Consider the following 72,089-nt stretch of genomic DNA (forward strand, 5'->3'; position numbering starts at 1 on the left):
TTCACACTGTAACAATAACTACAACAATGGTGCACAATGATAATGGTAGTTGTTATTGGGATAACATTGTAAGTTTTTTATGTCTCTGTCTGTTTTATGTCTGAATTCTCTGCCAACTACGAATAGCTGTCAGGTCCTTTTATACAGTAGTTAGAGTTATCACAACAGTGTGAATGAGCCTGTATTTTATCAGGTCTTTTTTGAAGTAAACTGTAATGCTGTAATATTATTTTGTTGTCTTAGGGCGTTTTCACACCTGCGCCTTTAGTCCGGTTAAATCGGACTCTGGTTGGTTTTCCCCCTTGGTGCGATTCGTTTGGTCAGGTGTGAACACAGTAATCGCACTCGGGTGCGGACCAAAACAACCGCACCGAGACCCTTTAGAGGAGGTGGTCTCGGTCCGGTCCCAAACGAACTCTAGAGCGGTTCGTTTGTGGTGGGAATGTGATCCGACCTCGATCCGACCCAACTACCAGGTGTACTCAATTTACTCCGCAAGTTTGAGCTAAACGGCTCCTGTAGCCAGGTGTGCTTTGCATTCTGGGATGCGGCAGAGCACGCAAACTGTAGTAGCCTAGCAGCCAGGAGCTTGCGTAGTAGTAGTAGCAGGTAGCCGGAGAATGAACCGAGGTCTCACTTGGACTAGCGACGAGGTACGTTGCCTCCTTGATATTTGGGCAGATGACTACATCTGTCAGCTCCTACAAACAACTCATAAAAACACTGAAGTGTTCAAAATTTTCAGTCAACGGCTAAAGGAGAGGGGATTTGACCGGTCGACTGAACAGTGCCGTGTGAAAGTAAAAAAACTGAGGCAACAGTACATAAAAGTGAGAGACGCCCTTCGTAAAACTGGAAGCTCGGGAGAAGAGAAAGAAAAATTCCCGTGGTTCGACGACCTGGACCAAATCCTCGGGACAAGACCAACAGTTTCTCCAGTGGACCTTGTCCAATCCCATGACGATACCTCAGACACTCCATCCCCGGCTAACGTTTCCAGTGACTCTGGAGATGTTGAGCTAGATGGTGAGTGCATATTTGATGTACAGAGTTTGATATCAATCATTGTTGTTACGCAAATATAACGTTAAGTGTTGGTGCATTACATCAAAGTTGGTGGCCAGTATACAGTATATGAAGCAGGCAAATTTTATTTGTGCTAATCCTTATATATTGAGACATGAAATTAACATCTGTCATTTCACTTGAAGATTTTAAAAGGCTATAACTTTGATAATTTTGTAGGTGCATCCTTACCATTGGCCTGAATATTAACGTACTTAAGGTTTGAATTTGTAATAGTCAATTAATATATTCATGAACAGTGCCATTGCATATATGTTGTAGTTCACATAACTGTTATCCCTTTTTATGTGCAGGAGAAACTTCCAACAACACACCCAATTATGAAGAAGCAAGTGAGCCAACTGCTGCAGCTCAGAACACATCCCCTGATAAAGAGATCATCGATGCTCCACAGAGTACAAACAACAACAAGCAGGGCCATGATGGGCAGTGTGGAGGAAGCAGTGAAAGGTTGGCCATTCCTGGGGCTCAAGCAAGGAAGCGCAAGGCCAAAACTAGTTTAGCTGATAGTGGGCTACAGTCATACATGACTCAACAGAGAAGGCAGCTAGAGGAAATGTATGAAGCTGAGCAGAAACATCAAAAAGAGGAAAATGTGGCCTTTGACAGACTGTTGAGGGCACAACAGGACGCAGAGGAAAGGAGATTCCAGTCTATGCAAGCCCAGCAACAAGCTAATCATCAGATGTTCATGCAGCTAATGGGCACTGTCATGACTGCTTTGTGTCCTGGTCAACAACAGCACCCACAGTCACCACACTGGATTCATCCAGCTCCCATGGGGTCAACCACTGCTAGTGCCTGGCCTATGCATCACTCACCTGTGCCACAGCAGTCCATGTCACCTATGGCCCAAGGAATGACGCCTGCAACTATGCCCATGTCTCATCAGCAACCACCCATCAACATTGAAGGTGAAGTGACTCCGAAACCAACTAATGGCTCACATGGCAACCCACCTGTGTCATCTATACTACACGACACTAACCAGCATTTCTACAATTTGTAAATCACTGGACACCAGCCTACAAGTATGACCAGTGGTAAGGCAGCATCTGCAAAACATAGCAGAAATTGAATTACCATGCAGTGGATGTATTTGTGTACAACACAAATGTATTGTTTTTTACAGCCACTACAAGATAATTCTATTTTTACTGATAGCAGTTCTTGATTGAAAACAAATTGATATTTTATAGGTGCACATTTACTGTTGGCCACACATGTTCATTGTGTTATCTTTTTTGTATAGAGCAGATTCAAGGCACTGATGATAATTTGTAGCAGTTTGCACAGTGAAACAAACAAGAGAATGAACAGTTCAGCCTTGCACTTTATTTTGTTAATAACAAAAATTGATTATTTTTCATTTTGCACTTTCATTAAACAAAACATTTGTTGAAAACTCAACATTGAGAAAACTCTGAATGTTTAAGGTAACATTTTGCTGAATATGTTTTGAGATGTTCTGTTTTAAAAAAAAAACATCCTTGTGATATGAAACTCAGCTACCTCAGCAATAAACGTTTTGTTACAGTTGGAAATTGTCTAACTTATTTACATTTCAGCAGTCACTACCTGTATGTGTCTGAACATTGGCTGCACATACTGTACATGTAATTAGTTTTTGTAGTAAAATGTATGACTGCCTCTAGGCAACACAACAGTACAGTAAAAGATTGCAGCATTGTTTCATGGTATAGTCATTAAATTTGCATGGCACATTTTTTAGCAATGGTTACATTACTGAGCTATATCCTTGACAAGTAGGCACACAGTGCATTCCTGATCTCATGACCCCTCCTTTCTCCCACCTGCTCAAAGTTTTCATCATTGTCCAGTTCATCAACTTCATCATCTTCTTCGTTGTCTCCCTCATTGAATTCTTCATTGTGAGTCTCACAAAAGTTATGCAATACACAGCAGGCAGAGATTATGCGGCTGACAACGGTGATGTGTGCCTCATTTTGTTTAAGGAGGCACCTCCATCGCCCTTTGAGGCGTCCAAAGCTTCTTTCTACAGTCATCCGTGCCTGACTCAGCCGGTGATTGAAGTTGAGCTGTGCAGCTGTTACCCCTCTGGATTCTGGAAACTGCTTCAGAAGCCAGGTGAGTAATGGATAGGCTGAGTCGCCCAGGATGACCAGTGGCACATCTACTCCCTCAAATGTTTCTGTCCATCTTGGTAATAGTCTGTTGTCCTGGCCTCGATCATAAAGCGATGAAAGTGCAAAAACACGGGCGTCATGGACTTTGCCAGGTTGTCCAACATTTATATCCCAAAACTTCATGTTATTGTCTACCACACCTTGTAAAATGACGGAATACTGTCCCTTTCGATTGTAGTAGTCTGCCGGTGCATTGGGTGGTGCCTTGATGTTAATGTGCGTCCCGTCAATAGCGCCAGCAACTTGTGGGAATCTCCACTTGTCACGAAAACCTTGCACAATTGTCCTAAATTCAGCTGCAGAGGGTGTTTTGATGTAGCGTGGTTTCATAATTACATTTATTGCTGTAACAACTTGCTGTGTGATGATGCAGCAGGTAGACAAACCAACGCCAAACAGGTGGGAAATAGATCTGTACTCTAGGTTGGTCGCTAGTCTCCACAGGCAAACTGCAACTCGAATCTCTACAGGCAGGGATCTTCTGAACTTTGTGTTCTGACGGATCAAGTAGGGCCGAAGTAAATCACACAAATGCATGAATGTGCCTCTTCTCATCCTGAAGTTCAACAACCATTCTCTGTCAGTCCAGACGTTATTAATGTGTTCCCACCACGCGTGGGTGAATCCAGATCCTCCTGTAGTGGAGGAAGAGAGATATATAGACACTCGTATCAGTGTGATGCACAATTCATAAATGATGATGAAGTATTCCGTAGCCAACTAGCTACCCTACAGGTACATTCAAACAGATGGCGAGAAACATATCACGCTTACCGAACACGTCTTCGGTTTAACATGTTGACTGTTAGCATGTCGTTGTACATGCTCAATATCAGCTCCCTTGTTGTGCTCCGTCGTCTGAAGGCAGCACGTCTTCTTTGCAAAGTGTTAAGCAGTATAGCATTTTCCAGACGTTGCCTCAAAGTGCATTCGGCATTCTGCTGGTACAGTTTTGCATCGTATATTGCCCAGATAATTACCACAGCTATGATCAAATGCCAACTCTGCCGTTGCTCCATGTCTCAACACAGGACCTTCTTCCTGTATTTACTTTGTTTCTCCCGCCCCAGACACATCTGACCAGTAAGCGGAGTGAACGTTCTCACGTGGTTTGTAGTGATGCATTTTGGTTCGCTTGGATTTTTCTCCGTGTGAAAAGAAACCGAACCAAGGGGGAAACGCTCCAAGTTTACAAACTCATCAACTGATTCGGACCAGAGCAAACGAACTATAGGTGTGAAAACGCCCTTACTCTTACTTGTCTTCTCTAGGATACTGAAGGGTTGGAAGCACACATGACACACATGGCGTTGGGGATTCTTGAGGTGGTGAAGGACGATGCAGCTCTACCAAGATCGCTTCCCACTGTGGTCGATGTAACTGTTATCCTGGAGGAGGAGGTTGTAATGGACATCTTAGGTGATATCACAAATGCCTTTACTGTTCTGTTTGGTTTGCTTTACGCATTGAACATGGCGTAATGCAAGGGCCTGAAGTGCACCTTAGAATTTAGGAACGTCTTTCTGGGTGTTGCACTCCAAGAGTACAGTCTCTACGAAGCAAGATATTCCTGATGTAGTATAGCAAGAGGTTTTTCAAGTAATGCTGTTCAGTTGTTAAATTTACAAGAGAATATAGATTATAGGAGTCGGGATGTCATGTTCATGTCCAGGTGTAGTTCATTACGTTACAAATATTTATTTATTTATTTATTTTAAACAAATGCAATGTTTTTTGTTCATCGAATAAGATTGGGATTTTAATATTATGTCGATACGTTGAGGCATCTAAACATCATGTTCCATTTGCCAGGCATGTAAACACCTTATCCTGTTTACTGGTGTTTTTTTTAAAGATGCAAATGCATCGCATGTCATCCTTGTGTCTCTACCCTGTTTATGGGAGAAGCTCATTGTCTAAATCAAACAGCGGGAAAGATTAGACCATTATATTACCATTAGATTAGACCATTTCCTCATAGGGGGATTGTAAGTTGTTTGTGATATGTTGGGTATTCAATAAATGGCATAATGATTTGGAAATGTTAGCCCGTATATGTGTTGTTTGTTGCTTATACTGCTTATACTTACAGTATATATGTGTATACGGTATATACAGTAGAACATTCACAAGTGACAACTTCCAGCTCCAGATTTTATATTTTGAAGATGTCACAGGTTAAATTCTTAGTTCATCATGTGGTTTACATATGGACAGCCACATGATGAATCACATGTGCTTTTAAAATCACATGTGGGAATATTCACATGTGGTTTTTTCCACATATATAGAAGTGAATCACATGTGAAAAACCAATATGTAAAACACATGTGTCCAAAAACCACATGTGGTTCAAGATCACATGTGGGAACACTCACATGTGGTTTTCCACATGTTATTTCCACATGTGGTTTTTCTGTAAGGGTTGTATTGCATTAGGCAGATTTACTCCTAAAAGTTAAAATAATTACATGTATGTATATATATATATATATATATATATGTATATATATGTACAGTATATCAGAAGTGCTGCCATGCTTTCCTGCCATGCTTGCCACCAATTGACATTTCAGTGTAGAGTCCATCATGAAGGTTTGTGCACTGCTCAGTTCAATACCTCCAATAACCAGCAGGTGATGTGAAGACCTGATCATGTCCACGTTGTAATGTATTTCTCTAAGTTTGGCACTCGGGTGTTGCCGTAGTTGCTGGTGGTTCAGTAACCTGGACCAGAAGAGATTAAGTGGTCTCTCTCTCTCTTATTGTTCCTCCCTACACAACACGTCAGATTCCACATTAAATTAAATTCTATAAATAACCATTTTAACGTGACTTTCTATGCGCACTCTTGGTAAGACCAAATTTGATTGTACGACCATTCTATGAATTAGGCCCCAGGATTAATCAGACCAGGTTCTGGAGATCATATGACCTGTAGCTTCATCTTCTTGTTAGCTGACAGCAGTGGACTCAACATGGTCTTCTCCTCTGACCTCTGACCTTTGACTCTGATCAAGCAGGACTGCAGCTGACCGGATGCTTTGGCCCAATCCCAAACCAGCCCCTCCCCCCTCGCCCTCTCCACTCCCCCTCCGTTTGTGCGTTCACCAGGAGGGTTCGCCACATTAAAACCTGCCCAAACCAGTTAGCAGGAGTGTAAGTGGACTGATCTGTTCTGATCTCACAGCTTTGTTTTCCTCACACTGACTTCACAGCCTCAAACTAAACCACAGAATGTGGTTTACTGGAGAAAATCTCTTTGTCCCTCTGATCCCATAAAGGCCTTTATGCATAAAAAAAAATCCAGTTTACGTCACGTGATTCTCCTGGTTTTGGATGTTCTGTGTTTACAAGACAGTCAGCCTGTTATCGTTGCCTCTGGTAAAATCTGAAACGGCAAAACGGCCGCGCGATCAGGGCGTCTATTGGTTGCCATGGTGACGACGGCTTCCAATTCCTCCGGTAGAGTGGCGAGGGTGTCCCACAGTTTGTCAGTTTATTTCTACCACCCCCCTTCATCAGAAGGCCCTCCACAGCTGAGAGTGTAACTTGATGTGGAGTGACTTGGTGGTGACTTGGTGGTGACTTGGTGGTGGGAGGAGCTGGTTTGGGATTGGACCTTTGTCTCGGTGAACTCTAAACATTTGACATACCATCAAACCACGTTTAAATAAAACGTCTTGTCCATCCTGTCCGCATGCTGCATGTGACTCACTGTCTGGAGGAGTGAGCTGTTAGATGTAAACTCAGTTAATTCGATACTCCTGTCTGAGTGTACATGTCCCATCCACCAGCTGTTCACAGGGTTTGGGTTTGTTTACAACACGCTGCTTTAGTGCCAACAAGTGAAACAGGGAGGAAATTACTAGATTACTAGGATTTCTTTTAGAGCAATTTCATTTCAAATTAGTTTTACACCTTTTCAGCACTATTACAAAGACAAACATGCTGGTCAAGCATTTCCTATCAGCCAATCAGAGTTGAGTGTTAATCAGGACCAATGTTTAATGTGCTGTTTTGTTCACAGGGTCGATCACCGTCAGATTCCTGTCTGGCTAGAGATAGAGAATTAAGACAAATAAACTGGACTCTCTAGTTTCCACCATTTTTAATCTTTAATCACTTTTAAATCCCATCTTTTCCCAAGTACACTGAAGGAGCTTGGACAACACATCAGGGATAGAAAAATATCATCTGGAATATTAAAAGTACAACAGCAGGCTTTAGTAGTTCTGTGAGGAATATCTTGGCTTACAGTTTGGACTTGAACGTTTCTATGAGTTTTCAAAACATTAAATGATTCATTTTGTTTATCCAGCAACATCAGGCTGCCTGTCTGAACCTGCTTCAGTTCACTTCTAACACTGACGACCTTCTGGCATGACGAGGATGTGAAGAACTGAAAATGCTCCGGTCATCAGTTTGTGTTTTCTGACCCAGACCTGCAGTGAAGTCGAACCATCAGAAATGTAATCTGTTACAGATTACTGTTAGGAATGTAATCCATTGGATTACGCAAACCCACAAAAATAATATGATTATTTTCACTTTTAGATTTCTTTATGGTCAGAATCTGCAGAATGACAATAATTTGAACAGTGCACTGCAGCCACCTGTCCTGGGTCAATTCAACTGTGACTCATCACTGTAACATGACACTTTCAACTCATTTGTAATCAGATTACTGCAATCCCATTACACCCAAAGCAGAACCATATATAGACTGAGTTAGTCCAGGTGGTACTATGGTCTTCTCTAGAACCGCTGGCTGTAAATGGACTCCCTACGATCACCATGGTGACATGGACAACATCACTGGTTACTATAGCAACAACCACAGAGCAGGACTGTGGAGCATGGCTGCCACTGAAAACACCCAAACTCTTAACAAAGGAGTCTGGATCCAGAGGAGTGATGGTAGGAAACCAACAGGGAGCAGTTAAGGTCAAAAACTCTCTTTGTACAAAGTGCATCTCACTTCTTAACTGTAAATAGACCAACTGGCTCAGTCAACTTCTATATGAAGTCAACTGCCCTAGTTAACTGTATACAGTCAATCTAGATTAATTAACTTTTGTAGGAAGTCCAGCTAGCTTAGCTGACTGTATGAAGTCCAGCACCACTGTTGTCCAGCTAGCTAGCTGAGGCCGGTGCGTGTTTGTCACCTGGTTAGCAGCTAGCAGCTAGCTAACCCAGGAACAGCAGCTAACAGTCGGCTAGTTTAGCATGTTTTAGGTGACGTTTTTCATGTGTCTGAACCCCACTGTTATGTTGTTGCCATGGAGATGTCAACCATCCATCACTCAAACTGTCTCTGAGGCAGCACAGTGGAGAGTCAGCTGACAGCCTGGCTCTTCTCTCATTGGGTGACTGACTGAGGCGTGCAGCTGTGTTGGAGCAACATGGCTGACCGTTGCTGTGGCCAAACTGTGTTCATGTATGGCTCTGGCTCTGTGTTCTGCCTCAGTCAACCGAGCTGGAACAGATTCAACAGAGGAGTTGCTGGTCCCCCCCCCCAACCACCCTCCCCTCTACCCCCCCCCACCCCCCCCTTCCTCCTCCTCCTCTTCCTGGACCGGACAGTTGCTAGTTCCAATCCCTGCTGGACTCTGGAGGCCTGTGGACAGCAGCAGATAATACAATAACACTTAAGGGTTCCATCATATTATATAATATTATATAATGTGCTACATATATGTTCACATATAAAATCACCTGATACAATATGATCTATACTGTCACATTGTATTACTAACCAGCAGGTACTGCAGTGTGTTTAATGTTCTTATGCAGCAAACTGTAGATGTTGTTGTTATGCAGTAAATATGGTTGCTATGCAGTAAACCCTCTTACCATGCAGTAAACACTGTTGCTATGCAGTAAACCCTGCTGCTATGCAGTAAATACTGTTGCTATGCAGTATTCCCTGTTGCTATGCAGTAATCCCTGTTACTATGCAGTAAACCCTGTTGCTATGCAGTAAACCCTGTTACTATGCAGTAAACCCTGTTGCTATGCAGCAAATCCTGTTACTATGCAGTAAACCCTGTTGCTATGCAGCAAACCCTGTTGCTATGCAGTAAACCCTGTTACTATGCAGTAAACCCTGTTGCTATGCAGCAAACCCTGTTGCTATGTTGCTATGCTACTCACCAGCCTGCTGTTAGGACCACAGGATGAAGGCTAAAGAGAAGAATAAAAATAAAAATAGAAACTGTGGAAAGAAAAGAAAAGAGAGTCAGCAGGTCAAAGGTCAAACATGATTTCACTATTCTGATCAGAACCCTACATCTATAGAGTTTGTATGGCAACCATGGCTGTTACTATAGTAACAGCTGACCTTTAGAACGTTGCCATGGTGATGTTACAGAGGACATTGTTAACAGAGAGAAAGAGGTCGAATCCACACACTGTTCTGATAGCTCACAATAATTCTATGTTTCAATCTCACAGATCATCAGGAACAGTGATCAATACTGTGCAGATTCTACCTCTTTCTCTTTATCTATCATTGGACTAACTGTGTGTGTATATGGCTCTGGTCCAGTCTGACAGTCTATCATTGGACTAACTGTGTGTGTATATGGCTCTGGTCCAGACTGACAGTCTATCATTGGACTAACTGTGTGTGTATATGGCTCTGGTCCAGACTGACAGTCTATCATTGGACTAACCGTGTGTGTATATGGCTCTGGTCCAGACTGACAGTCTATCATTGGACTAACCGTGTGTGTATATGCCTCTGGTCCTGACAGACGAGAACTTGCTTTGTTTTCTAACATTTTCTGTCTTCATTTTTTTCTCCTCTTTCTATCTATCCTTACCTTCTCTTCTAGCTCTTTGATCTGTCGTTTCTGTGCTTCTATCCATTCCTCCAACTCCTTGTTCCTCTAGAAAGACACAGGCACACACACACACACACACACACCGAATTAGCAATTAATTTCTCAAAATAGCTCTTAAAGTACTTAGCAGAGAACAAGACAAACAAAATTAGATGGTAAAATTAAACTTTATTGATCCCCATGGTGAAATTAAGTTGTTCTAGCAGCAAAAGTAACAGTTTTCAAAAGGGAAAAGATAACAGACAACTCAAATATAAAAACAATAAATAAATGAACAAAATAGTAGTAGAAATCATAAATCTAGAAAATGTGCCCAGTAGAGCTCAGACCTCCTCCATGTCTGACAGCCACCTTTTGGTGATAAGCCACGCCCCCTTTGGCCAATCCACATGAAAAGTTAATCAGTTCTTCCTTGGGCCATAACCAACCTTCATACCACGTTTTGTGTAAATCCAAACCCAACCGTACCTAACCCTAACCCTAACACAACCGGTAGAGATCCTGCTGACGGACGCACACACAGACGCAGGTGAAAACATTTCCTTCTTGGCAGAGGGAATAAAAGCAATAAAATAGAATAGATGCAGTTGTGCAGTGATGTAACAGTTTCAACATGTTAAGGAGACTATAAAAGTGGTGAGTATGGGGAAAGAAATGCATTGCCAACATTTATGGATTGTTAATTGTTACAGACGATACTCAGCTGCTTACTTAAATACAGATTACTAAATATGAAACATTTGCTGTATATATCGATAAGTAGATATAAGTAAATATAGGAAAATATGTATGTATAAACATACTTGCTATATATGTATAAATATATGTATATACAACACAGTGTTGTAAAAGTATATATACATATATACGTGTGTAATAGTGGAAGCATTATGAAAAATGGGAATACAGATTGTGAAGCAGATGTGTGAATTTACTGCGATAGCTTTGGTGAAAATTGTAGAAAACAAAGAGCAGCAACACAAGGAAAAATAAATAAAACCTCTGGTTCCACTGCGTTCAGCCAATCCTTGACGGACGGGCGTTTACTGACCTGTTGTTTTTTTTTTTCAAAGATTTTTTTTGGCATTTCTCCTTTATTGGACAGTCACAGTAGAGAAAGTTTTTTAAGGTTTACCTGTTGTGCATGCTGCAGTAAGTCCATTCTCTCTCGGAGGATCTGGGCATCTCTCTCTCTTAGCTCGCCCATCACTGCTCTTTTCCATTGGTCCATTGCTCTTCTAAGCTCCTCCCTCTCTTCCTCTGTCAGTGCTTCAGACAGACGACCCCCCTCTATCTTCCAGCCCTCCATGCTGGATCCTTCTTCCTGCTGCAGAGCCTCAAACAACATGGCTTCCAGCTCCAAGATCCTCTGGACAGAAAGACAGAGAGACAGACAGAGAGAGAGAGAAAGAGCAAGAGACAGAAAATTGGAAGGTGACATTTTGCAGTTATTTCTTGTGGCCAGTAGAGGGAACTTCTGTTCATTAACTTCTGAAAGTAGAAACAAGTAAATCTGGATCAGAGACAGCAAAGCCAAAATTGCTTTGTGTTGAGATACAGAGATAAACTGCGTTTACCAACAGCATTTGGTCAAAGTTTTTGCCAAATGTGGCTGTCAGCCTGTGACCTGTTACATGGGAGAGAGACATCTATGGTATCTGTAGTCCTCTCATGTAATTAATGCTGGAACAGGTTGCTGATTGAACACCAAAGGAATCGCTCAAGCATGTGAGCATGTGCTGGACGATTACCTGGAGCTACCAGAAGATGAAACATCCTCTACATGTACTGTATGATCAAACAAGGAAATTAGAGTGTTACCAAATTAGCCTGGTCCACAGACAGTAGTTAGTTAGTTGTTAGGGTTAGTTAGTTAGTTAGTTAGTTGTTCGTTAGTTAGTCAGTTAGTTAGATGGGTTCATTCGTTCGTTTGTTCCTCCGTCCGTCCGTTTGTTCTGTAGCTGGTTAGTAATACTGACCTTATGAGCCTGGTCCATTGACTGTTTCCTGTAATCCAGCTCTTCATCCAGGTAACCCTTCTGTTTACTGAACAGGTCCTGAAACACACACACACACACACACACAGATTTATACACACATAAAGTTTGTCACTGTAGAAACCTGATGATGGGTGTGCTCCATTGGCAACTGTGTTTTCTGGTGATGACCAGAGGTCAGAGGTCACTCTGGTACTAGAGGGTTCGGCTCTGTCAGGTTTCCACGGTGATAGATACCAGCCATCCTCCTATCACTGCTGGGAATAAAACTAGCAACCTTCCTTTAATGGTCTGGGCCAACCTGCCGGTTCATGCAGCGGCAGCAAAATGGTAACAAGTGAACCGGCTTCTTAGCAACTGTGTAGTAATAAAGAAGTCTTCATTCGTACCACAGACTGTCATCCTCCTTTTGTCCCATCTGCTATCTGACTGAGTCCTTAATAAATCTGCTGATATTTTGTCTTCAGGTCCAAAGAATGCATCTGACAGCCATGTTTCTTCTCACTTTCTCTGATCAGAATCTCTCTCCGATCTTTCCTGTCACTATATGATGTAATATCACTAATATTTAATCACATAGAGATCAAACAACACTTTGAAAACAAAGCTTTTATTAGGGTATTTATTATTTGTTTACCTTCTCACTCGCAATGTCCAACATCTTCTGCTGCAGAGCAGACTTGGTCACTTCAATGGACTCCAGCCACTGATCACACAGACGGACAGACAGACAGACAGGTAGACAGACAGACAGACAGACAGACAGTTAGGGGGTTAGTCAGCTGGTTGGTAATTCATGCCTCACCTTCTCTAACAGTGTGAGGACCAGCAGTCGGTCAGTCAGCTACATAACAAGGTAAACAGAGACAGATAAATAGACAGGAATGTAATAGACACTGTAGGGATGTTTGTAGATCGATGGCCTGAATGACCTACTGATGTGGCTGTTCATTTGTATTTTCTTACACGCTGAGTGTGATCATGGCTGTAGCTGGTCAGTCAAAGAACTAATGCAACATGCTAAGCTAATACAACATGGGGAAGTAGCTCCATGCTCTAGTTTACCAGCTACTGTAGAAGCAGTCTCACTACCAGTACTTCTAGCAATGTATCCAGATTCTGTGCAGAGGGGCGTTGACATTGAAAAACGTTGTCATAGAAAACCACGAATCATGGTTGAGGGGGCGGGGCTTGAAGCCTTAGTGTCATCTCAGTGTGTTTGGTGTAGCTTGTAAACAGAAACGCTCCTGTCTCCCTCTCCAGCTACGTGGAGCTCAGCGTCGCCTGGCCTGATGTATCAGACTGTTCCCAAATCCTCTGGGCAAACAAGCAAGACCGTCTAGTCCAGATACGCGTTCCACAACAGTAAACAGTTTACTAACCCTAACCCTAGGTGGGTAGCTATCTGGTCACTTAGATAGATGGTTAGATAGACAGTCCATTACCTTCTCTGCCAGCGTGAGGACAGTCCTGGCGTGGATCACAACCACCTGCTCTTCATTGGACAGATTCTGGAGGAAAATGTGTAAACACAACAACAACATGTCAACCACACATCAAAAACAGGTGAACACATTAACATGGAAACTACACGTCAACATGTTAACATAATGACAGACTAACTTTGTCAACATGTAAACATATTACCATATCAAGTACAAAGCAATATGTAACATTTAACCATATTAATACATCAGCCCATTAACAACAACTGGTCATACACACATTAATATGTTAACACTTAAATAACATATCAACCACATGTCAACAACATGTTAATACATGAACACTAGAAAGATGAGTGGATTTCGGGTTTTAAGAAGCCAACAAGCCACCAACTGATGATAAGTCTTCCCCCAACACCTGAAATAAATGCAATGCTTTTTAAAATAAAAAACGGTTCATAAATAAACAAACTCAAAGACTGTGTGTATTATTTGCTTCAGGTAACATACTGCAACATGGCCAAAGTGTTTTACCATAATTTAATAGAAAAACATAGAGGAATAATAACAGGCATGGCATTTGAGCTTTTTTATACATTTTATTAAAAATGCAAAGAAATAAAACACTGCATGCCAGCAACTGTAAGCAATTAGCAAGGGCTAAGTTTCAGTTTGGATTCTGGCATTATTTCGCTGTTCCCACATTAGTGACATTTTTGTCAGTATCTTCATCATCATCATTATTATGCCATTAGTCAAATGGGCAATTTGATAATAAACACAAAAAGTCTTAAACACACACAGGCACAAATACATTATATAGATACATTGTCATGCTACAGAAATAAGTTGCACACCTGATTCAATTATGTATGTTACATTTTACATAGTCTAAATCTTTTTGTCCACAGTATAGGCCAAAACAAATTTGGTGGTGTCATAATAATGAATCTGACTGCAGTACTCAGAGTCCATTTCCATGGGAACATGGGTATAGTGTAGGGTCCTAGCCTGTTAAGCCCTAGCCCTAGCCCTAGGAAAAAACGCCTAAAATAATATAACCCAAATAAATCAGGAATAGCTCCTCAACCATGAGGCCTATATGCATATTTCTGGTCTCCTTTGATAGGTAAGAAGCTAAGGAATATGAATCCATTGTAAGTAAACCTATCTCTATTACCATTCCAGAGTAAATGGAGATGCAATAAAGGAAAAAATAAGATTTTCATCCTCGCCTCGTTTATAATTCTAAATTCTAGTTAGTACAGAGGGTATAGTGTAGGGTCCTTGTTAGTACTGAGGGTATAGTGTAGGGTCCTTGTTAGTACTGAGGGTATAGTGTAGGGTCCTCCTTACTATCGAGGAGGTAGTTTAGAGTTCTATTTAGTATGTAGAGTTTTAGATCCTATAGCACTCCTCTATACATAGATTGGTGAAATATAGTGCCTAGTAGACACATTCATGTACAAAGGAAATGCAACATACACTTACGGCGTTATCTCCCAGAATATCCAGCTTCTTCATCAACTCAGTTATCACAATGTCCTGCGGAACGAAAAGAGATGATTCATTAAGCTAACCAACTAATTAACTCCTTGTTTGACATACCAATAAACTAACTGACAGATTGGGCATTCTTGTTACTGTGTGTGTTGTAATGGCTGTTGGAACATCATTAGTATGGGGGGTGTAATGTAGGGTCCTAGTTTGTATGGGGTACTGTGGGGTCCTAGATTACCCCCTAGAGAGGGGTTCTAGTTAGTGTTCAAGTTAGGACTGGAGGAACAATATATGTGATGTTGGTATGTGACCTTAAACCAAACCAGACCAGATGATGCAATCACCCTTTCAGCCAATCAGTAACATTTATAATCAAGCAGCAATAATAAATCAAATACTGTATGTATGTTTATATGTATATAGTATAGTGTATGTTATATATGTAGGTAGTATATATTAACTACAGTAATTTGAGTATATAGTATACATATATATATATATTTATATATATAGTGTCATGGGACCGGCTGTCTTTTCACTCCCCAGTCCTGCCATCCTCCTGCCAGCCACCAGATGTCCTCGGACTTTCCCTCCTCCTGCTACACACACCTGTCTTCCGTCAGCCCATTCGCCCTGTTACCTTGTTCCCCCTTCACCAGCCTGCTTTCCACCTATCACCTCCCAGACTCTCCCCTGCCAGCCAGCTGTCCCTCATGTGTAATCAGTCTGTGTGTATATCTTGTCTTGGTTCTTTGTAGTCTTTGGCTGCGGTCGAATAGTCTTTTTGCTTAGGAAGGTTCCTAACTGAGTGAAATGACCCGGAAGTACCTAAGTGGCAGCCATGATAAGAGCTGTTCGAATTCTCTAAATGCTAAGGAAAGGTGCTTCAATGCTTCCTTACTTAGCTCCTTTAGCATAGGATACACTGGACCATCCTTTACGGAAGGAAAGGAGATAATGCCGCCCCACAATTCCTTGCGACGCACCATTCGGCCGTTCACGAAAACAAATGATCATGACCGACAAGAGACGCAGATCAACATGCAAGTTACCGTTGCTTATTAAGCATTTTCCATCTTATGCCATAACTTGCTAATATGTTTTGAACTTTCAACAACATGTTAAACCCAGAGGCGAACTATAAACATTACGTTGCTGTTGTAAACTGATCAAAGTGAAGTTAACGTTGTAGCGTAACCTATTCTCAGTTTGCATTAGTTATTTCATTCTGAGCATTGTTGTATTGCAGCCTTTAGGAATATCATTCATTAATTTTACACAGATGCTGAAACCCTTGCCTTGCTGTAATAAAGGCCTGTATCAGCCAGAACAAATTAAAAGCACAATAAAGTCAACATTTCAAGGTGTTAACTGAGTTGTGTGGTGGTTCTTAAGCTGTTATATACATAGGCTTACAATCAGATCATAATCAGCATATCGACCATAACACAGAAGTCTGTCTTTCAGGAAAAAGGGATATGAGACATTTTTAGCCAGATGATGTTTTTAATTCTTCATCATGTTTGAAACTTAAGAATGATGATATGTACAGTAGTAGATTTGTAGGCCTGACATGTTATGCCTATCTTGCATGAATTTAACAATTATTTTCATACAATCAAACTAATTGGGATTCATGTCGATAAATATGAGCGGACAGGAGGGTGAGTGTGAGCAACCATTCTCAATGTGAAAACCATTTCGTTTCACTTTTGTGACTGGTCGCCTATATTCCTTTTTATTTCAATTCCAACCTTGGTGATGAAGCAATACTTTTCACCGGGTCGTCCACGTTTATATTGCCTGCATGAAACACGGTAAGAACACAGGGGGCGAAGGATCTAAGATGCGCTTTTAGTCGTCCATCTTCGGAGCATTGTAGTTTCACACGGCAGACCCACGTCATTAACATCCGCCGTCGCATAATTACGTAGCCTAGTGTCAGTGCAGTCGGATTCTCTACACCGCGGTTGTCTTTTCCTAAGCCCTTATGAATTCTCCTTCACATCGTCCCTTGACCTCATGATGTTTTCCAACAAGGTCAAGGAAAAGTGGTTAGGAATAGGAGTTAGGACGTATTTTTTTGACTATTCGACCGCAGCCTTTGTCAGTTCGTCTGTTTTAGTTACCCGCTTTGTTCCTGTTGTGTTTGTTACATGTGGGGTTACCTGCCTTGTCATCAGGGTTTCGTGTTGGTCTGCTTAGACCATTCTGCCAGGTTTGATATCTTTGTTTTGCCTTTTGCCTGTCGGCCTGTTTTGTTTTTTTCCCTTTTTGGATCGCCTGCCTTCTTTTTGTTCCTCTGCATTACTTCAGCTATTAAAGCTCTACTTTTATCTAGTTCTGTCTCTGCCGGTCTTGCATTTGGGTCCTAGTCTCTGCTCCCCTGACATATAGATATATAAAGTGTGTATGCTTGGACACATGCAAGGTTTGGTGCTGATCTGGTCAAAAAATGAAAAGGTTTTAGGAGAAAAAAACTTTTCAAGGGATTCAAAATGGTGGAAAATTCAATATTGAGTACACTGATGGTCCTGGAGTCAAATTTGTAGAGCAAGGATTGTTGGACATAAAAAACAGTTGATGTCAGTCAAAGTTGCAGTGTGGGAGATATGGCTTGTTAATTTTTTACCTTATTTGTAGCACCCCCTTGAGCCAACCAGTGTAATTGTGTAAATTCCAGAACATAGCGGTGACATTCGCTGTCAATTCAAGTTGATAAAAATCGGACCAGTGGTGACAGACAAATGAAGACCAATACAGAATTCCCCATAATGAAATCAAACAGGTTGGCCTGTAGTGTGGAGGTAGTTGGTGTTCTAGTTACTGTTCTACTGATGTCATACTGAGGGTACAGTGTAGGACTCTAGTTAGTGTTCTAGTTTGTATACTTACAGTGACTCCCTCAGCCTCACAGTAGAGCTGCAGAGGACTGAGGCCTTCTGGGAAATGCAGCTGTTGGAAGTTGATGGCAGGGGAACGCCGTTCTCTCTCCTAAACAGTAAACACGGTTGGAGGAAACACTGTAAGCAGTGATCAGACATTCTTCTTTACAAAACAATGCAGACATGACATTATATCCATAGCAATGCACACATGTACATGTACACACATACATACAGTGGACATCATTCTACACACTCTTTTAAATGCACTACTTTTTTATTGCCTAGATTAGAAGATTATAAATGGAAAAATAAAACATATTGGTTGTGTTCATGTGCACTCCAGCTATAATGGGGGTTGTAATTCATTTTATAACAACACAAACACCTTCACCTGAAATACATTTAAAGTGACTCTAATTAGATCAATTAAAGCAAGGATTTTACTGCATTTTGTTGCATAGTGTGTATGAGTAAACAGAGACAAGCATGAGCAACTCTAGTTAAATAAGAGTGAGTTCTTAGTTCACTAGCCTGGTTAAATTAAAATGTTTCTTAGTCAGTTCTTAGTTCTTAGTCAGCAAGTCCTGTTAAATAAGAAAGAAGAATGTATGCTCAGTCACTAGCCAGTTGAAATGAGGATTCAAATAGTTTAGGTTAAGGACTTTAAGGAGATTGGAGTTAGGGGTCAAAGGGTACAGCTGATAAATCTATTTTGATCTCCATGTGACATCTAAGTCCACTGTAACTCTTAGCTGGTGGCGCTAACATTGAATTTTACTGATCTCTAGTTAGCTGGTGGTAGTATCCTGCTTGGAGAAAATGTTGAAACAGTAGAACTCTGTGATCAGTATGTAATGTCATGATGATGTCATGATGATGTCATGCCATAATCTAAGAAACACATCAACTCTGTAAACTCTTCTTTAACTTTGCTGTTTTTGTAATCATCACTGTTATTGTTGTTACTGTCCAGAAATATTCTATGTGATGAATCTATATATTTAATATGCAATTTATTTCATTTTATTTTACTTTATTTCTATCTCATTTATGTTTGAATCTATGCTTTGGCAACATGTGCACATGTACGTCCTGCCAATAAAGCTCCTTGAATTGAATTGAATTGAATTGAATTGAATTGAATTGAATTGAAGGTGCTAATGCTCGGTTAACATTGGGTTTTACTGTATTACTTCCCTCTAATTAGCTTCTAGGACGACATTACCTCTAGTTCTAAGATTCTAAACTCCAACAGTTCATTTTGGTCTTTGGCATCCTGGATGTCGTTTTTCAGTCTCAGCTCCTCTCCTTCCATCTGCCTCACCTACAATAGCAAAATAAAGATCCAGTAAAATCACATTAGCAAAATATGCAATACAATCTTATTTTTATATTTTATACAGACACCGTCCAGGGCTTCAATTCCGATGACTCTGTCCCCTCCCTTTGGAACCAACATGTTGCACCATAAGATCCATAAAGCTTTTTTTTTTTACACCTAAAAACCTGAGCCTGAAATTAATTTTAAAAAGCTCTCATATAGGAACTAGTAGAAAACTGAACTGGATATATGGTCCAGTTTCTATTGAGTGACATCGTGTCGAATGAAGACTTGATGGAAAAGCCTTGGCCTGATCCAGACACAAGCTGATCTGGTTTCAGATCTTTTACAGTGAAATTTTCAGTTTCCTGCAAAAGGCAAGTGATGTGATACATATTACATATTATCTATCACATCACTATCAAGTGAGAAATAAACTTGAAATGTTCTTAAATCACAAGACATGTTGAACAGCAAGTGCTTTACCTTCTCCACCAGTTCCTGGTTCCTCTGATACAAGGCCTGCTTCTCCTCCACCCACTTCACATCCTGAGAGAGAGAGAGAGGGAGAGGGAGAGAGAGGGAGAGAGAGAGGGAGAGGGAGAGAGAGAGAGGGGGGGAGACCTTTAGGAACAGATCTGTCAGTAGTAACCCTAACCCTAAAAAGGTCTAGTCTATGTTAAATATTCTATGTTCTATACTCTCCATTTTATGTTCTACATTCTTCAGTATGTTCTACCTCTCTGGTTCTCATTGTTCCTCTGTTCCTCTGTTCAGCAGGAAGATACGCCTCTTTCATCAGTATTCTAACCTGGAACCAATCAGAATAAAGATAATATTTCCATCCTTTTCTCATCTAGTCATTCTACCTTTCCTCTGCTACATCTCTCCTCCACCTTTCCACCTCTCCTCTCCTCTCCTCTCCTCTCCTCTCCTCTCCTCTCCTCTCCTCTCTAACTCAATTCAATTTCCTCTCATCTCTCCTCCATCTCTCCTTTAATTGTCCTCCTCTACCCATCTTCTATAGGCTAATGGCAGTACTGTGTGTGTGTGTGTGTGTGTGTGTGTGTGTGTGTGTGTGTTACCAGTCCTTGCTGGTTTAGCGCTGACTCCAGGTCTTGGATTCTGGTCTGATATCGACTCATCTCAGTGAGCAGCTGCTCTCTGGTCTGTAGAGAGACAGAAACATTAGTGCTGCCCCACCGAGGATCAAAGCCCCGCCTCAGGCAGCCTGGACCACAGACGGGACACCTGGACAGGGATCGGACCTGTGGCCTTATGGGTACGGGACCCTCCCGGACCACAGACGGGACACCTGGACAGGGATCGGACCTGTGGCCTCGTGGGTACGGGACGGTTTGTTACCTTGATCTCCTTCTCTGCGTCGAAGCTTCCTCCCACCGTCTCCTGCAGCAGAGCGTAGGCTCTCTGCAGCGCCTGGTACTCCTGAGTCAGCTGTCTGTACCGAAGCTCCGCCTCCTCACGAGCACAGCCCTAAAACAGTCAGTTAACCAGTCAGTTAACCAGCCAGTCAGTTAACCAGCCAGTCAGTTAACCAGCCAGTCAGTTAACCAGCCAGTTAACCAGTCAGTCAGTTAACCAGTCAGTTAACCAGCCAGTCAGTTAACCAGTCAGTTAACCAGCCAGTCAGTTAACCAGCCAGTTAACCAGTCAGTCAGTTAACCAGACAGTTACCCAGTCAGTCAGTTAACCAGCCAGTCAGTTAACCAGTCAGTCAACCAGCCAGTCAGTTAACCAGTCAGACAGTTAACCAGTCAGTTAACCAGCCAGTCAGTTAACCAGCCAGACAGTTAACCAGCCAGTCAGTTAACCAGTCAGTCAGTTAACCAGTCAGTCAGTTAACCAGCCAGACAGTTATCCAGCCAGTTAACCAGTCAGTCAGTTAACCAGCCAGTTTGTAAGCCTCACACTGTGTGTGTGTGTGTGTGTGTGTGTGTGTGTGTGTGTGTGTGTGTGTGTGTGTGTGTGTGTGTGTGTGTGTGTGTGTGTGTGTGTGAGCTACCGAACACAACCAGCCTCATAAAATAAAGAGAATGACAAATAGAAACCTGAAGCCACGGAAAGAAACAAATGAGCAAATCAGCGATCCAGTCCTCGACATGCGGACCGACCGCATGATATCCTGGACCCGCCCGGCCGGGTCGGTAACCATGACAACCAGCAGGAGGAGCCACTGAGGACCGGCTCAGTTTCTCCTCAAGTGAAGCCACATTTTAAAACTCAGCTCCGCCCCCTGCAAGTGCTGTTGAATAACTAATGAGGTGAGAGATAGGTCAGCAACTGACAACAACTGACCTACAGAAGGGACAACAACTGACCTACAGTAGGGACATCTACCAGTAGGGACTAGGGTTCGACCGATATATCGGTTTGCCCACATATCGGGCCGATGTCAGCCTTTTTTTGAATATCGGATTTCGGTGTGTCCATGTCTTTCCTCTCCGATATGAAAGATACACAGACAATAGAAGTTTAACTCACGAGTCCTTACAGTAATCTGTCCAGGTAGAATATAATGTAAAGTTAAACGATGGCTAGCTAAACTGCAGTGAGTTCAGTAGCTCAGCAGCCACACCATCAGCTATAAACATTAGCATGACCCTAAAACCTCAATCAAATAATACTTTTCATACTAGCGTGTTTATGTGCAAGTGAAGGCTGGTTGCCATTTGTTCTTCATGAGATGGTAAAGTGCTGGCAGAGCCCATATCAGCCTCCGATTAGCCACAATATCAGACGTCAATGGCGGAGCGACAAAGTTTTCAGTCACGCTACTTATTACAGTGTTTTTCAACCGAAAAAAATGTATTCGACGGATCATCACGCGACCGTGTAGCTCCACCATGTTTGACTAATAAAGTTATTTTGACTCAAGGCAGGGTAAGTACCGTAAAGACACGTTTAGACCCACAACAAAATATGAAGAGTGACGGCTCACTGACTGCAGTCCCTAACCCAGGCAGTAGGTGGAGAGATAACTGTATGAGCCAATTAACACAGAGACAAAGCTTTCTGTTGACAGTCGCTCTCAGGACATTTTATTTTGCAGTTGCAGCATTTTTTTCTTTGCACATTTTATTTATTTCATGTTTATTGAAAATATAATTATTTCAGTAATGTTTATTATTTTCAAACATTTTACATGAGGACATACAGTATATACTTTGTCTGCATATGTTTGTGTCAGAAATATGACTTAAGACTGTTTACAATACCAATGAAGGTAAAAGGAGAGAGAAAAAAGCTTTTGTTGACAGCAGGGCTTTTATCATTTTGTTTATTCAAACATTTCTTAGGGTTAGGGTTAGGATTAACCCTCATCAAAAAGGGATTTGCCCTAGTAATAGTTTCTTGTTTATATTTTTGCATAGTAAATATGAAGATATTCAATATCGGCACAAAATATCAGCTGTCGGCAGCTTCAGTTATAAATATCGGAATCGTATTGGCCTTAAAAAACCCATATCGGTCAATAACCTACAGGGTTAGGATAGAGAGACAGAGGACAATCTTAAACTTTAACTGAATACCGTTCCACCGGTCTGGATCATCGGCCAGTGGTGCGTTCACTGACCACACCACCAGAGGGCAGTGTAACACCTAGCCAGCTAAAGGGCTTTTTACTAGAATCCCCAGCGTCTCACCTCCAGGACAGATCCAACCCAGCAGGAATACTGTTAGTTTAAAGCCTTTGATCCCTAAACAATATGTGTGTGTGTGTGTGTGTGTGTGTGTGTGTGTGTGTGTGTACCTCCTCTGGTTCGGTGTCGGGGGTGTGGTCGGTGTGGAAGGACAGAGAAGATCCATCTGAGTCCACAGACGCTTCTTCATCATAACCATAAAACGTCTCTATGACCTACACACACACACACACACATTCATAAATACATAAATAATAAATTCATAAATTATCATGAGCCACACCTGGAGTCAGGTAGATACACACCAGGTGTGGCTCATGATAATTTATGAAATAAATCATTAACCTGCAGGACATCAGAACTCCAGGACAGACAGGTAGACAGGCCGACCGACAGACAGACAGGCAGGCAGACAGACAGGCAGACAGACAGAGAGACAGACAAACAGACAGGCAGGCAGGCAGACAGACAGATAGGCAGAGAGACAGACAGGCAGACAGGCAGTCTTACCCTGCAGGCTCTGAAGCCTCTTTTCCTCCTGACAGTGACAGAGTCTTGTCGTCTGTATCTCATCAACATGTCTCTCTCCTGGAAGAGAGACACTGTTAGTACTAACACAAGTAACAGTAGTTTTACTAATAGTACTAACACTTTTACTAGTAGTAGTAATAGTGGTAGCAGAGGCAGTAGTGGTACAAGTTGCAGTAATCATAATATTCAGTACTTACTATAACGCTCTTTACATAACCAGCTGTCTCCAGAGCCTGAAGAAAGAAACTTAATTTTATCATTCAACTTTCTGATCCAATGTAATAATATAATACACAATATAACTGACACTTCTTATCCAGTTTTAATATTAATACACTAATCCTATGACTAATACACTAATCCTCATCCAGCTGACTGGGTAGATTGTTTCCATACACTAAAAAAATCTCAGTTTGTTCAATGAGGTTGTTTGCATTAGCTCTTCTGCTTCATTAAAATTAATGTAAAGTAATTAATTGGTAAGTTGGTGAGGTGATTGACTGTTTAGAAAAGTAATCAATACATTCTCCTAAACATTTCAGTGACTTTGTCACTTGTCACTTGAAATGTAGATAAATTATTATGGACAACATATTTTTTTTTAAACCAGAAATAGTTATATGTCCCATGCATGATATTAATTTATCTAGCATGTTCTCAAACGGCGGTCTGGAAGTATGTGGGTGTAGGACCGGACCATGGTCTGGAGGTATGGGGCTATAGGACCAGACCATGGTCTGGAGGAATGGGGGTGTAGGACCGGACCATGGGCTGAAGGTATGGGGGTGAAGGACCATGGTCTGGAGGTATGGGGTTGTAGGTCTGGTCCATGGTCTGGCGGTATGGGGGTGAAGGACCATGGTCTGGACGTATGGGGGAGTAGGACCATGGTCTGGAGGTATGGGGGAGTAGGACCATGGTCTGGAGGTATGGGGGAGTAGGACCATGGTCTGGAGGTATGGTGGTGTAGGTCTGGTCCATGGTCTGGAGGTATGGGGGAGTAAGACAATGGTCTAGAGGTATGGGGGTGTAGGTCTGGTCCATGGTCTGGAGGTATAATAATAATAATAATACATTAGTCTTGTATAGCGCTTTTCTAGGTACTCAAAGATGTTTCAAATACAGGGTAAAATCATTTAATAGGTAAATTTATAATAAAAAAATAACAGACAAGAATAAAAGTAGGTAGATAAAACTAGAGGAATCATGAGATGGAGGGAAGGGAGAGAGAGGGAAGGAGGTTAACAGGTGAAAGCGAGCTTGAAGAGGTGGGTTTTGAGGACCTGTTTGAAAGATGGCAGGGTGTTAGCCTGTGGGATGTGGGTGGGGAGGGCGTTCCAGAGGGAGGGTGCAGCAACTGAGAAGGCCCTGTCACCCCAGGTCCGGAGCTTGGTCCTGGTGGTCTTGAGAGTGGTTGCGGCTGCGGACCTGAGGCATCGGGTAGGGGTGTGGCGGGGGAGGAGGTCGGAGAGGTAGGGAGGGGCCAGGTTGTTTATGGCTTGTAGGTGATGAGTAGTATTTTAAAGTCAATCCTGTATTTGACTGGGAGCCAGTGGAGGTTGTGAAGGACAGGGGTGATGTGATCTCTGCGGCGGGTGGAGGTGAGCAGGCGGGCAGCAGAGTTCTGGACGTATTTAAGTTTATTGAGGATTTTGTTGGGTGAGCCGTAGAGGATGCTATTGCAGTAGTCGAGTCTGGAAGTTATGAAGACATGGACCAGTGTTTCGGCAGCGGCAAAGGACAGGGAGGGCCGGAGGCGGGCAATGTTCCTGAGGTGGAAGAAGGCAGTTTTTGTGACCTGGTTGACATGAGGTAGGGAGAAGAGGGTGGGGTCAAGGATGATTCCGAGGTTGCAGACCTGGGTGGAGGAGGTGACGATGGAGCCGTCGATGTTGAGTGAGAAGGTCTGGGCGGAGCGGGTGAGGGAGTTTGGGCCGATGATGAGGACTTCAGATTTATTGCAGTTGAGTTTGAGAAAGTTCTGTTGCATCCATGATTTAATGTCAGCAAGGCAGGTGGTGAGGGTGGAGTGGGTGGTTGAGGTGAAGGTCTTGGAGGAGAGGTAGAGTTGAGTGTCATCGGCGTAGCGGTGGAAACAGAGGCCGTGTTGGCGGAGGATCTGACCAAGAGGAAGGATGTACAGGATGAAGAGGAGGGGACCAAGCACTGAACCCTGGGGGACACCATGGGTGACTGGGGCGGTGGAGGATTTGCAGTTGTTTATGGAGATGTATTGATTATTATTGGTATGGGGGTGAAGGACCATGGTCTGGAGGTATGGGGGTGTAGGTCTGGTCCATGGTCTGGAGGTATGCTGTCATTTCATTATTCGCTGACATTGTTTCCTACATTCAAAATCAATATCCTATGAAAGTATTTGTATTGAATATTGATGCGTAACTACTCGAGCCAGAATCTGTCTGATGCGTAACTACTCAGAATCTGTCTGGTAAATGGTTGAAGCCATTGCAGTTTCCTTGATGTGTTTGTATGATTAGGACACCTCACAGCCAAGTATGTGAGCATTTAACCCTGTGCACAGTGCAGTTATATCTGTAGTCCACTACTTGAAGGGCAGGTTTGGACAAAATGAGCATTACGTAGCCTATGCAATAATCAAATATTGTTATAGGTCCCCAGTAGTCGGAGCTGTAAGGTCATATAGTCGGTCATGTAGTAATGTTCAGGCTGTTGGTCTACAGTAAGCTGTATGGGTGTACTGAGCACCACTGTGCTTCCAATGAGCTTGTTGTCTCGATATGCTCCGGAACCTTTTCCCTCCACACAGACTCACAGGAACACAGAGCCCTTGGTGTCCGGGGACCTCATCATTTACAAATTAAGCACTGGGTGTAGGGTACCAGTGGTGGTAGGAGAGAGGTAACATGGCAGAATTTGGGGTTGAAGATGAGGTGAGCTGCCACATCTTCGAAGGAGAGAGTGGTTCAGCAGACCAGCTAGGAGAATAGTGGAAGAAGTACAACCTTTGACAAGTCACCTATGATACATTGTTGCTCTAGAACCTGATTATTTGCACTAATACTAGTAGTAGTAGAAGCAGCAGCAGCAGTAGTAGTAGTAGTAGTAGAAGCAGTAGTAATAGTGGTATTAGTACTACCTTTGACAAGTCATCTATGATGTGCTGTTGTTCTAGAACTTGAAGACGTAGAAATTCCATCTCTCTCTCTTCCTGGCTGTACCCATGGTAACTGGTAGAATGGCTGCGGTCCAGATCATTCAATGAGCTGGGTCTCCTCTGAAAACAGACCATAATAAACAGTGCTGTAACCATGGTGACTGGTAGAATGGCTGTGGTCATTTTAATTTCTGTTTAAATGATCCACTTTGTCTTTCTGTTTAATAGAATTTCCCCAAGGGGATTAATAAAGTGATATCTTATCTTATCTTAGGCCCTTTTCACAAATATGGCTGCCGTACTTCTGCAGGGTGAAACTCAGTTCTCACCAGCAATGTTAAAACTTTCTGTCACCCATAACTCTGTGTCTGACACTTATTCATAATGTTTAACATAATCCAGCTGCTGTCACTGACAGATCTTTCTGTTTTGTCAGATGACTGCGCAAGTAACTGTGATCGAGGGTCACAAAATGCTAACTGGCTAACCAAGGCTAACGGTAATTTCTGGTCTGTTAGCATTTTGTGACCCTCGATGAAATCTTTTTTTTTATAGTTGCACAGTTGTCTGACAACAGTAACAGAAAGATCTGTCAGTGACAGCAGCTGTATTGTGTTGTACATTATGTTGAAACTCAGAATAAGTGTCTCAGAGTTATGGGCGACAGAAAGTTGCTTTTTAACATTGCTGGCAATGGTGAGAACGGATCTATATCCTGCAGAAGTACGGCAGCCATGTTTGTGAAAAAGACCTATAGATACATATCATAATAAACACTGATGTAACCATAGTAACAGACTAAGTGAAAGCTGGTGCTGATGTACAGCTGACTGCTCCAATAATAAGCCAACTATCAGCTCTTTTCCCCAAAACTGTTCCATTGGAAGAACCATTGTTAGCATTTTGCTGTTCCTCAAAATGAACGTTTACAACCAACATCGCAAAGTTGATCAGTTGCAACTGCAGCTATGTTGCTGCAGTAAGAAGCAATTTAATGGCGACTAATACAACCAGGAAATAATCATTTTGTAACTAGTGAATAAATCTATGTATGAATTAAAGATTTTTTTCAGTGAATCTTTTAGTTACAACTACTATTGGCGAGGCAGTTTTGTGTTTATAGGTGTATTAATGAAGTTAGTAATGCCTTTTAGAGAGCCTACTCCAGTTTCTGTGTCCATGCTGATTAGCCACATCCCCTTTAATCTGGCCTAATGTTTCTTTGTGTTCCACTGTAGGTGGTGCTGAATTCTTGAATATGGATTCTGCCACCAAAAATAACATCCCAAAAAGAGTTTAGGAATCAGCCCTCGCCTGTGGAAGTTAGTCTTTGGAAACATTTTAACAGCAAACACTAACAGTGTTCATTACATTGTGATGTGCAACTCATGATGAGCAACTCACGATGAGCTTGGCAGTTTCTCTAACAAAGATTCATACGTTGGTGGTTAGATAGAGACTTCCATTATTAATTGGGAAACACACCCGTATTCTACAACACTGGTCCCACGTCACTATGGTAACCATTGTGTTGTAGAACGCTGGTCCCATATCACTATGGTAACCACTCTGTTTTAGAGTGATGGTGCCATGTTACTATGGTAAGCACTGTGTTCCAGAACACTGGTCTCACATCACTAGGGTAAATATGGTAACCAGTGTGTTGTGGGGGAGGAGCTAAAGACAGAGCATAAGGTCAGGGGTTACCATAGTTACCATCTCCAGGTTCTCCTGGGTGACAAAGCGCAGCTTGTTGTCAAGGCGCCGCAAAGCGAGGGCCAACTCTTCATTCTTCCTGCTCAGACGTTTATTCTTGTCCAGAAGTGGAAGAAACTGACTCTCCGCCTCTCTCAGTCTCTTCAACTAGACAGACAGACAGGCAAACAGGCAGACAGACAGACAGACAGACAGATAAACAGACAGACAGGCAGACAGACAGACAGACAGACAGACAGACAGACAGACAGACAGACAGACAGACAGAGACAGATACACATCAGCACAAATTAACACAAGCAGTATCTAAGCTTTTCTGTACCATGACATTCAAACTCCTGTTACACATAGACTTATGTGTAACAGGAGTTTGTACATATGTATATGTATGTACATATATATATATATATGTCCAAAGACAACAGTGTTTCTGCTATTGTTGGAAGACTGGTGTTCAGCTGACAATAGCCAATTTATGAGAATGCAGAGTTTTTGTAGATGTGAAGATGTGGACTGGTCTAATTATCTGGGGTCAAAATGAAAACCATGTCAGACTGCTGATCCCAACTGTATAATGTTTGTTAAAAAGAACTGTTACTTAGCATCATTTTTTAATCATTTATTTTTAACATAAACATTGCTTTCTATCAATATGTCTCTGTTTCATAATGATACTTTCACACATGAAACCTGTCAAATTGCAACATTAATATCCAATAAAGGCAGTCCTTTCTGCCTTTCTGCTTTTTTTAACATAATGCTGCCATTCACACAACACCAGCAATACCATTAAATTTCTCTGTTGTCATTTCTGGAAATTACATTTACCCTTTGCACCGGAGTCACTCCAGTTTGAAAACATGGAGGCTGAAGATGCTGAGCTTTTTTTTGCCAATCCTTAGTCAAGAAGCTGCAGCCGTTGTCTAGTGATTTGTATTTCCTTCCTACACTTCTCTTTACATGGTACAGCTGACGCAGAATAAACTCATCACCTCCTTGAGAACTTGTGATTGGCTCACACAGTTGGACAACAGAGTGTCCTGCATCAGTGCGTCCTGACTTTGTGCGTGCTTGTCATCGCCTGACCTAACTACACTGAGCTAGCAGAGCTGTGTTTTGTGTAAAAGATTTAGAGTTTGTTAAGTTTGTCCCTCTCAATGGACAGCTCATTTCATGCTCATTTCTCCAAAGTTGCCGACCTCAGCTTTAAGGAAACATTTACCCACAAAACAAAGAATATAACAGAAAACAAACAGCTGTTATGGCCAGTGGTAAAGTTCCCAAGTCTATGGTAAGTCTTCACATACCCATACAGCAATAATGTGGTTGTTATTACAGCCCTTGTTATGTGTGTGTGTGTGTGTGTGTGTGTGTGTGTGTGTGTGTGTGTGTGTGTGTTACCAATTCATTGCGTTCCTCAGACAGCAATGCATTTCGATCCTCCAGCTTTCTGACGATGGCGCTGAGCTCAGCAATCTTCAACTGAAATCTCCGAGTGTCTCTGTCCTCTTGAGCCTGCAACATACACACACACAGACACACACACACACACACACACCTGTGGGTCACTGGCTATGTCTGGAAGCCTGTAGAACATACTATGTGTATGCTGTACTGCAGTTTGTTATACAGTCTATCTACAACATTTAAGTTTTTAGCTGTTTGGTGAATGAGCTATTGCAAATTGTTAACAGCTCTCTTTGTCTGGTGTTTTCCCAAATGCTTTGAAAATTGTTGTTATTAAGCCTCTGTTAAACAAGAGTTGCCTGGATGCCTCTGTGATCAGTAATTACAGACCAATCTCCCTTTTATTAGTAAGATCCTGGAAAAAATTGTCTTCAACCAACTTAACAACTATTTAATTTCAAATGTCCACTCTGACCATTTCCAATCGGGATTTAGACCCTATCATAGTACTGAGACAGCCCTTGTGTCAGGATCAGAAAAAGGACTCAAACGCAGACTGAGGCTGAGAATACTGTTCAAAAACATCTTTACTGAAGTAGTAGGCAGGAACAGGGTCATAGACAGGCACAGGCCAAACACAGGTGGTCACAAGGCAACAGTACCAGTAGGGGTAGGCAAGCAGGGTCAGAACCAGGCAGACAGAAAAATATTCAGCAGAACAGAACAGATAATGGCGGGAACGGACTAGGTAGCAAGTTAGAACATTCTAGCAAAGACTGAAAGGAGAGTTGGTATATACAGTATAGGGAAGGCTAAATGGGCAGATGAGCTGCAGGTGGTGCAGCCGGCAGCAGGTGGGGCTGATGCAGTGATAGGAACTGATGAGGTGAAAACCAGGGGCCTATACTACGAAGCAAGTTCAACAAAGTCAGGGTATCTTTGAGTTAGCCAGCTTCACTAAACCTAACATTGACGATCCTGATAACCGGTCTCACGTAGCTGGTTATCAACTGGCTCTGTCAACCCAGGATTTACCTATCAGCTATGAGCGCGTTCACATGGAAGAGGCGGGGTTTGTAACAAATAGCCAATCACACGCAACATGGACAGATCTAGATCAGACAATTCAGAGAAGATAAGATGAAACTATTGATCCCCGTGGGGAAATTAGATTATTGCACAGCAAAAGTAATATGATTCAGTGGGGAAAAGGACATAGAATAGGCCTATAAGCGCAAAACTATAAAATAATAGTCTAAAAATAGGCGAAAATAATAAAATAGGCTAATCAAACAATAAAAGTCATAGAGAATAGACCTAATTATAGGATGATATAAGCCCTAATATTTCCTGCTGACATTTTAAATCGGAAAGAAATGGATAGCAACTAACATTGGGTTCTTCTCTCAAGAAGAACAAATTCTTATAATGAATAACTGTCAGCATTACAAAACATAATTGCGAAAAGTAAAAGTTGTTTCTGCTTCCAAGCTAGAGAGGATTACTGGAGGAACTGTCTGTCATCAGGACACAGTGGGAATATTTTTCATTGATAAAATAGCTTGTGGACACACTGAGGCTGTAAAAAGATTTTCTTTTTTTTTTTTAAAGATTTATTTTTGGCATTTTTATGCTTTATTTGAGAGATATAGTGAGAGAGAGACAGGAAGGTATGGGAGAAAGAGCGAGGGGAGGACATGCAGCAAAGGACCACGGGTCGGATTCGAACCCAGGTCGCTACGGGAAGGCCTGAGCCAAATGGTACGCGCCCTACTCTGTGAGCCACCAGGGCGCCCCTGTAAAAAGATTTTCTATTCATAAAGTCGGCCTCATGTTCTTCGGGGCTGCGGTAATGGAATATGAACTAGCCGACACTGAACCAAACACTGTCGGGAACCCAATTAAATAAAGTCAGCGCAATTAATATATGCAACAGTAACTTCCATTAATAATATGGTCAATTAAGTAGCCTACCTGCTATATCTCCGAATAAATTATCATGGAAAACAACATTATTCTACTGGTCTGTAAACACGTCACTTCTTACTGTCTGTTAATCCGAAAATAGCCAAACAGTTTTCCGTTTTTTATTGTGATTTCCATTTGTATATTTGTCCATATCGGGATCCAGTAGGGATGGTCACTCCCTATTTCCAGAGAGCTGATTGGCCAGAAGGCCTTTCATACATTTTGATCCGATACCCTGAACCTAACCTGCTCTGGAGCAGGTTAGCTGTGCAGCATAAATTGCCATGGTGATCTACCCCGGTAAGAAGTGAACCACCTTTGTGAGACTTAAAACCCAGGGTTAAACCTGAAGTTACCTCGCTAACCCCAAATCCTGCTTTGTAGTACAGGCCCCAGGCCTGGAGCAGAGCTGGTCAGGATGGTAAGCCGGCTGGGATCGTGATAGTACCCCCCCACCTCTACGGAAGCCACCACGCATCCTGTGGAAAACAGCTGGGGCATCGGTGAGACCGAAGGGCATTGCCAAGTACTCGTAGTGTCCATTGGGGTTGTTGAAGCCGTCTTCCACACATTGCCCTCCCTGATGCGGACAAGGTGGTAGGCGTTGCGCAGGTCCAGCTTAGTGAAGATCCTGGTTCCCTTGAGCGACTCAAAGGCTGTGGTCAAAAGGGGCAGGGGGTACCGGTTCTTAATGGTGATATCGTTCAGTCCCCAGTAGTCAATGCAGGGGTGGAGAAACTTGTCCTTCTTGTCCACAAAAAAGAAGCCAGCAGGTGAGGAAGATGGTCGGATGATGCCAGCAGCCAGAGCCTCCAAAATATACTTGTCCGTGGCTGCTGTTTCGGGACTGGACAGGAGGTCCACCAAAACGTGTAGGGTGTGTTGTTGCTTACCCCCCCCCCCCCGAGAGGACAGTGTGAAAAATGGATCTGCCATTGGAAGAGACCGAAGAGGTGACACCCGTCAGTACTCTCTTCTCTACTGGTGTGTTGTCTTTTACCGGACATGTGGCAATGAAGTGACCACCAGGCCACAATACAGACAGGCATTGCTGGGAATCCTCCTTCTCCTCTCCTTAGCGGAGAGCTTGATTCGGCCCACCTGCACGGGCTCCACAGCATCCTCAGTGGGTGGAAGAGCAGGGACTTCAGGGAAAGATGCAGGAACGGCTTGCTGCCATGCGGGTGGACTCCGGCTGCGCAGGCGCATACGGCCGTCGGTCTGGCAGGCTAGCTCAATTAGCTCATCCAAGGTAGCGGACAACTCCAGAGAAACTAGATTGTCCTTAACATCATCAGACAGACCATGATTAAATGCATCAAACAAGGCGTCATCATTCCAGGCACAGGTGGCAGCTAGTGAGCGAATCTCAATGGCATTGTCAGTGACAGAGCGAGTACCTTGTCGGATCTGTAGCAGTTCTCTGGCGGCTTCTCGGCCGGTAGGGAAGCAATCAAAGACCTTCTTGATCTCCTGGGTAAAGTCAAACACTGGTACACACAGGTGAGTTGGCATCCCATATCGCTGTTCCCCACTCGTAAGCCCTCCCAGGGAGGAGTGTGATGATTTATGCTACACTGGAACGATCTGTGGCAAAAGTGGAGAGCTGCAGCTCAAAAATCAATGAGCACTGAGAAAGAAAGGAACGAACCAGGCAGACAGAAAAATATTCAGCAGAGCAGAACAGGTAATGGCGGGAACGAACTAGGTAGCAAGCTAGAACGATCTGGTAAAGACTGAAGGGAGAGTTGGTCTACATAAGGAAGGCCTCCTTGCCTCGGCCCAAGGTTTCAAACATTGTTTTCCTGCCAAGGCTCAGAGTTTTTCCTTGTATGCAATGAGGCTGGTGGAGCCGGAAGGTTAGCCTGTAGAACAGGTGGCTCTTTGTCTTCCTAAAATCTGCTCGTGTGTCTTGTGCTTTTCGTTGTTTGTCCTTTATTTTTTTATTTAACCTTTATTTTACCAGGTTGTTTTATTGAGATGCAATCTCTTTTTCAAGAGACCTGGTCCAAGAATGATCATTTTGTTCTCCAACTGATTTTTGATCAGTTGATCTAGCTAGGCTCATTCTCTGTAAAATCCTCTGAAACATGCTTGTGATAAAGGGCTATATAAATAAACTTGAATCTCAAATTGAGCTGATTGACACGCTTTCATTACCAGCAGGTTAGACTACTGCTCTGTACAGCACTAAATGGCTTTGCTCCAAAATACATTTCTGACCCGAACCCTAACCCAGACCTCTGAGGTCCTCTGGACCGCTCTGTTGTTCCCAGGGTGAAAACTAAATCTGCTGAAGCTGCTTTTAACATTAATTTTTTCTGTGGCCTTTTGCTAAATCATTTGTATGTAGATGTAATAAGTGTTATCATTTTTATTATTATCTATTTCTTTTATTCATTTCATTTATGTCTGTTTTATTATTATCCATACCTATTTATCTTTATTTATTTATACATTTTTTATGTCATTTTATGAGTTGATAATGTCATTTGACCTGACAAATTGTGTATTTTTTTGTGAAGCACATTGAATTTGCCTTGTGTATGAAATGTGCTGTATAAATAATGTTTGCCTTGCCTTGCCTAACAAAATAGTACAAATACAAATCAACAAACTGTCAACACAGCCAAATATTCCCCTGAATACAGCAAACTTGAGATGAGCATTCATATTTTTCTTAGTGAGCAATGGTTTCTCCCTCGCTATTCTGCCATGAATCCCATTTCCCAGCACCTTTCTGTTGTTGGAGTCACAAACACTAACCATCACCAAAGCAGATCCTTAGTTAGGGTTCAGGCTGTTAGTTAGGGTTCCTGGATGATTTGATGCCTTTCTCTCCAGGGAAGATTCACTGCTGTCACAAACATTCTCTATTTGGACAGAATATGTGACTTTGGTTTACATGGAGCCCAAGAGGCTTAGAAAACTTTCCCAGATAGACAAGCATCAATACCCTTTTTCTTTAGGACTTCCTATGGATTGTTGCATAATAAACCTCATAAACAGAGTTGGGCAACTATGTGCCATGCAGGGCAGAGAGGCTGCAGGTTTTCATCCCAAACCAACACAAGACCAGGGAATTTCACTGATTAACACAACTTCAACCAAAGAGGAGGAACTAATCAGGGAAATGGAGGTTGGAATAAAAACCTGCAGTCTCGGCCCTCCATGGACCACGATGCCCAGCTCCGAGTGCTGAGCTGGGTGTGATGACTTCACTCCAACGGTAATGACCAAAGTTTGTCAGATTATACCGGAGAGTCCGATAAAACCTGATTGTTAACCCAAAGCATTGATACAGCAAGGGGCAAATTATGCCATTAATTGGGTTAAATGGGTGTTGAGATTAGTTTTTCACACCTTAACATTACAAGTTTGAAATGACAGAAGCACCAAACGTAACTTCTGTAAACTACAATCCTCAAAAAAGATTAAAAGTGAAAAATATGAGAAAAAAAAATCAGAAAATAAACTGGGTGAAAACTTTTTCCATGGCATTTATGGTAAATACATACAGTCTCATGCCACCCTGACCCAAACAGAATCCTAAAAAAACATGCTGATATAGTCATACATACACACATTCATACACACATACACACACACACACACATGCATACATACATACAATCATCACAGCCCCTAGACCCTTCTTGACCCCACAAATAATTCTAAAAACACACTTTGTGCATGCATGCATACTTTTTTTTTGCAGAAAATTATTCTTCTCAAAGATATGATGTAAAGTGATCGTGTCAAAATCTTGTACACATTTTATTGGTGCTTCATTAGTGAAACATGCTGATCAGCTAACAATACACCTAATTACTACAAGATGGTGGAGGAGTGTAAGAGAAAAGGAGGTTTTTGAATTGAAATTGATCAAATAAATGTGAAATGATGCAGTCCATTCAAACAACAGGCTTGCATTATCTTATTAGAGAGAAATGAGGAAGAGAAAGGTCTTATAATCGCCATGTCCGAATTCTTCATACTAAAATTTTTAGTATGTGAGATGCCAGTATACAAATGTAATATGTGAAACGTATCTATGAACAGTACATTGACCGATATATGAGTACGGATCCCATGGTTGCTACACGATTGTTTTCTCACTGACAGTTGTTGTTGTGTTGCACTTAATGACTAACTTCTCATAAATTATTTATGAGCCACGACACATTTTAACTTCATGTAGTTGTTTCCCGAGTTGACAGACTCTGAGCAGCGGACTGGTTTCTTCTTCTGGTGTCATTTCTGCCCTAATGCGAAAGTCTGCCAAGTATATTGTAGGTAATACACCACACATACACTCCAGCAGTATGTAGTATACTGCAGATACTGTACATACTGTACATATCTAGAACATTCGGACTCAACCACTAAGAGCAGCCGTGTTAAGGGTGAGTGAGGAAGAGGAAGGTCTTACAATGTGAGAAGCTGTGTAAAGGGTGGAGTTAGGGGTGTGGCCAGGGTGGTTTAGCCCCGCCCTCTGCGCGTCTCTCAAGGCTGCGATTTGCTGCTCGGCAGCCTGAGTCTGCAGCTGGAGGCGGTGGGCGTGGCCAGCCTGCAGCCCCAGGGCTTTGTCCAATACACTGACAGCTCTGTCCTTAAGCTTTATCTCATCCATCTAGACAGACAGACAGATAAACAGATAAACAGACAGACAGACAGACAGACAGGTTAGGGGTAGGGTTAGTCAGCACTGTTCTTTAGCTTTATCTCATCCAGACAGACAGACAGACAGACAGACGGACACATGGACAGACAGACAGACAGACGGACACATGGACAGACAGACAGACTGCACTTCTTAAGGGAAAGTGTCATGAAGGAGAGAGAAGCCATTTGTAAGACGAGCCCTACACAGAGTTTGGGAAAACCTGGTGTGTTTATAGTTATGGATGTTGAGAGGCTTCTTCACCTAATTTCTATAATTTAATGAATATTTTAGTATTATTAATTATAATAAAAATAATAATGATAATCCTTGGTACCCAAGGACACTGTACAATCATAAACAAAAGAATTAAAAACATTTAAATGGTGCAGTAACACAAAAGAAACAGAGAAAGCTGTTTTGCTGATGTTTGATGTGTGTGTCAAAGGAGAAGGTAGAATCCAAGATGGCTCCCAGACTCTACCTGAGTTGTGGGGGGACGTGATTTAGCCAGAGACAGACAGTGAGGTGTGGGCAGCTTTCTTGAGGTCGGCTGGGGAGGCAATGAGGATAAAAAACAAACGAAACACCGGCACTCACAGAAAATTAATATTCTAATTTATTATGGGCAAGAAACGAATGCGTTTCAGCTATGAGCCGATTGATGATGGCTCATAGCTGAAACGCGTTCGTTTCGTTATCCTTGCTCCAACCGTGCACCCGATACATTGTTTAGGATTTGGAGTTGTGCGCGCTGCCATTTTTTCTACGAGGCAATGAGGATAGCCTCAGCTTTATCACTGTGGAGCTTGAGGCAGTTCTCAGTCATCTAAGTATTGATGTCCATGAGATGATCAATGACAGCAAGGAGAGGTAGAGTGGGAGGGTCTGGTGTGAATGTAGATCCCCCAGCAATGTAAGGGGGGGGGGGGGGGGTCTCTGTTTGACAGGTAGGACTTGAGCCAGGTGAGTGGTATGCCAGTGATGCCCAGTAGATTTTTAATGCGGTGAAGTAGAATGGCGTAGGCTAGAGGTAAAGTAGGTTAGTGAAGCAGCCTGTGATAGACTGTGTCAAATGTAGCAGTGACATCAAGGAGAACAGGTCGGTCACTAATGCATTTCAACAGCAGGCATTCAAAAGAAGTTGAATGTGTTGTACAAGTTGAACATGTTAGACAGTCACAGTTAGACAGTTTAGACCTTGAGGTTGGACTAATAAATAACTCCCTTTTGGAACTTAAAAAAGAACCAGTTCCTGGTCACTTTGGGTGAACTTTTCCTTTAAAGGCTATTGCTGCTCCATGGGTATTCCTTTTGTTGACAATTTCTCTAACAGTATCTCTGAAGAACATCCAAATCTTAATAATTTATTTGCTGCCTTAGTCTGCACACTGTCAAGTTAACCCAAAAAGCATCTCCCTATTTGTACCAAACTGTCATCATGGGCTCATGAGTTGTATAAGTTCCAAGTTAAGCTCATAAACTCAAGTTATATTCAACATGTTAGGCAGCTGGACTGACTGTCACAGGCTCATTAAAGGGCTTGCAATGATTGTGCATAATGATGCGTTATGGCTGCTCTCATCAAGAGGCAGATTTTATGGACAGGCAAGGCAGGCAACTGCTTGGGGCCCCCAGCATGAGGGGGCCCATGTGACTTTCTGCCCGGGCCCCATGGGACTTTCTTCCCAATGTGACTTTCTGCCCGGGGCCCCATGAGATTTTTTGCCCAGGGCCCCATGAGACTTTCTGCCCGGGCCCCATGGGACTTTCTGCCCGGGCCCCATGAGATTTTTTGCCCAGGGCCCCATGTGACTTTCTGCCCGGGCCCCATGAGATTTTTTGCCCAGGGCCCCATGAGACTTTCTGCCCGGGCCCCATGGGACTTTCTGCCCGGGCCCCATGGGACTTTCTGCCCGGGCCCCATGGGACTTTCTGCCCGGGGCCCCATGAGACTTTCTGCCCGGGACCCCATGAGATTTTCTGCCCGGGGCCTATGTGACTTTCTGCCCGGGGCCCCATGTGACTTTCAGCCCGGGGCCCCATGTGACTTTCAGCCCGGGGCCCCATGAGATTTTCTGCCCGGGGCCCCATGAGACTTTCTGCCCGGGGCCCCATGTGACTTTCAGCCCAGGGCCCTATGTGACTTTCTGCCCGGGGCCCCATGAGACTTTCTGCCCGGGGCCCATCAGACTCTAGAATGGCCTCAGGTGCGTTGGAGACGCTGTGGCCGGGCGCACAGCCGCCCTCTGAGTCACAAAATGAGAATAAAACACTTGTCAAGTCTGTTTGTGAGTCTGTTGTGTATTTTGTCAGTCAAATGAGAGAGTGAATGTAACATTTAGGATTTTCCTACCTAGTGCCTGAAGACAAGTTGATTACTTGCATATGAAGGACCTACTTTCCTCCCTTCACCACAAGATCAAAGAGGCAACAACTTAACACTTTGCCAATTTAATAAATGTTAACAAGCACAATCCGAGGTTTGTGTTCAGCATATAAAACTGATATAATAAAAGTAATAATAAAAGCCTTGGACCTCAGATCAACATCAAGTCAGCTTCTAAAAATCATCTTTGATCTAATTTTAAATTTGATAGTTATGTCAAACAAAACAAATGTAGTCCTGTTTGTTCCACCTTATAAATATTGCTAAAGTACGCCCTTTGCTTTCTCTTCAAGACTTGGAAAGATTAATGACTGTATTCTTGTAATTCCCTGAAAAGGCCTCAGCCAAACCAGATTACAGCGAGTCCAAACTGCAGCTGTGAGCTACATCACTCCTGTCTTGGCTTCACTGCACTTGCTACCAATTAAATTCTCAATTTAAGTTTCTTCTGATTACTTACAAAGAATTAAACACTTTTAGCTTCTTAATCCAGGCTGAAAACAAAGGGAGATCAGCCTGGCTTCCTCTTGCAAGTGTCTTCTGTTACATAAACATATTATACTATAAAGCAAGGAATCTCTGTCTGTCTGTGTGTCCTTCTCAGATCTCGAGAAACGTTCGTCCGATCGACTTCACACTTGGCGGGTGTATTGCTGGGGACCCAAGGATCAATCAATAAATCAATGAATCAATCAATAATCAATAAACAAGCGAACAGCGCTCTGTGCAGCAGCGGGGCTCAAAGCGAGCGGCTGGAAGCTCAGTGTGGAGTGTGAAGTTTGGATGAGCGGTTCTCCAGAAAGCTGCAAGCAGCAACACTGGAGGCCAATCGGCCGTTGTGAACGAGCACTGCACTGTTTTAATGAAATTAGAAGGAGTTTTTGTGCCAAAATTGATCACTATCATCTTCTTTTATTTTATCACTGCTGTTTTTTGATTTGGTTGTTTTTATTGTTATATTCTTCTCTATATTCTGTGAAAAACTTTGTTTTGAAAACTGCTCTTGAAATAAAGTTCATTATTATTATCAATACTAATGTGTTTTAATGACCAGAATACTAATGTTCTGTACTGTATTCATTAAAATTTACGGATAGCACCTTTAACAGTCAGCAGGTTTCTGACACGAAATCTCTCTCTCTCTCTCTGTCTCTCTCTCTCTCCCTTGCTCTCTCTCTCTCTCTCTCTCTCTCTCTCTCCCTTGCTCTCTCTCTCTCTCTGTCTCTCTCTCTCTCTCTCTCTCTCCCTCTCTCTGTCTCTCTCTCTGTCTCTCTCTCCCTCTCTCTGTCTCTCTCTCTGTCTCTCCCTCCCTCTCTCTCTCTCTCTCCCTCTCTCTGTCTCTCTGTCTCTCTCTCTCTCTGTCTCTCTCTGTCTCTGTCTCTCTCTTTCTCTCTCTCTCTGTCTGTCTCTGTCTCTCCCTCTCTCTGTCTCTCTCTCTCTCTGTCTCTCCCTCTCTCTGTCTCTCCCTCTCTCTCCCTCTCTCTGTCTCTCTCTCTCTCCCTCTCTCTGTCTCTCTCTCCCTCTCTCTCTCTCTCTGTCTCTCTGTCTCTCTCTCTCCCTCTCTCTGTCTCTCTCTCTCTCTCTCTCTCTCTCTCTTTCTCTCTCCTACACAGAGATCCAGTGTGTTTGAATGGAGACAGAGACTCTGTTCAGTCTGTCTCCCTCTCTACATAGTGTGTTTTGTATGTTCTGTGTGTGTGTGTGTGTGTGTGTGTGTGTTTGTTGTGTTTATTGAATTGTACCTCAGTCTCTCTTTATTCTGGTCAGCTCCTCCTGGTGTTTGTGTGTGTGTCTAGATGTGTGTGTATATGTGTCTACGTGTGTGTGTGTGTGTGTGTGTGTGTGTTTTATATATTTTGAATGGTACCAGTCTGTGTATATCTGTCTCACAGTCTGTCTTTATTCCTCCTGGTGTTGGTGATGAGATGATCTCTCTCTACACATATAGATGTTATTCATGTTGTGTATTTATAAGTTTGATATATTTTGAACGGTACCAGTCTGCGTATCTCTCTCTCACAGTCTCTCTTGATCCTGGCAAGCTCTTCCTGGTGTTGATGATGAGCTGATCGGAGTTCGGCCGCTCTGGCCTGACAGGCCTGCTGAGCCGATCCCAGAGCCTCCTCAGCGCTCCTCTTAGCTCCTCTTAGCTCCAGCACCTCCTGCTGGAGGCGACAACGCTCCGCCTCCCAACTCCTCCTCGCCTCCTCCACCTCCGCCAGCAACGCACTCCTCACCTGGGGGGGGGGGGGGGGGGGGGGGTTATTATATAGCTGCTGACAGCATCTTGCTAACAAATTAAAATACTTCCTTTATAACGCTTTAATTTATAGATTGCAAATTTCAGTAAGGACACAAGACGGGTAGATAAGCAGACAGACAGGCAGATAAATCTCGATAAATTAGATAACCTTATCGGTAGATCCGTCCCTCAGCGTCAGCACCAGTCCGTTAAGACGTTGAATCTCTCCGTCTTTTATCTTAATGACTCTCATCAGCTCCATCTCATGTTGTCGTAGTAATGTCTCCCTGGTAACGGCCAGTTCCTTCTGTTTCTCCTCGTGGAGTTTGGTCTTCAGCTCCGTCACGGCAACCGTTGCTCGGTGATGCTCCGCTCTCAACTCCTGACTCTTCTCTCTCTCCAGACGGCTGACCTGCAGACAGACAGACAGACAGGCAGACAGACAGACAGACAGGCAGGCAGACAGACAGACAGACAGGCAGGCAGGCAGACAGACAGACAGACAGGCAGAGAGACAGACAGGCAGGCAGGCAGGCAGACAGATAGACAGGCAGACAGACAGGCAGACAGACAGATGTTTTACTAAAACGTAGCAGTAGTTCTAGTAGTAGCAGTAGTAGTAGTGATAGTTTTAGCAGTAGCAGCAGCAGTAGTGGCAGTAGTAATAGTAGTAGTACTAATATTTCAGTGGTGGCAGCAGCAGTAGTAGTAATATTTAATTGGTAGTAGCAGTACTATTTCAGTAGCAGTAGTAGTACTAATAGCAGTAATGCGTTTTTGTAGTTTTTGTTACCTTGTTCTTCTCCTGTTGTAGTTCTATCTGGATGTCCGTGAGCTTGGCTCTCAGCTCCTCATTGGCTGCTTGAAGGGTTGCCATAGCGTCAGGTCGCTCCCCCCTCCCTCTGCCCCCCGACCCCCGTTTTGACATCACCCTTCAGGCTCCACCCCCAACAAGCTGTCCGTCAATCTGCAGTTCAGCTACATCTGTACCTGTGCAGGTACACACACACACACACACACAGTCAGTCATTACTCCATCAGTTGGTTTCATGTGATTCTCTATAAGTGAGTAATGTGTTTTTAAAGGAACATTCCACCAGACCTTTTCTCTGGCAGAATACAGTTTTGCCCATTGAGCAGAACCAGCTGTGTGCTGTGAAACTTTGGATATTCCCGTAATCTACTGTGCATGTCTCTGTCTCCCGGTTACAGCTTGGACTCTAACTGCGGCGGGAGACGGGACATTTTTTCCCCATCTCTCCGGAATCAACAAACTTTTCCAACAATGACTGACAGCAATTGGTAACAGCAAATATCCCCAGACAGCGCTACAGACAAGCTGAAGGTTGTGTGAGTTTGTAACAACTGTTTTCGTTCTGAGGACTTTGAAGAAGACCTGCGGCGAACGCTAATGAAAATTCTGTAAGCTCCGAAACTGAGGAGCGTCCATATTGACCGGACCTGTCCAAGGTCGCAGCGGGCAGAAGATCTGGTTAACATTAACATTAAAACATTAACACTGCAGCGGTCTGTGGGACTGTTTTGATTTTTCTAATGCATGTAATTCTATTTCAATAAAACATGTGACCCCACCAGTCCACGACTTTTCCTAAATATGTGTTTGTATATCAAAGTTTTAAAGTTATGCAATAAAAGATAAGAGAGTAATAATCACTGTTTCCTCAGACCACGACTCGTCTCATCATCTACAGGCTATGGAATGTTTTTTTCAATTTTCGTGCGCTTTGTCGTCTCCCGTCTGGGTTGCATAGCAACTCTATTGTTATCTGATATTCTGATAAAACCTGTGGGTGTTGCCTATTACAATCATAACATTCCTTCACTACAAGAGACCTGTAGCCTGCATATAGAACACAATAGAATACAATTCAATAGAACAAAATACAACAGCATAGAATAGCATAGAATGGAATAGAACAGCATAGAATAGAATAGAATAGAATAGAATACAGTAGAATAGAATAGAACAGAACAGAACAAAATGGATCCAAAGAAGAGGAGAAATATGACCACAGAGGATCTTTGTTCCATGAACTTGGTAAAGCAGAGCCAGACAGTTCGGACCCAAACCCTGAACCCGCTGTGCCACAGCTTCAAGATGCAAGCTCTCCATCGGTGCCACGTAGGTTTATTATGTCCAGCCTATTTATTTGTTTATCTTCCACATAGCAAAATGCAGCGACTGATCCCACATCGTTTAGGGCTGTCAGAGAAGTTAATGCAGCTAACTGTAGCCCATCGCTGTCCGCATGCAGGGTCAGGGTTCCAGTGGTTAGGGTCTCCAGTCCCTTGCACGGGGTCAGGGTTCGGGTGGTTAGGGTCTCCAGTCCCTTGTACAGGGTCAGGGTTCAAGTGGTTAGGGTCTCCAGTCTCTTGTACATTGTCTAGTCTACTTGTCTTACTTTATCCAATATCTAGCGTGTCAAATATGTTTTGGAGAAAAATAATAATAATAATACACCTATGCCTTTTTATGCTTTTATTTTATTTATTTATTTAGGCTTTATTTATTTTTTGCACTGCGCCTAAAGCCTAGTATAGTAGTAGGCCTAATGATAACAAAATATCAGAATGATGCACGTCAAAATAACATAACCCACAGTTTATTGTTGTTGCAGTGGCAAACCAACCACCAGCCCAAGAGGACAGAAACGAGACGGAAAGATGGGACTATGTGGACCCTTTGGACCATTTGGACTGTCCTTCAGCCAGGAGAAAGGCAGCCGGGGAGAAGACGAGCACAAAACGTGTTGATGGAGCCTGCAGGATCAACACCACATGCCAAGCGCAACATAGATTCTCCGCTTGGTGCATTTCTGTGCTTGGATAGGTCCATGCTCCATGCTACATTCGGGACTGACAGTGGGTGACAGGTCCTGGGATGTGACTGTGGAGGAACTGAAGGCTTCTTAGCACTGCTGTATGTGAGAGGGGCCTTCAGCAAGAACATTGAAATGGAGAACCTCTGGTCAGAGGAATGGGGTCTACCATTCTTCACCACAACAATGCCCAGAAAGAGGTACAGGGTAACCATGCGCTACCTAGGCCAACAGCTCGTCTCACCCGGGGAGGTTTGCCTGCATGTCGGAGGTTTGGGGGAGAACAGCATTGGCTGTGACAAACCAGGAACCTACATTACTGTGGACGAGCAGCTGTTCCCCACTAAAGCATGCTGCTGATTTACATAGTACAGCAAGCCCGAAAAATTCGGCATCAAGTTTTGGATGGCAGCGGACGTGGAGACAAAATATATGCTGAGCAGCTACCCCGACCTCGGCAAAGACGAGAGCAGGCCCGTTACAGCGGTGGGAGTGTGTTGTGTTGAAGCTGGTGGAGCCATTCGTGGGAAAGGGAAGGAATGTCACACTTCGGGTTTCTTCACCTCTCTCTCTCTTGCACAGAACCTGCTGGCCAAGAACACCAGCCTTGTCGGAACAATGAATAAAGCCGGGCCGGAGCTGCCACCGTCCATACAGGAGAGGCAGGAGCTGGTCTCCACCAGGCCGAGCGTACTACCAAGCGGCACCACCAAGCGTAACACCAAGCGCAACACCAAGCGCAACACCAAGCGCAAAACCAGGGTCACCAACCGGCCGGCCGCCAGCAGACGGCCGGCCGGATCTGGCTGCCATCAACGCACGCGTCCTGTATGAAGCACGGAGAGGAACCTGCCAGGAGGAGCTTCATCTGGGAGCTGGCCAAGGAGCTCCGCGCTGACCTCCTGACCCCGAGTGTGCGGCAGACAGCCGCCGCAGTGCCAGGTCAACACTGACTAAAATAAATCACATGGATCACTTGTGAAGTGCAAAAAGCCGTTTTGTGGACCGCAAAGTTTTTAAGTTTTTGTCCCAGCTGTGTGTAAGAACTGCGTCAGCTGTCTAAATTAGCCATGTGTTTGAGATGCAGATGTTATCTGCGTGTGAAAATTCTTTATTTCTGTCATGTTATGTTGATCAGTTAGGCCTATAAAGAGGATTGAGTTTTGAACTTTATAGACTAAATCCTTGATCCATTGTTTGGTTACTTTTCCCTTTATTTCCCGTAAGTAGCATCAAAGCAGTTTTTTTTCTATAGTAGTACAGTCGCACATACATTTTCTATATCTGCTAGTTCCAACACTTCATTGAAGCTATAGCATGCTTGTATTGAGTGAAATATTCAAACTAAAGACACCATTTTATACACAATTCCATGGAATTCAGCACAGTATATTTGGTAAACCTCGGGATCTTGACTAGAATTTAAAATAAAGTTTTCGGGTTGTGCTTGGCGCTCGGACCGATCACCAAGCCGGCGGGGTGGAAGAGCTCTTCAGGCTTTACCAACCTGTTTAAAGGTAATAGAACAGCAACCAAAGCACCAAGCCTGCCACCCAACATCACATCAATCAACACAAGATGACGTTCTAACCCAAGACATCAAACCCAAGACATCAAAATGACACACCAGTGCACACACACCAATGTACATACAATACACACATACAATTACACCAACCTCCCATGTTTTCTTTTGAAAAAACATTAAATTAAATGATCAGGCTACTGAGCAGAATGTTATACTAACTGGGCAGTGAATGAAATTAATTGGCTAGGCAACTTTATATGATGCTAGACTATGAATAAAAAAAGGTTTATATCTTTATTGGTTCACTGAAAAAGCTGTGGTTGTCTAATTGGTAGTTACCCATCAACTCCTTTTGGTGAATTTTTAATTGCAATTTAATGTAGTTATCACAACAAAATTTCAACCGTTCAACATCCCAGACTGGCCAGCCAATTCATTTCTGGCCTTGCATGACAGTGATAAAAATTCCAAACCAATATGCTGATATCTAACGTTAGGTGGTGATTTTTACAGCTGGCAGAGAACAGCTGCACACTTTAGACAAATCAACACCTATAGTTACTGTATGTTAATAATGATTTTGGATAGCAGACAAACATATCTAAGCATGGTTACGTTTCACACACAAACTACTAAACAAGATTTAACAAGATTAGTAGCAGCAACAAAATGCATTATCATTTTTGTATCATAGTGTGAAAAGTCATTTATACCATGGTCTGGTTGAATACTCGATTCTGATTGGCTGCAGGGTGTCCATTAATTCCTGATAATGGACACCTACTAAGTAGTTCCAGTGAAACTGTCTGTTCACCGTTTTAAATGAATGCGCTGGATACGTAGCATCAGCCTGTATCTAAAATGAGTATCCATAGCAACAGCCTCATCCTTTGAACACCACAGGATGGCGACTGTAACACACAAGCTGCAGGAAGTACACTGCCCCTCTGAACTGACTGATACTTTGCATCACATACGGTAAGCGATCATCTCACATCCCATTGGCTGTTCAAGTCTCTGCTTCAGGCCGACAGACCCATGGCCGATCTCATCTGTTCAGGAAAATCTTGATATTGATTTGGGGACAATGACATGGCTGATAGCTAGCTAGTCAAATGGCAAAATTATGCCAAATTATATTTACTGTTTGTTATTGACTCTGAATGTTGCAGCATAACGTTAGCTTTCTGGCTCATAGCTGAGCCAAAGGGTTCTATGAGCTGAGCGGACTAGAAATATCTCCTGCTGCCAAGTCCTATCTAAGGTTCGTCCTATTTACTGGAGTATTTACGTTACCGTTGCATAAGAACCTTATGGGATGGTAATGATTGTTCCAGGTATTAGTCAAACCCTCAGGTGTTACCAGGGAAACTGAGTTATGGCTTGTGAAAAACTTTAGATTTTAATTACAAAACGCATGAAAAGGACAGGACAGAGGCTGAACTGTATGTAACGAGGGCATCTGTGTTCACATGCTCCATCACCACACCATGGTCACTTCTTTGGCAAGTGACCATGGTATAAGCGGAATAATGCCCTTCAAGGTGTCCGTAATCAGGAATTAATGGACTCCGCAGAAGCAACTGTCCTCCGCTGCGTGTCGGACAGTACTGGCCTCCCCGTCGTCCATTAATTCCTGATAATGGACACCTCGTCAGGCATTATCCCTTACTTATACCTGCTTGATGATGTCATTGTTCCCGTCTCCTACGCCAGTTTAGCTTGGGATCCTGAAAAATTCTCCAAAACAGATTCAGGGGTTCAAACTTTGATGTTATCTGAGACAGACTCTTCCCTCTTCATCCTTCTCTTCATCTAGACTGATACCAGCAGAAACAGCACAGTCCCATTCATTACCAATTTGTTTACTGGAGGCTGAGCAGCAGCACTGAAGTCTCAGCTTCTTATCCTCCATCTTCCCCTCAGCTCTTCTGCTCAAACCAACAACTCTCTTTATCCCATTCAACAAGCTCACCAATGTAGTGTTCTCCAGTGTATCGTCCTCTCTTATACTGGAAGCTATGCTCGGGTATTAGCTCATATAAGCTAAAGTTAGCAGTCTTAGAGTCTGCTACTGACTAGTCAACGCCCCCTCAGACTCCGCCCTCTTAGGGCGGGGCATAGAAAATTTGAATTCCCGCCTGCTGCCTCGTCCTCAACAGTCAGAAGAAAGATTATATAATTTTGACGTCAAGCTCTTCCAAAAATTTATACTGCGATTGCGAGTATTCTACACAGAACCTGCTTTGTCCAGCCGCCAAGACATAAATGTACTGCAGTTTAAATAGAATACATCAAGTACACATCAACCATGTAGTAGTAGTAGTAGTACTGTAGAACTGTACTGTACTGTACAACAACCACCTAGAATACACATTCCCATTTAATTCACATCAGCCTTATAACAGCAGTAGTACTACTACTAGTATCAGTAGTAGTACTAGTAGTATTGTAGACATTCCTATCAAATCAACCTTCTGGGGTAAATGGTCCACTTAAGATGTATTAGTGCTCTAGTAGTATTACTACAGTAGTGGTAGTAGTAGTAGTAGTAGTAATAGTACTGCAGGCCTTCTAGAGCAGGGATGGGAAACCATGTGTCATGGAGGCTGAGAGTCTGCTGGTTTTCATCCCAATACCACAGCAGCTGGTTTCACTGGTGAACTCACCTTCAACCAGACAGGAGGAACTAGTTAGTGAAACCAGTTGGTTTGGTGAAAACCTGCAGACTTTTAGCCCTTCATGGGTCAGTTACCATCCCTGCTCTAGAGTGATTGGTCCACTTAAGATGTAGTATTGCTACTGTAGTAGTATAAGTAAGGGATAATGCCTGACGAGGTGTCCATTATTAGAAATTAATGGACAACAGGGAGGCCAGAACCATCCGATGCACAGCAGAGGACAGTTGCTTCCGCGGAGTCCATTTATACCATGGTCACTTGCCAAAGAAAAAAAATTAAGACCATTAGTTTATATTTTCATGCGTTTTGTAATCAAAATCTAAAGTTTTTCACAAGCCATAACTCAGTTTCCCTGGTAACACCTGAGGGTTTGACTAATACCTGGAACAATCATTACCGTCCCATAAGGTTCTTATGCAACGGAAACGTTGTTCACTGCTCCAGTAAATAGGACGAACCTTAGATAGGACTTGGCAGCAGGAGATATTTCTAGTCCGCTCAGCTCATAGAACCCTTTGGCTCAGCTAGGAGCCAGAAAGCTAACGTTATGCTGCAACATTCAAAGTCAATAACAAACAGTAAATATAATTTGACAGTATGTTTAACAACAAGACTAGCTAGCTATCAGCCATGTCATTGTCCCCAAATCAATATCAAGATTTTCCTGAACAGATGATCGGCCATGTGTCTGTCAGCCTGAAGCAGAGAGTTGAACAGCCAATGGGATGTGAGATGATCGCTTACCGTCTGTGATGCAGAGTCTCAGTCAGTTCAGAGGGGCAGTGTACTTCCTGCAGCTTGTGTGTTACAGTCTCCATCCTGTGGCGTTCAGAGGATGAGGCTGTTGCTATGGTTACTCATTTAGATACAGGCTGATGCTACGTAGCCAGCGCATTAATTTAGAACGGTGAACAGACAGTTTCACTGGAACTACTTAGTAGGTGTCCATTATCAGGAATTAATGGACACCCTGCAGCCAATCAGAATCGAGTATTCACCCAGACCATGGTATAAGTAGTAGTATACGTTGTAGCAGTAGTACTAGTAGTAGTAGTATACTGTATTAATTTTATTTATTTATTTATTTATTTAAAAGGGACAATGTACAGTTCAAACATAAACGTCACCATTTGATGCACTGTACCAGATTATAGCTGCAAGTTAATTCGCATCTGTAGTCCCGTTCGCATACTGTAGACCTTCAAGAGTGAACGGTTCAGTTAAGATGGCTGCCAAAGTAAGTTTAATCCTGTTGTCATGGACTTGAGCATGACTTGGATCATGGCCTCAATGCTTCAGAACTTGCTGCCGAAACACCAATCGGAAGTGGCTTCTGCCTTCTGCCACATGCAAACTTTTTACCTTCTGTAAACAACACTGTGCTGAAATACAACGCCGTCAGTAAGTAGCAATTGTTTTATATGAAGTTTTATAACTTACAAACTAAGCTTCAAAGGAAAGCTGGATTGCAGATGTGTGTATACTATATGGATAAGCTATAAGTAACTTTGCTCTCCTTGATCACATCAAGTACATTGATCATTTGCTCACATTTAATGCCAATCAGTGGTAAAAGAATCTGTAGGACGCACATAAAGCAGGAAGAACTTTGCCTTCATAAATAGTATTTGGGTGAGTGACAAATACAAGATAATGAGGAGCTGTGTACAGTCCAAGTTGCTGTCCAGCTGTCCAACTAGACAGCTGAAAACACAATGAGACAGGACAGAGGACAGACAGACAGACAGGACAGAGGATAGGACAGAGGACAGACAGGACAGGACAGAGAACAGATAGGACAGAGGACAGATAGGACAGAGGAGAGGACAGACAGGACAGAAGACAGAGGCCAGACAGGACAGAGGCCAGACAGGACAGAGGACACAGGACAGAAGACAGAGGCCAGACAGGACAGAGGACAGACAGGACAGAAGACAGAGAACAGATAGGACAGAGGACAGATAGGACAGAGGAGAGGACAGACAGGACAGAGGCCAGACAGGACAGAGGACACAGGACAGAAGACAGAGGCCAGACAGGACAGAGGACCGACAGGACAGGACAGGACAGGACAGAGGCTGAACTGTATGTAACGAGGGCATCTGTGTTCACACGCTCCATCACCACACGTGTTTTGGCACACACAGGAAACCATGCTTGTTGCCATGGCAACACTATCAACACACTATGGCAGCCATCTTAGTTTTACACACATTTTAACTCAATAACAGACAGGGAGAGAGAGAGGCAGACAGAGACAGAGAGAGAGAGACAGTCAGACAGAGGGAGGGAGACAGGCAGGCAGACAGAGAGAGAGAGAGGCAGAGAGAGAGAGAGGCAGAGAGAGAGAGAGAGAGAGAGAGAGGCAGACAGAGAGAGAGGCAGACACAGAAAGAGAGAGAGAGAGACAGGCAGACAGAGAGACAGACAGACAGACAGACAGAGATAGAGAGAGAGAGAGACAGGCAGACAGACATTGCATTCCTTATGTCTGTAGCTAGTTTTAGCCTAGAGCTACAGAGCAGCTGTACTGCGTACACACGCACACAAGCACGCACGCACACACACACACACACACAGGCAAGCATGCACACACACACACACACACACACACAAGCACGCACGCGCACACACACACACACACAAGCACGCACGCGCACACACACACACACACATACACACGCACACCACCTGTCAACAGAGATGCAGATCTTCCATCAGTCTCACTCACCGTCCAACAGGAAGCCTTGGACACTGCATCGCTCTGTGTGTGTATGTGTGTGTGTGTGTCTGTGTGTGTGTGTGTCAGTAGGTTAGCAATGCTAGCCTTCTATCCACAGCATGCTAGCTACCACTGGCTACAGCTTACTGTTTGTGTCAGTGCTTCTGTGCTACAAGCACCAACCTCTCTCTACCTACCTGTCTGTCTGTCTGCCTGTCTGTCTGTCTGCCTGTCTGTCTGTCTGTCTGTCTGCCTGTCTGTCTGTCTGTGCTAGTGATGCTAACTAGTATGCAGCTAGCTTTCTGCCTGTGTCTGTGTCGATGCTAGTAGCATCTCTCTGCAGCCTCTAATATCGTCATCCTCCTCCTCCCTCCTCCTCCTCCTCCTCCTCCTCCCTTCATCCTTCTGTCAGGAGAGAGCTGGGGGGGTGAAGAGAATAAGGGAGAGAACAGCTCGTTTGTCAGAGAGAGAGGGAGAAAGAGAGACAGAGAAAAAGAGAGAGAGAGAAAAAGAGAGAGACAGAGAAAAAGATAGAGGCAGGGAAAAAGAGAGACAGAGAGAAAGGGGGTGAGAGAGACAGAGAGAGAGCTCCCCCCACCCCCCAGAGCTTCACAGTCAGATTGAACTCAATGCGAGCAGGAAGTACAGACAGACAGATACAGACAGACAGATAGACAGACAGACAGATAGATAGATAGAAGCTCTAGTCTTCTCTACACTGTTTTCCTTTATTCAGCCCAAAGATTTGCATTCTTGAAGAAAATTTACTGTACAAGTGAAAGATTATTTTCAATAGATAATGGGAACAGATATGATGTTAACTGACAAATTAGAAACATGTAGAGTCACTGTCTTTAGGGTTAGGGTTTGTACAAACTGACCCTTTATGCTATCTCAGAGTTAACTAGCTGGTTAATTAGGGTTAGCTGCTTCCAGAAACAGAACTGATCTGGGTTCAGGAGGATTTCTGGGTAAAAATATGAACCTGTCCCTGTCAAATTAACTACTCTGAGTAAAGAGTATTGGACTATATTGAAATACTTGACTTAACTTATATAGCTTTAAAATAACCACTAGAATTATAAACATAAAAACCCATTTCACACAGACAAAAACAGAAAACCAGACAAATTTAAGACAACAGCTCCAAGATCCGCTGAACGCAAAGAAATAAAAATAAGTCTTGAGACATTTTTTAAAAATGATCAGCGAGTCAGAGAATCTGATATCGGGAAGACTGATCCAGTTCAGTTCAAGTCTTTGGGAAAACCAGCAGCTCTTGGTTTGAGGACCTAAGAAAGCTCACGTTACTGTAGGGAGAAAACAACTCTGACATATATTCAGGGGCTTCAGCACACACAAGACTTTAAATTAATCCTGAACTTTACAGGCAGCCAGTGAAGAGTAAGAAGACGAGCTGCTGCAAACCAAACTTACCCCTAACAAAATGAATTTATGATCAGCAACCTTATATATACACACCCGAGGTACATTACATGCACCTTCAATAAAAGGCTAAATTGTCTGTGTGTTCCAGTGAATCTTTCTTTATTTTAGAGTTACTTTTGTATTTGGCTTCAAAACACATTTTTAATACCAACAGATGTTGAATACACATGGTTAATTATTGCTTCACTTTTGACTTTAGTTTCAAGCACATAACATGCGATTACATAACAATTTTTAATTTTTAAGTTGAATTAAATATTTTATATTAAAACATTGCAGCTTCTGATGGCTATTCATCTAATGTTTAACTTCAAGCATGTAACATATGCCATTAGATCATTTTAGATTTTTAGATTCAAAGACATTGTTTAGTCAAGACTTGCAGATTTTGAACATACAAGGTTTTCATTAGGCTCAAGTGGTTCAAAAGTGGAGAGATTATCAGATTAACACTTAAAATGTGTATTCATAGGCTCGTCAATACTGTTGTACCAAAATATTATTTTTGATGTACCCAGTTATCCAATTAGAGGGAGCATCACTTTTTGGAGGTCCAAGAGTGTTGTTGCACATAGTGGCAACAAAGCTATTAACATTTTGTTGCTGACAGTCATGATATAAGTAGAATACATACATTTTTACATGCATTGTATTCCTACTTGACATAATAACATACCTTTCATTTGTGCTTGCACATCCTCTTTTTTCCCGTTACTGTCTCTCTCTCTTATCAGCACCTGACTAGTAGTGCAGTTTGGACAGTTTACCGTTTAATTGCCCTGAATTGTTTCATTATTATTGACAGTTTGAAAGGCCCTGCGCTCTGCTGACTACTCTGCTCCATCAGATCAAATGACGAGGCTCTATGTATTTTCTCTATGTTGAGAATGCTCTTAACCTATAATGAAAACCTGTCTGTAAAATAAATTAATGCGCATAACTCTGACTGCAATGTAATTGGGATTTATAACCACAGATATCCAGCAGGGGGCTCTCTCTTCCCAGTTATATGACAGTGTGGTTGCGTGGTCTTGAATTCTGGTCCAAATGAACACATGATTAACTTAGTAGCTCAGTGAGTAAGATTCATGTTTTATATACCAAAGTTCCCTGGTTCAAAGCTTGCTGCGACCTTTGTATGGACAAATTCTTTTTCACTCAATCGACACTATTCTGTTAATGATAATGGTGTACTTTTTAATTTAAATTAATATACTTTATGAAAATGGCAAAAAGTATTAATTCTTGGAATTCATAAATTTTGCTGTAGTGTAAATGGTTGAAAACTATTGTGGTCAAAAGACAATGGTTAAAAAAATAAAGTTAACTTTAGAAGAACAGCTTAACTTCTCTATGTTGAGAATGCTGTAAACCTGTAATTAAAACCCTTCTGTAAAACTAACTAATGCTCAAAACTCTTACCTTAATGTATTTGTGATTTATAACCACATATATCCAGCAGGGGGCTCTCTGTTATAGTTATATGACAGTGTGGTTGCGTGGTCTTCATAGCTCCTCAAAATGCAGCTCAATTACACGGTGGATTTAACAGCTCTGTGAGTAGGACAACTGTTTGACATGCCAAAGACCCCTAAATCAAAGCTGGTCTTGACTCATTCTAGGACATTTACATCATTTTACATTAGGAAAATGGCAAACAATAAAAATGCTTGGAATTTTTTTTTGTTTGTTGTTGTACTGTAAACTGTTAGAAAAAGGACAATTGTTAAAAACATTAAATGTAACTTTAAAAGAACAACTTCTCCATGTTGAGAATGCTGTTAACCTGCAATTAAAACTTTCTGTAAAATAAATTAAGGTGCCACGCCCAAAAAAGTTCCCCCAGAAAGTGTCTAGGAACACGTTTCAGGCCATTTGGAGTCGACTGGACACTACTTGTAGTGAACTTTTTTCGGAACCTCACTAATTTTGAAAATTTGACTTAGTGCAGTGACTTGGTTGAGTTCATGCACCAGTAAGGGAGTGGTTGAGGTTAGAGTTTGGGTCCAGGTCATGTATAGAGTTAGCTAGTCAGATAACTGTAGTAAAATAGGAGTATCATAGGAAACTATAAGAAAAACATTAAGTATCATAGGAAAATCATAGAAAACTATACAAGTATCACAGGAAAAATCAAAGTATTATAGGAAATCATAGAAAACTATACAACTATCATAGGGAATCTTAGGGTTAGGGTTAGGGTTAGGGTTAGGGTTAGGTCTTAGTTATATATCACGTGACTCTCCCCACATTGTCCAACGACTCTGCAGTTGATGGAGAGCCACTCGCAAGGCACTGGCCGGCGCATATCACTCAGATGCCCCATCTGGGTGGGACTCCATTTATCAGCGTTAAGATTTGACCGTTTTAGGGGAGGGTTTGGGTGACAGGGTCTCGGTTGGATGAAAGTCCAATCACGGGGAGTCGGGTGTTGGTTCAGAGTATGCGCTGTTGGACTAATCGGACCCGGCTGGGTTTTGAAAGGGGTTTGTCTGTGGTTGGGTTTAGGGTAAGGTGTGGGGTAGTCCTATTAGTGTCATTAGAGAGTAATTTTGGTTTGGGTTTGGTTTAGGGAGGGGTCTACGGTTGGGGTTAGAGTAAGATGTTGGTTAGGGCAGTTCCATTTGTATTAGGGACAGAGGGTTTGCTTACTGGAAGATAGGGTTGGGTTTAGGGAGGGGGATGTCTATGGTTGGGGTTAGGGTAAGATGTTGGTTGGGGCAGTATTATTGGTAATTGGGGCAGAGGGTCTGATCGCTGGAGGTTAGGGTTGGGTTTAGGCAGTGGGATGTGTAGGTTGGGTTTGGGGTGAGATATTGGGCAGGGTGGTAGTTTTGGTTGGGGTTGGGTTCAGGTAGTGGGTTGTCCATGGTTGGGGTTAGGGTAAGATGTTGGTTGGGGCAGTATTATTGGTAATTGGGGCAGAGGGTCTGATCGCTGGAGGTTAGGGTTGGGTTTAGGCAGTGGGATGTCTAGGTTGGGTTTTGGGTGAGATATTGGGCAGGGTAGTAGTTTTGGTTGGGGTTTGGTTTAGGTAGTGGGTTGTCCATGGTTGGGGTTAGGGTAAGATGTTGGTTGGGGCAGTACCATAGGTATTTGGGGTAAAGGGTCTAGTTGTTGGAGGGTGAGGTTGGGTCTGAGTAGTGGGGCGTCTATGGTTGGGTTTAGGGTAAATTGTTGGGCAGGGTGGTTAGGGTTAGGGTTAGGGTTAGGTATATGGATAATGACCACGATCGCACGTCGTGCGATCCTCTAGTTTTTGAATAACTCACAAACCGTAAGTGCTAGAAACACCAAACTTTGTGTGCGTGATCGTATTATCCCACTGCACCTGTGTATGGGTTAGGGTTAGGGTTAGGGTTAGGGTTAGGGTTTAGGGTTAGGGTTAGGGTTAGGGTTAGGGTTAGGATAAGGGTTAGGGTTAGGGTTAGGGTTAGGGTTAGGTATAAGGGATATAACCGCGATCGCACGTCGTGCGATCCTCTAGTTTTTTAATAACTCACAAACCGTAAGTGCTAGAAACACCAAACTTGGTGTGCGTGATCGTATTATCCCACTGCACCTGTGTATTAAGTTTGGAACCCCTAGTGTCTTCCTTTGGTATAGCTGCCATAGACTCCCCATTCAAAAAAAGTTCTCAAAAATTGACTAAGTGCCACGCCCAAAAAAGTTCCCCCAGAAAGTGTCTAGGAGCACGTTTCAGGCCATTTGGAGTCGATTGGACACTACTTGTAGTGAACTTTTTTCAAAACTTTACTTGACTAATTGTGAAAATTTCACTTAGTGCAGTGACTTGGTTGAGTTCAGGCACCAGTAAGGGAGTGGTTGAGGTTAGAGTTTGGGTCATGTATAGAGTTAGATAGTCAGATAACTGTATTAAAATAGAAAAACACTAATTATCATAGAAAAACATGGAAAACTATAAGAAAAAGGAAGTATTATAGGACCCTATTGTAATTTATAGGGAGGGGGGGGAGGGTGGGGAGGGGTGGGAGGTGTTGTCTCTTCGAGTTCCAGCTTGGAACTGAATGTGGCTCAGTCGGTGCTTTCCTTATATAGGGCGTGGCTACAACGAAAACATTCAATTTAGTTTTCAAAATAAAAGAAAAAGATAAAAAATAGGGTTTTTCTTGAATAACTTTTTTTCCGAAGGTCGTATCGAATCGTAACCAAGCTCCGCCCATAGGTTTTAAGGGACGCCCGATCCAACGGTACCACCCCCGACTTCCTACGACCACCGGAAGGGGTCGCTGCCATTGACTTCCCATTCATTTTCACCAATACAGGGCGTGTCCACAAGGGGGCGGAGTTGGCAAGCTCCACCTAGGTGTTTCAAGGGACGCCCGATCCAACGGTACCACCCCCGACTTCCTACGACCACCGGAAGGGGTCGCTGCCATAGACTTCCCATTCATTTTCGCCAATACAGGGCGTGTCCACAAGGGGGCGGGGTCGAGAGGGTTTTTCGTGAATAACTTTTGTTCTGAAGGTCGTATCGACTCGGAACCAAGCTCCACCTAGGGGTTTTAAGGGACGCCCGATCCAACGGTACCACCCCCGACTTCCTACGCCCACCGGAAGTGGTAGCTGCCATTGATTTCCCATTCATTTTCACCAAGCGAGTGCAATACAGGGCGTGTCCACAAGGGGGCGGGGTTGGGATGAGGCATAGGGTTACTGAGGTTAGGGTTAGGGTTAGGGTTAGGGTTAGGGTTAGGGTTTAGGGTTAGGGTTAGGTCTTAGTTATATATCACGTGACTCTCCCCACATTGTCCAACGACTCTGCAGTTGATGGAGAGCCACTCGCAAGGCACTGGCCGGCGCATGTCACTCAGATGTCCCATCTGGGTGGGACTCGGTTAGGGTTAGGGTTAGGATAAGGGGTAAAAACGATGGTAGTTATGGCCCTTTTTGCTCTAAAACGCTGGTAAAAGGTCCAAACAAGTTGAAAATACATACCTACCCTATTTCGGGGGCGGGGAATCGAACGGAAGTGGTCCCATCGTTAGGGTTAGGGTTAGGGTTAGGGTTAGGGTTAGGGTTAGGGTTTAGGGTTAGGGTTAGGGTTTAGGGTTTAGGGTTAGGGTTAGGGTTAGGGTTAGGATAAGGGGTAAAAACGATGGTAGTTATGGCCCTTTTTGCTCTAAAACGCTGGTAAAAGGTCCAAACAAGTTGAAAATACATACCTACCCTATTTCGGGGGCGGGGAATCGAACGGAAGTGGTCCCATCTTTTTATTCCAACCGGAAGTGCGTCAAAATTGAAAAGGGCCATTTGGGGCCATCCGATTTTTGCCCATAGCGCCCGAACGAAAGGTCGTAGGTCAAATATTCCTTTACCTACCCCCCCAAAGTCACATAAGAGCTTTCCAATGCGCCCAGGCTCGACCTTGTACGACCTTCCGTTCAAAAGTTATAGCGTTTTTAAATTTTTACATTGATTTTTGACATTTTCTGAAAAATTGACTAAGTGCCACGCCCAAAAAAGTTCCCCCAGAAAGTGTCTAGGAGCACGTTTCAGGCCATTTGGAGTCGATTGGACACTACTTGTAGTGAACTTTTTTCAAAACTTTACTTGACTAATTGTCAAAATTTGACTAAGTGCCAAGTCCAAAAAAGTTCCCCCAGAAAGTGTCTAGGAGCACGTTTCAGGCCATTTGGAGTCGATTGGACACTACTTGTAGTGAACTTTTTTCAAAACTTTACTTCACCAATGTTGAACATTTCACTTAGTGCAGTGACTGGGTTGAGTTCAGGCACCAGTAAGGGAGTGGTTGAGGTTAGAGTTTGGGTCATGTATAGAGTTAGATAGTCAGATAACTGTATTAAAATAGAAAAACACTAATTATCATAGAAAAACATGGAAAACTATAAGAAAAAGCAAGTATTATAGGACCCTATAGTAATTTATAGGGAGGGGGGGGAGGGTGGGGAGGGGTGGGAGGTGTTGTCTCTTCGAGTTCCAGCTTGGAACTGAACGTGGGTCAGTCAGTGCTTCGCTTATATAGGGCGTGGCTACAACGAAAACATTGAATTTAGTTTTCAAAATAAAAGAAAAAGATAAAAAATAGAGTTTTTCTTGAATAACTTTTTTTCCGAAGGTCGTATCGACTCGGGACCAAGCTCCGCCCATAGGTTTTAAGGGACGCCCGATCCAACGGTACCACCCCCGACTTTCTACGACCACCGGAAGCGGTAGCTGCCATTGACATCCCATTCATTTTCAGCAAAACAGGGCGTGTCCACAAGGGGGCGGAGTTGGCAAGCTCCACCTAGGTGTTTCAAGGGACGCCCGATCCAACGGTACCACCCCCGACTTCCTACGACCACCGGAAGGGGTCGCTACCATAGACTTCCCATTCATTTTCGCCAATACAGGGCGTGTCCACAAGGGGGCGGGGTCGAGAGGGTTTTTCATGAATAACTTTTGTTCTGAAGGTCGTATCGACTCGGAACCAAGCTCCACCTAGGGGTTTTAAGGGACGCCCGATCCAACGGTACCACCCCCGACTTCCTACGCCCACCGGAAGTGGTAGCTGCCATTGACTTCCCATTCATTTTCACCAAGCGAGTGCAATACAGGGCGTGTCCACAAGGGGGCGGGGTTGGGATGAGGCATAGGGTTAGTTAGGGTTAGGGTTAGGGTTAGGGTTAGGTTAGGGTTAGGGTTAGGGTTAGGGTTAGGGTTAGGGTTAGGATAAGGGGTAAAAACGATGGTAGTTATGGCCCTTTTTGCTCTAAAACGCTGGTAAAAGGTCCAAACAAGTTGAAAATACATACCTACAGGGTTAGGGTTAGGGTTAGGGTTAGGGTTAGGGTTAGGGTTAGGTATAAGGGATATAACCGCGATCGCACGTCGTGCGATCCTCTAGTTTTTTAATAACTCACAAACCGTAAGTGCTAGAAACACCAAACTTGGTGTGCGTGATCGTATTATCCCACTGCACCTGTGTATTAAGTTTGGAACCCCTAGTGTCTTCCTTTGGTATAGCTGCCATAGACTCCCCATTCAAAAAAAGTTCTCAAAAATTGACTAAGTGCCACGCCCAAAAAAGTTCCCCCAGAAAGTGTCTAGGAGCACGTTTCAGGCCATTTGGAGTCGATTGGACACTACTTGTAGTGAACTTTTTTCAAAACTTTACTTGACTAATTGTGAAAATTTCACTTAGTGCAGTGACTTGGTTGAGTTCAGGCACCAGTAAGGGAGTGGTTGAGGTTAGAGTTTGGGTCATGTATAGAGTTAGATAGTCAGATAACTGTATTAAAATAGAAAAACACTAATTATCATAGAAAAACATGGAAAACTATAAGAAAAAGGAAGTATTATAGGACCCTATTGTAATTTATAGGGAGGGGGGGGAGGGTGGGGAGGGGTGGGAGGTGTTGTCTCTTCGAGTTCCAGCTTGGAACTGAATGTGGCTCAGTCGGTGCTTTCCTTATATAGGGCGTGGCTACAACGAAAACATTCAATTTAGTTTTCAAAATAAAAGAAAAAGATAAAAAATAGGGTTTTTCTTGAATAACTTTTTTTCCGAAGGTCGTATCGAATCGTAACCAAGCTCCGCCCATAGGTTTTAAGGGACGCCCGATCCAACGGTACCACCCCCGACTTCCTACGACCACCGGAAGGGGTCGCTGCCATTGACTTCCCATTCATTTTCACCAATACAGGGCGTGTCCACAAGGGGGCGGAGTTGGCAAGCTCCACCTAGGTGTTTCAAGGGACGCCCGATCCAACGGTACCACCCCCGACTTCCTACGACCACCGGAAGGGGTCGCTGCCATAGACTTCCCATTCATTTTCGCCAATACAGGGCGTGTCCACAAGGGGGCGGGGTCGAGAGGGTTTTTCGTGAATAACTTTTGTTCTGAAGGTCGTATCGACTCGGAACCAAGCTCCACCTAGGGGTTTTAAGGGACGCCCGATCCAACGGTACCACCCCCGACTTCCTACGCCCACCGGAAGTGGTAGCTGCCATTGATTTCCCATTCATTTTCACCAAGCGAGTGCAATACAGGGCGTGTCCACAAGGGGGCGGGGTTGGGATGAGGCATAGGGTTACTGAGGTTAGGGTTAGGGTTAGGGTTAGGGTTAGGGTTAGGGTTTAGGGTTAGGGTTAGGTCTTAGTTATATATCACGTGACTCTCCCCACATTGTCCAACGACTCTGCAGTTGATGGAGAGCCACTCGCAAGGCACTGGGTTAGGGTTAGGGTTAGGGTTAGGGTTAGGGTTAGGGTTAGGGTTAGGGTTAGGTCTTAGTTATATATCACGTGACTCTCCCCACATTGTCCAACGACTCTGCAGTTGATGGAGAGCCACTCGCAAGGCACTGGCCGGCGCATGTCACTCAGATGTCCCATCTGGGTGGGACTCCATTTATCAGCGTTAAGATCCGACCGTATTAGGGAGGGTTTGGGTGACAGGGTTTCTGTCTGGATGTGTTGCGGTTGGATGAAAGTCCAATCACGGGGAGTCGGGTGTTGGTTCAGAGTATGTGCTGTTGGACTAATCGGAGCAGGCTGGGTTTTGATAGGGGGTTGTCTGTGGTTGGGTTTAGGGTAAGGTGTGGGGTAGGGTGGTCCTGTTAGTGTCATAGAGAGTAATTTTGGTTTGGGTTTGGTTTAGGGAGGGGTCTATGGTTGGGGTTAGAGTAAGATGTTGGTTAGGGTAGTACCATTTGTATTAGGGACAGAGGGTTTGCTTACTGGAAGATAGGGTTGGGTTTAGGTAGTGGGTTGTCCATGGTTGGGGTTAGGGTAAGATGTTGGTTGGGGCAGTACCATTGGTATTTGGGGCAGAGGGTCTAGTCGCTGGAGAGTGAGGTTGGGTTTGAGTAGTGGGGCGTCTATGGTTGGGTTTAGGGTAAAATGTTGGGCAGGGTGGTAGTTTTGGTAGTCGGGTGTCTCGGGTTGGGTTTAGGGCAAGGTGGTTAAGAATTTTGGGTTTTTGTTTGCAAAATCGGGGAAGGTCATTTATGGTCAGGCAGGTTCTGGTTTGAGTTTTAGTGGCCAGAGAAGCCCTAGACTAGCTGCATTTTGGGCAAAAGGGTTAGGGTTAGGGTTAGGGTTAGGGTTAGGGTTAGGGTTAGGGTTAGGGTTAGGGTTAGGATAAGGGGTAAAAACGATGGTAGTTATGGCCCTTTTTGCTCTAAAACGTTGGTAAAAGGTCCAAACAACTTGAAAATACATACCTACCCTATTTCGGGGACGGGGAATCGAACGGAAGTGGTCCCATCTTTTTATTCCAACCGGAAGTGCGTCAAAATTGAAAAGGGCCATTTGGGGCCATCCGATTTTTGCCCATAGCGCCCGAACGAAAGGTCGTAGGTCAAATATTCCTTTACCTACCCCCCCAAAGTCACATAAGAGCTTTCCAATGCGCCCAGGCTCGACCTTGTACGACCTTCCGTTCAAAAGTTATAGCGTTTTTAAATTTTTACATTGATTTTTGACATTTTCTGAAAAATTGACTAAGTGCCACGCCCAAAAAAGTTCCCCCAGAAAGTGTCTAGGAGCACGTTTCAGGCCATTTGGAGTCGATTGGACACTACTTGTAGTGAACTTTTTTCAAAACTTTACATGACTAATTGTGAAAATTTGACTAAGTGCCAAGTCCAAAAAAGTTCCCCCAGAAAGTGTCTAGGAGCACGTTTCAGGCCATTTGGAGTCGATTGGACACTACTTGTAGTGAACTTTTTTGAAAACTTTACTTGACTAATTGTGAAAATTTCACTTAGTGCAGTGACTCGGTTGAGTTCAGGCACCAGTAAGGGAGTGGTTGAGGTTAGAGTTTGGGTCATGTATAGAGTTAGATAGTCAGATAACTGTATTAAAATAGATAAACACTAATTATCATAGAAAAACATGGAAAACTATAAGAAAAAGGAAGTATTATAGGACCCTATAGTAATTTATAGGGAGGGGGGGGAGGGTGGGGAGGGGTGGGAGGTGTTGTCTCTTCGAGTTCCAGCTTGGAACTGAATGTGGCTCAGTCGGTGCTTTCCTTATATAGGGCGTGGCTACAACGAAAACATTCAATTTAGTTTTCAAAATAAAAGAAAAAGATAAAAAATAGGGTTTTTCTTGAATAACTTTCTTTGTGAAGGTCGTATCGACTCGGGACCAAGCTCCGCCCATAGGTTTTAAGGGACGCCCGATCCAACGGTACCACCCCCGACTTTCTACGACCACCGGAAGCGGTAGCTGCCATTGACATCCCATTCATTTTCAGCAAAACAGGGCGTGTCCACAAGGGGGCGGAGTTGGCAAGCTCCACCTAGGTGTTTCAAGGGACGCCCGATCCAACGGTACCACCCCCGACTTCCTACGACCACCGGAAGGGGTCGCTACCATAGACTTCCCATTCATTTTCGCCAATACAGGGCGTGTCCACAAGGGGGCGGGGTCGAGAGGGTTTTTCGTGAATAACTTTTGTTCTGAAGGTGGTATCGACTCGGAACCAAGCTCCACCTAGGGGTTTTAAGGGACGCCCGATCCAACGGTACCACCCCCGACTTCCTACGACCACCGGAAGCGGAAGCAGCCATTGACTTCCCATTCATTTTCACCAAGCGAGTGCAATACAGGGCGTGTCCACAAGGGGGCGGGGTTGGGATGAGGCATAGGGTTACTGATGTTAGGGTTTAGGGTTAGGGTTAGGGTTAGGGTTAGGGTTAGGGTTAGGGTTAGGGTTTAGGGTTAGGGTTAGGGTTAGGGTTAGGGTTAGGGTTAGGGTTAGGATAAGGGGTAAAAACGATGGTAGTTATGGCCCTTTTTGCTCTAAAACGCTGGTAAAAGGTCCAAACAAGTTGAAAATACATACCTACCCTATTTCGGGGGCGGGGAATCGAACGGAAGTGGTCCCATCTTTTTATTCCAACCGGAAGTGCGTCAAAATTGAAAAGGGCCATTTGGGGCCATCCGATTTTTGCCCATAGCGCCCGAACGAAAGGTCGTAGGTCAAATATTCCTTTACCTACCCCCCCAAAGTCACATAAGAGCTTTCCAATGCGCCCAGGCTCGACCTTGTACGACCTTCCGTTCAAAAGTTATAGCGTTTTTAAATTTTTACATTGATTTTTGACATTTTCTGAAAAATTGACTAAGTGCCACGCCCAAAAAAGTTCCCCCAGAAAGTGTCTAGGAGCACGTTTCAGGCCATTTGGAGTCGATTGGACACTACTTGTAGTGAACTTTTTTCAAAACTTTACTTGACTAATTGTCAAAATTTGACTAAGTGCCAAGTCCAAAAAAGTTCCCCCAGAAAGTGTCTAGGAGCACGTTTCAGGCCATTTGGAGTCGATTGGACACTACTTGTAGTGAACTTTTTTCAAAACTTTACTTCACCAATGTTGAACATTTCACTTAGTGCAGTGACTGGGTTGAGTTCAGGCACCAGTAAGGGAGTGGTTGAGGTTAGAGTTTGGGTCATGTATAGAGTTAGATAGTCAGATAACTGTATTAAAATAGAAAAACACTAATTATCATAGAAAAACATGGAAAACTATAAGAAAAAGCAAGTATTATAGGACCCTATAGTAATTTATAGGGAGGGGGGGGAGGGTGGGGAGGGGTGGGAGGTGTTGTCTCTTCGAGTTCCAGCTTGGAACTGAACGTGGGTCAGTCAGTGCTTCGCTTATATAGGGCGTGGCTACAACGAAAACATTGAATTTAGTTTTCAAAATAAAAGAAAAAGATAAAAAATAGAGTTTTTCTTGAATAACTTTTTTTCCGAAGGTCGTATCGACTCGGGACCAAGCTCCGCCCATAGGTTTTAAGGGACGCCCGATCCAACGGTACCACCCCCGACTTTCTACGACCACCGGAAGCGGTAGCTGCCATTGACATCCCATTCATTTTCAGCAAAACAGGGCGTGTCCACAAGGGGGCGGAGTTGGCAAGCTCCACCTAGGTGTTTCAAGGGACGCCCGATCCAACGGTACCACCCCCGACTTCCTACGACCACCGGAAGGGGTCGCTACCATAGACTTCCCATTCATTTTCGCCAATACAGGGCGTGTCCACAAGGGGGCGGGGTCGAGAGGGTTTTTCATGAATAACTTTTGTTCTGAAGGTCGTATCGACTCGGAACCAAGCTCCACCTAGGGGTTTTAAGGGACGCCCGATCCAACGGTACCACCCCCGACTTCCTACGCCCACCGGAAGTGGTAGCTGCCATTGACTTCCCATTCATTTTCACCAAGCGAGTGCAATACAGGGCGTGTCCACAAGGGGGCGGGGTTGGGATGAGGCATAGGGTTAGTTAGGGTTAGGGTTAGGGTTAGGGTTAGGTTAGGGTTAGGGTTAGGGTTAGGGTTAGGGTTAGGGTTAGGATAAGGGGTAAAAACGATGGTAGTTATGGCCCTTTTTGCTCTAAAACGCTGGTAAAAGGTCCAAACAAGTTGAAAATACATACCTACAGGGTTAGGGTTAGGGTTAGGGTTAGGGTTAGGGTTAGGGTTAGGTATAAGGGATATAACCGCGATCGCACGTCGTGCGATCCTCTAGTTTTTTAATAACTCACAAACCGTAAGTGCTAGAAACACCAAACTTGGTGTGCGTGATCGTATTATCCCACTGCACCTGTGTATTAAGTTTGGAACCCCTAGTGTCTTCCTTTGGTATAGCTGCCATAGACTCCCCATTCAAAAAAAGTTCTCAAAAATTGACTAAGTGCCACGCCCAAAAAAGTTCCCCCAGAAAGTGTCTAGGAGCACGTTTCAGGCCATTTGGAGTCGATTGGACACTACTTGTAGTGAACTTTTTTCAAAACTTTACTTGACTAATTGTGAAAATTTCACTTAGTGCAGTGACTTGGTTGAGTTCAGGCACCAGTAAGGGAGTGGTTGAGGTTAGAGTTTGGGTCATGTATAGAGTTAGATAGTCAGATAACTGTATTAAAATAGAAAAACACTAATTATCATAGAAAAACATGGAAAACTATAAGAAAAAGGAAGTATTATAGGACCCTATTGTAATTTATAGGGAGGGGGGGGAGGGTGGGGAGGGGTGGGAGGTGTTGTCTCTTCGAGTTCCAGCTTGGAACTGAATGTGGCTCAGTCGGTGCTTTCCTTATATAGGGCGTGGCTACAACGAAAACATTCAATTTAGTTTTCAAAATAAAAGAAAAAGATAAAAAATAGGGTTTTTCTTGAATAACTTTTTTTCCGAAGGTCGTATCGAATCGTAACCAAGCTCCGCCCATAGGTTTTAAGGGACGCCCGATCCAACGGTACCACCCCCGACTTCCTACGACCACCGGAAGGGGTCGCTGCCATTGACTTCCCATTCATTTTCACCAATACAGGGCGTGTCCACAAGGGGGCGGAGTTGGCAAGCTCCACCTAGGTGTTTCAAGGGACGCCCGATCCAACGGTACCACCCCCGACTTCCTACGACCACCGGAAGGGGTCGCTGCCATAGACTTCCCATTCATTTTCGCCAATACAGGGCGTGTCCACAAGGGGGCGGGGTCGAGAGGGTTTTTCGTGAATAACTTTTGTTCTGAAGGTCGTATCGACTCGGAACCAAGCTCCACCTAGGGGTTTTAAGGGACGCCCGATCCAACGGTACCACCCCCGACTTCCTACGCCCACCGGAAGTGGTAGCTGCCATTGATTTCCCATTCATTTTCACCAAGCGAGTGCAATACAGGGCGTGTCCACAAGGGGGCGGGGTTGGGATGAGGCATAGGGTTACTGAGGTTAGGGTTAGGGTTAGGGTTAGGGTTAGGGTTAGGGTTTAGGGTTAGGGTTAGGTCTTAGTTATATATCACGTGACTCTCCCCACATTGTCCAACGACTCTGCAGTTGATGGAGAGCCACTCGCAAGGCACTGGGTTAGGGTTAGGGTTAGGGTTAGGGTTAGGGTTAGGGTTAGGGTTAGGGTTAGGTCTTAGTTATATATCACGTGACTCTCCCCACATTGTCCAACGACTCTGCAGTTGATGGAGAGCCACTCGCAAGGCACTGGCCGGCGCATGTCACTCAGATGTCCCATCTGGGTGGGACTCCATTTATCAGCGTTAAGATCCGACCGTATTAGGGAGGGTTTGGGTGACAGGGTTTCTGTCTGGATGTGTTGCGGTTGGATGAAAGTCCAATCACGGGGAGTCGGGTGTTGGTTCAGAGTATGTGCTGTTGGACTAATCGGAGCAGGCTGGGTTTTGATAGGGGGTTGTCTGTGGTTGGGTTTAGGGTAAGGTGTGGGGTAGGGTGGTCCTGTTAGTGTCATAGAGAGTAATTTTGGTTTGGGTTTGGTTTAGGGAGGGGTCTATGGTTGGGGTTAGAGTAAGATGTTGGTTAGGGTAGTACCATTTGTATTAGGGACAGAGGGTTTGCTTACTGGAAGATAGGGTTGGGTTTAGGTAGTGGGTTGTCCATGGTTGGGGTTAGGGTAAGATGTTGGTTGGGGCAGTACCATTGGTATTTGGGGCAGAGGGTCTAGTCGCTGGAGAGTGAGGTTGGGTTTGAGTAGTGGGGCGTCTATGGTTGGGTTTAGGGTAAAATGTTGGGCAGGGTGGTAGTTTTGGTAGTCGGGTGTCTCGGGTTGGGTTTAGGGCAAGGTGGTTAAGAATTTTGGGTTTTTGTTTGCAAAATCGGGGAAGGTCATTTATGGTCAGGCAGGTTCTGGTTTGAGTTTTAGTGGCCAGAGAAGCCCTAGACTAGCTGCATTTTGGGCAAAAGGGTTAGGGTTAGGGTTAGGGTTAGGGTTAGGGTTAGGGTTAGGGTTAGGGTTAGGGTTAGGATAAGGGGTAAAAACGATGGTAGTTATGGCCCTTTTTGCTCTAAAACGTTGGTAAAAGGTCCAAACAACTTGAAAATACATACCTACCCTATTTCGGGGACGGGGAATCGAACGGAAGTGGTCCCATCTTTTTATTCCAACCGGAAGTGCGTCAAAATTGAAAAGGGCCATTTGGGGCCATCCGATTTTTGCCCATAGCGCCCGAACGAAAGGTCGTAGGTCAAATATTCCTTTACCTACCCCCCCAAAGTCACATAAGAGCTTTCCAATGCGCCCAGGCTCGACCTTGTACGACCTTCCGTTCAAAAGTTATAGCGTTTTTAAATTTTTACATTGATTTTTGACATTTTCTGAAAAATTGACTAAGTGCCACGCCCAAAAAAGTTCCCCCAGAAAGTGTCTAGGAGCACGTTTCAGGCCATTTGGAGTCGATTGGACACTACTTGTAGTGAACTTTTTTCAAAACTTTACATGACTAATTGTGAAAATTTGACTAAGTGCCAAGTCCAAAAAAGTTCCCCCAGAAAGTGTCTAGGAGCACGTTTCAGGCCATTTGGAGTCGATTGGACACTACTTGTAGTGAACTTTTTTGAAAACTTTACTTGACTAATTGTGAAAATTTCACTTAGTGCAGTGACTCGGTTGAGTTCAGGCACCAGTAAGGGAGTGGTTGAGGTTAGAGTTTGGGTCATGTATAGAGTTAGATAGTCAGATAACTGTATTAAAATAGATAAACACTAATTATCATAGAAAAACATGGAAAACTATAAGAAAAAGGAAGTATTATAGGACCCTATAGTAATTTATAGGGAGGGGGGGGAGGGTGGGGAGGGGTGGGAGGTGTTGTCTCTTCGAGTTCCAGCTTGGAACTGAATGTGGCTCAGTCGGTGCTTTCCTTATATAGGGCGTGGCTACAACGAAAACATTCAATTTAGTTTTCAAAATAAAAGAAAAAGATAAAAAATAGGGTTTTTCTTGAATAACTTTCTTTGTGAAGGTCGTATCGACTCGGGACCAAGCTCCGCCCATAGGTTTTAAGGGACGCCCGATCCAACGGTACCACCCCCGACTTTCTACGACCACCGGAAGCGGTAGCTGCCATTGACATCCCATTCATTTTCAGCAAAACAGGGCGTGTCCACAAGGGGGCGGAGTTGGCAAGCTCCACCTAGGTGTTTCAAGGGACGCCCGATCCAACGGTACCACCCCCGACTTCCTACGACCACCGGAAGGGGTCGCTACCATAGACTTCCCATTCATTTTCGCCAATACAGGGCGTGTCCACAAGGGGGCGGGGTCGAGAGGGTTTTTCGTGAATAACTTTTGTTCTGAAGGTGGTATCGACTCGGAACCAAGCTCCACCTAGGGGTTTTAAGGGACGCCCGATCCAACGGTACCACCCCCGACTTCCTACGACCACCGGAAGCGGAAGCAGCCATTGACTTCCCATTCATTTTCACCAAGCGAGTGCAATACAGGGCGTGTCCACAAGGGGGCGGGGTTGGGATGAGGCATAGGGTTACTGATGTTAGGGTTTAGGGTTAGGGTTAGGGTTAGGGTTAGGGTTAGGGTTAGGGTTAGGGTTTAGGGTTAGGGTTAGGGTTAGGGTTAGGGTTAGGGTTAGGGTTAGGGGTTAGGTATATGGATAATGACCACGATCGCACGTCGTGCGATCCTCTAGTTTTTTAATAACTCACGAACTGTAAGTGCTAGAAACACCAAACTTGGTGTGCGTTAGGGTTAGGGTTAGGGTTAGGGTTAGGGTTAGGGTTAGGGTTAGGGTTAGGGTTAGGGTTAGGGTTTAGGGTTAGGGTTAGGATAAGGGGTAAAAACGATGGTAGTTATGGCCCTTTTTGCTCTAAAACGTTGGTAAAAGGTCCAAACAACTTGAAAATACATACCTACCCTATTTCGGGGACGGGGAATCGAACGGAAGTGGTCCCATCTTTTTATTCCAACCGGAAGTGCGTCAAAATTGAAAAGGGCCATTTGGGGCCATCCGATTTTTGCCCATAGCGCCCGAACGAAAGGTCGTAGGTCAAATATTCCTTTACCTACCCCCCCAAAGTCACATAAGAGCTTTCCAATGCGCCCAGGCTCGACCTTGTACGACCTTCCGTTCAAAAGTTATAGCGTTTTTAAATTTTTACATTGATTTTTGACATTTTCTGAAAAATTGACTAAGTGCCACGCCCAAAAAAGTTCCCCCAGAAAGTGTCTAGGAGCACGTTTCAGGCCATTTGGAGTCGATTGGACACTACTTGTAGTGAACTTTTTTCAAAACTTTACATGACTAATTGTGAAAATTTGACTAAGTGCCAAGTCCAAAAAAGTTCCCCCAGAAAGTGTCTAGGAGCACGTTTCAGGCCATTTGGAGTCGATTGGACACTACTTGTAGTGAACTTTTTTGAAAACTTTACTTGACTAATTGTGAAAATTTCACTTAGTGCAGTGACTCGGTTGAGTTCAGGCACCAGTAAGGGAGTGGTTGAGGTTAGAGTTTGGGTCATGTATAGAGTTAGATAGTCAGATAACTGTATTAAAATAGATAAACACTAATTATCATAGAAAAACATGGAAAACTATAAGAAAAAGGAAGTATTATAGGACCCTATAGTAATTTATAGGGAGGGGGGGGAGGGTGGGGAGGGGTGGGAGGTGTTGTCTCTTCGAGTTCCAGCTTGGAACTGAATGTGGCTCAGTCGGTGCTTTCCTTATATAGGGCGTGGCTACAACGAAAACATTCAATTTAGTTTTCAAAATAAAAGAAAAAGATAAAAAATAGGGTTTTTCTTGAATAACTTTCTTTGTGAAGGTCGTATCGACTCGGGACCAAGCTCCGCCCATAGGTTTTAAGGGACGCCCGATCCAACGGTACCACCCCCGACTTTCTACGACCACCGGAAGCGGTAGCTGCCATTGACATCCCATTCATTTTCAGCAAAACAGGGCGTGTCCACAAGGGGGCGGAGTTGGCAAGCTCCACCTAGGTGTTTCAAGGGACGCCCGATCCAACGGTACCACCCCCGACTTCCTACGACCACCGGAAGGGGTCGCTACCATAGACTTCCCATTCATTTTCGCCAATACAGGGCGTGTCCACAAGGGGGCGGGGTCGAGAGGGTTTTTCGTGAATAACTTTTGTTCTGAAGGTGGTATCGACTCGGAACCAAGCTCCACCTAGGGGTTTTAAGGGACGCCCGATCCAACGGTACCACCCCCGACTTCCTACGACCACCGGAAGCGGAAGCAGCCATTGACTTCCCATTCATTTTCACCAAGCGAGTGCAATACAGGGCGTGTCCACAAGGGGGCGGGGTTGGGATGAGGCATAGGGTTACTGATGTTAGGGTTTAGGGTTAGGGTTAGGGTTAGGGTTAGGGTTAGGGTTAGGGTTTAGGGTTAGGGTTAGGGTTAGGGTTAGGGTTAGGGTTAGGGTTAGGGGTTAGGTATATGGATAATGACCACGATCGCACGTCGTGCGATCCTCTAGTTTTTTAATAACTCACGAACTGTAAGTGCTAGAAACACCAAACTTGGTGTGCGTGATCGTCTTATCCCACTGCACCTGTGTATTAAGTTTGGAACCCCTAGTGTCTTTCTTTGGTATAGCTGCCATAGACTCCCCATTCAAAAAAAGTTCTCAAAAATTGACTAAGTGCCACGCCCAAAAAAGTTCCCCCAGAAAGTGTCTAGGAGCACGTTTCAGGCCATTTGGAGTCGATTGGACACTACTTGTAGTGAACTTTTTTCAAAACTTTACTTGACTAATTGTCAAAATTTGACTAAGTGCCAAGTCCAAAAAAGTTCCCCCAGAAAGTGTCTAGGAGCACGTTTCAGGCCATTTGGAGTCGATTGGACACTACTTGTAGTGAACTTTTTTCAAAACTTTACTTCACCAATGTTGAACATTTCACTTAGTGCAGTGACTGGGTTGAGTTCAGGCACCAGTAAGGGAGTGGTTGAGGTTAGAGTTTGGGTCATGTATAGAGTTAGATAGTCAGATAACTGTATTAAAATAGAAAAACACTAATTATCATAGAAAAACATGGAAAACTATAAGAAAAAGGAAGTATTATAGGACCCTATAGTAATTTATAGGGAGGGGGGGGAGGGTGGGGAGGGGTGGGAGGTGTTGTCTCTTCGAGTTCCAGCTTGGAACTGAATGTGGCTTAGTCGGTGCTTTCCTTATATAGGGCGTGGCTACAAGGAAAACATGAAATTTAGTTTTCAAAATAAAAGAAAAAGATAAAAAATAGGGTTTTTCTTGAATAACTTTTTTTCCGAAGGTCGTATCGACTCGGGACCAAGCTCCGCCCATAGGTTTTAAGGGACGCCCGATCCAACGGTACCACCCCCGACTTTCTACGACCACCGGAAGCGGTAGCTGCCATTGACATCCCATTCATTTTCACCAATACAGGGCGTGTCCACAAGGGGGCGGAGTTGGCAAGCTCCACCTAGGTGTTTCAAGGGACGCCCGATCCAACGGTACCACCCCCGACTTCCTACGACCACCGGAAGGGGTCGCTACCATAGACTTCCCATTCATTTTCGCCAATACAGGGCGTGTCCACAAGGGGGCGGGGTCGAGAGGGTTTTTCATGAATAACTTTTGTTCTGAAGGTCGTATCGACTCGGAACCAAGCTCCACCTAGGGGTTTTAAGGGACGCCCGATCCAACGGTACCACCCCCGACTTCCTACGCCCACCGGAAGTGGTAGCTGCCATTGACTTCCCATTCATTTTCACCAAGCGAGTGCAATACAGGGCGTGTCCACAAGGGGGCGGGGTTGGGATGAGGCATAGGGTTAGTTAGGGTTAGGGTTAGGGTTAGGGTTAGGTTAGGGTTAGGGTTAGGGTTAGGGTTAGGGTTAGGGTTAGGATAAGGGGTAAAAACGATGGTAGTTATGGCCCTTTTTGCTCTAAAACGCTGGTAAAAGGTCCAAACAAGTTGAAAATACATACCTACAGGGTTAGGGTTAGGGTTAGGGTTAGGGTTAGGGTTAGGGTTAGGTATAAGGGATATAACCGCGATCGCACGTCGTGCGATCCTCTAGTTTTTTAATAACTCACAAACCGTAAGTGCTAGAAACACCAAACTTGGTGTGCGTGATCGTATTATCCCACTGCACCTGTGTATTAAGTTTGGAACC

At 43.8% G+C, this 72,089-nt stretch overlaps 1 protein-coding gene across 3 annotated transcripts; it reads right to left on the minus strand.

Annotated features, from left to right (window-relative positions):
* Positions 1-9,420: 9,420 nt before the first annotated feature.
* On the minus strand, positions 9,421-41,895 carry jakmip3 (Janus kinase and microtubule interacting protein 3). 3 transcript variants are annotated; one of them, XM_071534581.1, is made up of 22 exons: positions 41,761-41,895; positions 41,137-41,379; positions 40,723-40,962; positions 36,118-36,306; positions 29,700-29,813; positions 28,290-28,445; positions 26,565-26,702; positions 23,644-23,679; positions 23,426-23,503; positions 23,026-23,130; positions 20,619-20,747; positions 20,339-20,422; positions 19,740-19,802; positions 19,158-19,256; positions 17,940-18,038; positions 15,030-15,089; positions 13,545-13,610; positions 12,737-12,805; positions 12,082-12,159; positions 11,238-11,471; positions 10,082-10,147; positions 9,421-9,471 (listed from the first exon to the last, which is right to left on the minus strand). In XM_071534581.1, exons 1-22 carry the CDS (start codon positions 41,893-41,895, stop codon positions 9,421-9,423), a joined length of 2,532 nt encoding a protein of 843 aa, XP_071390682.1. The 3 variants fall into 3 exon arrangements, with proteins under 3 accessions (XP_071390682.1, XP_071390681.1, XP_071390680.1); XM_071534580.1 differs by having other exon boundaries at positions 29,700-29,804; positions 36,106-36,306; XM_071534579.1 differs by having other exon boundaries at positions 36,106-36,306.
* Between the last annotated feature and the right edge of the window lie 30,194 nt (positions 41,896-72,089).

Source organism: Centroberyx affinis, unplaced genomic scaffold (assembly GCF_046629955.1).
Source record: "Centroberyx affinis isolate AG114_WGS23_722 - 3 ecotype Tasmania unplaced genomic scaffold, CSIRO-AGI_Caff_v1 ptg002584l_1, whole genome shotgun sequence".
NCBI classification, from domain to species: Eukaryota; Metazoa; Chordata; class Actinopteri; order Beryciformes; family Berycidae; genus Centroberyx; species Centroberyx affinis.

Excerpts from the sequence above, each read along its gene's own strand:
- jakmip3 (XM_071534579.1), bottom strand. The coding sequence starts at position 41,895 with ATGTCAAAACGGGGGTCGGGGGGCAGAGGGAGGGGGGAGCGACCTGAC. Across the intron at positions 36,307-40,722 it reads AGAGAGAGATACGCAGACTG|ATGGATGAGATAAAGCTTAA; the intron begins GTACCGTTCAAA and ends CTGTCTGTCTAG. Across the intron at positions 20,423-20,618 it reads ACGCAGAGAAGGAGATCAAG|ACCAGAGAGCAGCTGCTCAC; the intron begins GTAACAAACCGT and ends GTCTCTCTACAG.